Consider the following 72,089-nt stretch of genomic DNA (forward strand, 5'->3'; position numbering starts at 1 on the left):
TGGCTCTTTATTGTATTTATGTGCATCTAGGCCAGATATAATGCTTAGTGTTTGCATGTGTGCACGTTTTCAAGCAAAACCGAAGGAATCACACCATAAGGCTGTGAAGCATATTCTTCGATACTTAGCTCACACACCAACACTAGGATTATGGTACCCCAAGGGCTCAAATCTTCATCTGGTGGGGTATTCTTATTCTAACTATGCTGGTGACCGTGTGGATCGCAAGTCAACATCTGGCACATGTCATTTCCTCGGAAGATCACTAGTTTGCTGGTCCTCAAAGAAGCAGAACTGCGTTTCACTCTCCACATCCGAAGTTGAGTACATTGCTGCTGGTTCATGTTGTGCTCAATTGCTATGGATGAAGCAAACCCTCAAGGACTATGGCATCAACATGAAGAATGTGCCTCTCTACTGCGACAATGAGAGTGCAATCAAGATTGCATACAACCCAGTGCAGCACTTGAAGACCAAGCACATCCAGATTCGTCATCATTTTCTTCGGGACCATGTCCTCAAGGGCAATATCCTCATGGACCATGTGAAGACTGATGATCAACTGGCAGATATCTTCACTAAGCCCTTGGATGAGAAAAGGTTTTGCAAGTTGCGGTGTGAGCTAAATATCTTAGAATCTTCAAATGTTTTGTAAAAACATGCACACATCCTAACACTTATGCGAAATTGATGACTTAGATGTGCAACACACAATGAATCGATTTTCTTCAACCAATTAAGAATATCACTCTTAGTGTGAAGAAATCAACGAAGAAATTGATTCTCACGGCCCTACGACAATTGTACGCGGCGTGTGTAATCAACATTCTTATATGGTGGGTCACGCCACCGCCCAACGTGAAATTCCTCAAGTTGAATTTCTTCAAAGCTTCATTTCTTCAAAACTTGATTTTCTTCAAAACAGTTGTTCTTCAAAATCGTTTTCTTCAAAACTGAAATTCATCATAGTGGCGGTTGGTCACAAAATCCTCAAGTTATTCAAAATCCTCAAAAACATTTGATGATTTTCATTTACCTAGATAGACTGTGATTTCAAGTCCTCAACAGCATTCACTTATGGCTATTTCTTCAATTTGATATTTCATCTAAGTGAATGTGATCGGACCCTACTTTCCCTCTATGCTATTCTCGCCCAGTCTATTCAATTCTTCATATGCGTTCTACTAGAAACTTTGTTCGAAATCCTCACTGCGTCCTTGTCAGCTGATGATTTTGTAACAAAATCCTCAAATCTTCAAAAATGTTTTTTAATACACAGTAACTGAACCCCACTTTCCTCGTTCGGATAACCACGATCTCCACGATCTCCACCGCTTCTCTCGTGAGCTACACGTGTTCTGCGGAGACGTAGAGACAGGGGCTATTTGGTCCGATATTTTCACGCCAACAGTTACCGCCTGGCTATAAATATGTCCCCATCTCCCTCGGTAAAATCTTCTTCGTTCCATCGCCCTCCTGCTACAGCAAAGCCCCAAGACCTAGCGCCACCGCTAGAAGTCTTGACGCCGGCGAAGAAGAGCTTGACTGCCTCGACCTCTCCGTCGTCGAAACCACGCCGGAGCCGGACCATCTTCGTCCGCCGCCGCCGTAGCCGTCCTCTGCTGTCGAGTTAGGGCGCATTGGACACGCACCGAAAGAGCATCTACTGCTACTACTTCTCTGTTCTTCGTGCGCGCCATCTAGGGTAAATAAAAACCCTATTTTTACAGCCAGTTTGATCTACTATTTTACCTTTGAGATGTGAAATATGTTTTTCCTCAAGAATCCATGAGTTTCTTTTCCTCAAACACTGCCTATCACCAAACTATTGATGAACTTCACTAAGCATCTAAGATTTTCACGAGATTCCTCAGTTGTGCGAATTTTCGGATCTGTACAACTCTGGAACCCAAGAACAGTATGCTTAGACGAATTCCTCAACCACTGGTCAAATTCCTCAACTGTCAAAAAAATTCATTTCTTCAAATCTGAGAACGCATATGACCTCTCCAAATTCCTCGCAACTATACTCCGTTCACAGGTACACACATGTCAGGTGATGAATCTCTCGGTTCTCATCAAATTAACTCATTTGCAGCGCTTCTTGAAGAAAATTTGCAAGTCTCATCAGAATCCTCAAGAGTTCAATCTCATCAGCAAAAGCCTCAGCTGAAGAAAATGGAGGATGAAAGGAAGCAAAAGGGAGGCAAGAAACTTGAGCAGAACACTGCCGCAGATATCCCTGAGGATATATACCTGGATTACTGCACTCCTGATGAAAATGAAACTATGCCCAAGAGAAAAATCAGGCTTCAAAAGATAGAACGCCGATCGGCTAAGGAGTGGAAGGAGTACAGATTCGTCACTCCCAAATATGCGAAGAAATTCGCTCTGAAGCCTCCTGGCAAACGGGCTCCACTTGAGGATTACCATGAAGCTCATCCCTCAAGCCTTAAGACAATTGATGACTAGCCTGATGAAAAGTCTAAACACTTGTCAAAGCTCAAGAAGCAGGGAGAGGATGTTGTGAGGAAGTTCAATGAAGAATTTCCTGCTGCCGCAACCGCCGCTACTTCCTCTGCATCTGAGACTTATGGTATGGCAATTCCTCAACTGAAGTCTGTGCCACCAAAACCAAAGGCTTCAAAGCCTCAAGAGAAAACAACTCCAGCATCAGCACCACCACAGGCTTCAAAGCCTGAGCAGAAGCCAATAGTGAAGCAATTGCCTACTCCAGCTCCTCAGTCCCATCTGCAACAAGCTCGAATACAAAGTCTTCACCAACTCCTCTGAAGACTAAAGTGACTACTGGGAGAGGAACAAGAGCAAGCCCAAGCAAAATCATCAAGGTCCCTTCTGCATCAGAAGGTAGTGATGAATTTGATGATGACACTCTGCAGGCCATCATCAGAAACAAGCAAGAGAGGGTAGCTCAAGCTTCTGGCGGCTCCATTCCTCTGGCCATGGACCCAAAAGTCCTCCTCGACTACATCAACATCTGGTATGAGGACCCCAACACTCCACTTGATGATTTGAAACTTCCCCCAGGCATCAGCCACATGGTGGCCACATTCATCAACGAGGCCAAGTGGAAGGAGCAGCAAGCCAAACAGGCCAAGGTTGCTAAGCTCAAAAAGGAGAAATTCCTCAGGCAGAATCTCCTCAACCTAATGCCTCATGCACTTGTGTCAACACAGGCTGAATTGAAGACTTTGACAGATAAGTACTCCAAGCTTTCTGACCATCAAAGTCTCAAAAGCAGTTTCATCAAACTTGCCACTGAAGCTATTGACAACTACAACAAGAAGGCTGCCCCTCCAGTACCAACTCCTCAGCCTCTGATTGAAGAACCAGCTGATGAAACTGCTCATGCTGAGGAAATCCCTCAAGGAAGCCGTGTGGATGAACCGGAAATTGAGGAAATCACCAAGGAAAATCCAGCTGATGACTTTGCTACAGCTGGTGAGACTGACCCTGCTCCAGCTGATGCTTCAAAGCCAGCTGATGACTCTGCTACAGCTGCTGGTTCAAAGCCAGCTGATGACTCTGCTCCAGCTGGTGCCTCAAAGCCAGTTGATGAAAATGTCTCTCCTGAGAAAACACCTTCACCAAAAGCTTCAAAGGTGAAGAAAATGACTCCGTCTGCATCAGACGTGAAAAAGACAAGGGCTGCTGAAAAGGAAGCCAAGAAGAGAAAAGCTTCATCAGCAGAAGAACACACTGAGGCCAAGCGCCTCAAAGCACTTGAAGAAAATGATCCTCTGGATCTTGTGCCTCTTAACAGCGCTCCATCTTATGAGATGATTCCCTTCGCAAGCGAAGACCATGATCAAGGGGCAGATGAGGAAATGAAGAATGTCGAAATGAGGAACACACTGATGAGGAAATTCGCATTGATGATAGTCCTCGGCCCTCCATTCCTCATGAAGAAACTGCACAAGGATCAGCTGCACCAGCTGATGAATCTGGCTCCGTCACCAAGCAAGTTGAGAAAGAGGGAAAATCCTCAGCCTGATGAAAGTCACATTCCTGAGCAAAATCCTCAACCTGAGGATCAGGCTGACCCAACTCCTCCTCCTCCTGAGCAAAACCCTCAAGCTGAGGCTCAGGATGAACATATTCCTCCTCCAGAGCAAAACCCCCAACAGGATGCTCCGGTTGACGACATTCCTCAGCCTGAAGCTCAACCAGAACACATTCCTCAGCCTGCAGCGCAACCAGAGCATGTTCCTCAGCCTGAAGCTCAAGCTGATGAAATTCCTCACCCTGAGGACCATGCTGAGGAAAATGCACCAGAACCAGACAATGCCTTCATCGTCCTCAACCCAGAGTCTGCAATGGTTGTCTCCCCTCAAGTCCAACAGAAAAACCTTCAGCCAATGCAGCGTCAGCCGTTCTCCAAGCGGCCAAAGTTTCAAAAGGAGTCTTTCTTTGAAGAACGCATGTTCTTCATCAAAGAACATCCCTATGACAAGCCTCGCGTCAGGCATCTGAAGTTTTGGACAAGGACACAGCTCAACTACTATGCCTCTGTGTTGTGTGGAAGAAACAAGATTTTCCAGCACAGGCATATTCCTCACGTTGAGCTTGAAGAAATACCATGCCTTGCTCCAGTCCTCAACGTCCTTTTTGAAGCTAGACTCCTCCCAGTGTGCTCGGATATCTGTGATTGGAACAGTGAGCTTATTCTTCAATTCTATGCAACTCTTCACATATCAGGAGATCCAACAGACATCAACACATGGGTGCTAGACTGGATGACGCAAACCATACACTTCAAGGCTCCTGCCATTGAGCTACTGCGTGAACTACCAGTATCAATTCCCTCAGAGCAGGTCGTGAAGCTTTATGATGAATGTGAGCTGCCTGACAAGATGATGGATGTCCTCATGAAGCCTTTGGCTAAGGGGCAACCACCAAGAACAACCTTCCTGATCCATGAGCTCAAATATGAACCCAGGACGGTTTACATAATCCTCTACAGCGTTCTTGCGCCAATCAAGGGCCATGATGATGAAGAAGATGTCGTAGGCATCATGGAGAATATCCTATTCAACATCATACATGGTATTCCCATCAACATTCATGATTTCTTCTTGAGGACTTTGGCCGACAATGCAATGTGTCCTTTTGACCACAAGATATATGCTCCATGGATCATGAGATTCATCAGAACAAGGTCAGACATCAATTATCACGCTGATTTCAACAACCATGTTGGTTATATGCCTCCTATAAGGGTCAACAAGAAGACTTTCGAGCCTGTTGAAGGAAAAGGCAAGTCCGTCATTGATGAAGGCAGTCGGCCCCTTGATGGCCAGTTTAGAGAGCCAGAAGCTTATTCTTCATGGGATGACACTGAGACTCATCCTCCAAGTCATGTTGCTCCTCGGGTGATGAATACCAGAGAGCTTCTTCTGAGTCTTCACCAGAAGGTGGATCGGAATCACAAGTGGGTCAAATGCCAGTTCGGCGCCATTGTGAAAACCCTCAATGAAACACATAATGCTCTGAAGCTTAACCATTATTATCTTCATGAGGTTTTTTATCGCACCTGGGCTACTCTGGCTCATCTGAAGACTCCAGAAGAACTTGAAGAATTGGAGTTTGCACGGGACTTCGACTGGTCGTGGCCACCAAAGAAGAAATTCAGGCCAATTCCAGTTCCAGACCTTGAGGACAGTTCTTTTTCTTCATTCCGCACAGCTGAATCTGATGAAGAACAACAAGACACTGCCACCGGTCCAAGGAGGAAGACTGCTCCCAAGAATCCTCACGCGTCTTCATCAACTGCCAAGGAGTGAAAGACTTCACGGGCGTTAGTCCTCAGTTTGTCCCTTTTTGTCACTTGATGACAAAGGGGGAGAAACTTGAGAGTTACTATTCACGCGGGATATTCTGGGGGCTTATGAACTATATTTAAGTTACAAACTCTTGGCTCTTCTGAAGTGTTTATGTAATGAGTTGTAACTTAAGCCCGATGGTACTCTGACACTTTTGAACGTTTTTCTTCGCATGCTTATTCCTCAAAAAATTAATGCACGCATGCTGGAATTCGTCAGATACCATTTGTCATCATGCATCCTCAATTTCTTCATACTATATGTCATATGTATGCATGATTTACAAGACTTAGGGGGAGATCCCCATGATATAAATCATCAATGTGCATTTGCTGTGAAAAACAAAATCCTCAAGATATGCACATCTTCAGGGGGAGTCTCTCTGAATCTTGATTTCAAATTCCTCAAATGAGTATTTACACTTCATATTTTTATCCGTGTTGAAGACTTAACCTAATTGTCATCAACCACCAAAAAGGGGGAGATTGTAAGTGCATCTAGTGCCCCTTAGTGATTTTGGTGGTTTGAAGACTTATAGGTTAAGTATCTAATGTGTTCTTGAGTGTACACAGGATCTATAAGTCGCTGAGGAGTTTGAAATAATCGATGAAAATCGACCCCTAAAAATATATATCTTCGGTTGTTGGGGATATTACCTATTGATAACCCGCCCTAGTTGGGCCAGGTCACCAAATCAGGCGGTTGATTTAAGCGTGGTTCAGGGCTTGGCCTGGCAAGTTCGAAGGTTGTATGGCGGTTTACAACTTCCGGAAGGACTCCAAGCTTTGGAAGATGGCGACTTAGAGATCGTAAAAGTCACGGTTTGTAGAAAGGAAAGTAACCTTGTAAACCCTAGGGACTCGACCTGTATATAAAGGCGAGTCCCAGGGAAGGAGAGGGCAGGTTAGAAATCATCGATTGCTAGGTATGGTGAGTTACGCCCTCCTTGTAATCGAAACTCCATCAATACAACTCAAAGCAGGACGTAGGCCTTTACCTCCTCACGAGGGGCCGAACCCGGGTAAATCGCCGTCTCTGTCCCGTTCAACCCCTTTGAGTCGCCACCAAAGTGCGATGGCTCCAGTACTAAGTCCTTTCACGAGGACATCTGTCGTGACAAAACCATGACAGTTGGCGCCCACCGTGGGGCCTGTGCACGGTGGAGTTGAGTTCTCAATGGGAGCCCTACCAGGGCTTGGGAGCTACATGACGAGGCTCATGACCCGGAGCCGCCGTGGGAAGTACTACATCGACAACCTCCAATGGGGACCCGAGGCGGATTCGATCGAATCTGGTTACAGGGTCCCCTTCGGCAAGATCAACGTCTTCATCGGCATGATCGGATCATCCATGCCTGAGCCGGACATCTCCACCGACATCGTCGAGCCGGCCAGGTACGTCCGCCCAGTAGTGACGCCAAATCTAACTCGCCCGGTCTTTGTTGGGTTCACGCAGGGATCAGAGGAACCAGAACACTCAGCGTCCCAGGAAACTACACCGGTCAACACTGATGACGAATCATCCATGGGTGATTCAGATTCAATCCGGTCTCTACATGGAGATTGTCTTGGGGGCTTGTCACTGGCCATGGACCCCGAAGTTCTTGACTGAACCCGCCGCCAGATCGCCATTTATATGGCTGGGACGACTCAACCCATGCAAAACCCGACTGGAGGCGACGGAACTGGCAGACATCTAGAAGCTCGGTTGCCGTCTTGGTAGATTTAGCAGCAGAAATTACAAGGCTTATGGCGACTCCCTCACACCGGAAAACCAGGAGGCAGTAAACGCGGAATTGGCGAAACTCAGAGAAGCGGTGGAAAAGGCTCATCGGGATGCCGAGGTGGAGTCCGCCAGGATTGAGACCCGGCAAGCTCAAATTACCGCCGAAAGAACTCGCTTAAATACTGACAACTGGCGGCTCGAAAGACACCAGCGCGCATCCTACACCGTCCATCAGCGGAGGCACCAGGGTCGCCTGCCCCCTGATCTCAACCCGACCCGCCTGTTCGATACTCCGCGAACTCCTGGGGCCGGAGCCGCCCCAGGCGGAGGACCGGGCCAGCCACCTAACCCGCCGGCTCAGCCAATTGAGGATCACATTCCCCGATTCCGAAAACCTCAAGGTCACTTTTCCAACCCAGTGGATAATGTCCTTGCTGCAACTCGCCATTTGGAATCTCTTCCGATTCACGACAATACTCCTGCCGAGATACAAGCAAGGAACGCCATTGAGATGTTGAAGACGGCGGTGGTTCAAAATGCCCAGTTCTCACATAGCCTAGATAGGCTGCATTCCACTCCCCAGGCGAGTCACACCAGGAGTCGGCCAGAGGACCAGCCCGCTGTAAACAGCGGACCGCGACTCATCCCCCAGGACAACCCGCCTGATCATCAAAACCCGTCGGGCCGGGATCTCCCGAACGTCCAAGTCGCCCCAGCCCCTCTCGCCGGGAGCGGTGGACGAGTGGGGGTGCCATGCTTGGCCCCCGCCCTTCGCGATGAACGAATGCCCAAGGACTTTAAGGGACCAAGAAAGGTGCCTAACTACACCCCGGACCTTGAGCCGGCATCATGGGTCGAGAGTTATGAAATCGCCATGGACATGCTCGATGTAAACGAAGCAGTTTGCGCCAGATACTTCACAATGATGCTCGAGGGGTCAGCACGTACTTGGTTAAAAAACTTACCCCCCAACTCCATCCAGACCTGGGCTGAACTGAAGGAGCACTTCATCAAAAACTTCCGGGGAACCTGCAAACGTCCAATGACGATTGTCGATCTGCAGCACTGCGTTCAGCGTCCTGATGAGTCGGCCCACCATTGGTCACGGCGGGTCACGGAAATTATCCATTCATCAGATGGCATTACGGCGGCTCAGGCTGTGTTGATCCTCGAGCAGAATTGCCATTACGAACCCCTGGTGCAGAAGCTGGGGCGACTCAAGCGAAAGGTCCAAGACATGGGGGAGCTAATGGATACCCTCACTAGATATGCAAAAGCGGACGACACCAAAGATCCCGGTGAGGACGGTAAAGCTAATTCGCCAAAGAAGGGCGAGTCATCCAAAAATCATACCGGGTTCCAGGGACGTAACCGCCGCGACCAGGGAGCCAATGGCAAGAGAAGGCAGCAAGAACAATCTTCGGATTTAGTCGCCAATAGCAACACCAACAATGGCAACCAACGCCAGAAGAAAAACAGGGGATACAGCGGTAAGAAGCCACGCAACTATGAAGAGTTACTCAAGGGCCCTTGCCGGCACCATGCCATGGCAGACGGCCCGGCGACTCACTCCTGGGAGAACTGTTTCGTGATGCGGGAGTTTCGGGTGGAGGCGATCAAGAAAAGCCAAAATGATGACCCGAACCAACGGAAGGAGCAGTTTGCTGCACCCAACCAACGTCAGAACCCCTTTAGCAGTTTTCCAGAACTGGGGGCTCAGGGAGGCCCGCAGCCGAGCAGCGGCCAGTATCCGGTGCATCACCAGCGGTGATATAACCCGTCCGGAGCTTTTCAGCAGCCGCCCCCACACGGGGCTTCGCAGGGTCAGGATGACAATGGGGGCTTTCGCAACAACCCCAAACAGTTAAGCAATGGGCAGTACCACGTTTTCACCACCAATGCTTGCAGACGTGATAAGAAGGTGAGTCACCGGGCGTACAGTGTGTCTGAGCCGGCACTTCCTAGGTACCTCCACTGGTCTGAGCAGACCATATCATGGAGTAGGGAGGATCACCCGCCACGAGTTGACAATCCTGGCGACTTAGCGTTGGTCGTAGCTCCCCAAGTTGGGGGGTACACCCTGTCAAAAGTGCTAATGGATGGCGGCAGCAGCATTAACATCTTGTACTTCGACACTTTCCAAAGGATGAACCTATTGGAAAAGGATTTGATGCCTTCAACCATGGTTTTCCACGGAATCGTCCCGGGTAAGTCGGCATACCCCATAGGCTGAGTCATACTCACAGTTGCATTTGGAACGGCACATAACTACAGGAGTGAGTCGCTGATGTTTGAGGTGGTCAAATTGAAAAGCCCCTACCATGCGCTATTTGGGTGGTCGGCTTATGCCCGGTTCATGGCTCGCCCATGCTATGTTTACCTTAAGCTCAAGATGCCTGGCCCTAAGGGACCCATTACGGTTGATGGTGATAGAAGGATTGCAAAGGAATGTGAAGGAGGGGACGCGGCTTATGCGGAAGTTGCCTGCGCTGCAGAGGAGATCAAACATCATCGGGCCAATGTTGACCCGACTGACATGTCACCCTTAAAGAAGCCAACGACAGATGCTGAGTCGCCCCTCAAGTTCAAACCAACGGATGACACCAAGACGGTTGATTTCGTTCCTGGCGATTCATCCAACCAGTTCACCATTGGGACGGGTCTGGATCCCAAATAGGAAAGCGCGCTCATCGAATTCATCCGTGAGAATCGGGACATCTTCACATGGAAACCTTCTGACATGCCTGGTGTGCCGAGAGAATTCGCTGAGCACCATCTTAATGTTGACCCAAAGGCAAAACCTATCCAGCAGTATCTTCGCAGGTTTAACGAGGAGCGGCGCAAGGCAATCTGGGAAGAGGTTGCCCGTCTCTTAGCCGCCGGATTCATCGTGGAAGTTTTCCACCCCAAATGGTTGGCTAACCCGGTCCTGGTACTCAAAAAGAATGGTACCTTTCGTATGTGCATTGATTACATGGACCTCAACAGAGCTTGTCCGAAAGACCCTTTCGCTCTTCCCCGCATCGACCAGATTATTGACTCGGTGGCGGGATGCGAACGTTTGTGCTTTTTGGACGCCTACTCTGGATATCACCAGATCAAAATGGTTGTGGAGGATCAAGAGAAAACAACTTTTATAACCCCCTTTGGGGCTTTTTGCTATGTGTCCATGCCGTTTGGGCTCAAGAGTGCAGGGGCGACTTATCAGCGTTGCATCCAGAATTGCCTCCGCAGCCAAATTGGGCGCAACGTCCACGCCTACGTTGACGACATTGTGATCAAAACCCGCCAGGGGGAGACGCTACTGGAGGATCTCAAGGAAACTTTCGATAATCTGCGTGTATATCAGATGAAGCTGAATCCCACCAAGTGTGTTTTTGGTGTTCCTGCAGGGAAATTGTTGGGCTTCCTGGTGTCTGAGCGTGGCATTGAAGCTAACCCGGACAAGATCGAAGCAGTTACGTCCCTTGGAAAACCAGCAAATGTTAACCAAGTTCAACGAATGGCGGGTCGCATTGCGGCTTTAAGTTGTTTCGTAAGCCGCCTGGGAGAAAAGGCGATTCCTCTTTATCAACTACTAAAGAAATATGACCGTTTTGTTTGGACAGATGAAGCAGATGAAGCTTTCGAAGCATTGAAACGGCAACTAGTCAACCCGCCGGTCTTGGCCGCCCCGACTGAGAAAGAACCCATGCTTCTGTATATTGCGGCAAACTCCAAAGCGGTGAGTGTAGCGGTGGTCATTGAAAGAAAGGAGGCAGGGAAGGAGTACCCAGTGCAGCGCCCGGTGTATTTTATCAGCGAAGTACTAACCCTTTCTAAGCAACGGTACCCACATTAGCAGAAGTTAGTGTATGGGGTGTTTATGGCGAGTCGCAAACTTAAGCATTATTTCCAAGAGCATCCCATCACGGTGGTTAGTTCCGCCCCCCTCGGGGACATCATCCAGAATCGGGAGGCAACAGGGCGGATTGCCAAGTGGGCGATTGAACTTGGGCCGCATCACGTACGATACACCCCTCGCACAGCCATTAAGTCTCAAGCCTTAGTTGATTTCGTCAATGACTGGACGGAGTTGCAGGCCCCGGAGGACAGGCCTGATCTTACATACTGGACCATTTACTTTGATGGATCCAGACAGTTGGAAGGCTCGGGGGCTGGTGTGGTACTGGTATCCCCTCAAGGAGATAAATTCTGTTATGTCCTCCGACTCATGTTCCCGTGCACTAATAATGCCGCGGAATATGAAGCCTTGCTTCACGGCTTGCGACTCGCCAAGGAGATGAACCTTACGCGAGTCAGATGTTTTGGCGACTCTGATCTGGTGGCGCAGCAAGTTTCGGGCACTTGGGATTCTCGAGACCGTGTGATGGCGGCTTACAGAAGAGCTGTATCTGATGTGGCGGGTCATTTCCATGGCTATTGGGTTGATCACATTGACCGGCGCCTCAACGAGGCAGCTAACGCCCTTTCACGTCTTGGTTCTCAGCGAAAGCCGGTTCCCCCCAATGTTTTTCTGAATATTTTGCATAATCCCTCCGTGTGTTTGTCGTCGGAGGAGTAGTAGGCAATACCAGATCCTGAGTCTCAACTCATGGCGGCTCTCCACGTCACACCGGATTGGGTTCTTCCCTATCTGGCCTATCTCGCCCGGGGCGAGTTACCAACAGACGAAGTTTTAGCCCGCCAAATTGTTCGACAGAGCAAATCCATGGTGATCATTAATGGCGAATTATATAAGCGGAGTGCCTCTGGAGTTTTTCAACGATGCGTTTCCTCCAAAGAAGGGTGCATAATCCTAAATGACATTCATTCCGGAGATTGTGGGCATCACGTCGGGTCACGCTCTTTGGTTTCAAAGGCATTCCGTCATGGTTTCTTTTGGTTGACGGCTCATGCAGATGCAGAAGAGATAGTTCGCCGATGCGAGGGATGCCAGCGTTATGGACGACAGGCTCATGTGTCGGCTCAAGAACTAAGAATGATTCCCATCACTTGGCCTTTCGCGGTCTGGGGGTTAGACATGGTTGGCCCCTTTAAAATGTCATCCAACAAGAAAACTCATTTGCTGGTGGCGGTTGATAAGTTCACCAAGTGGGTTGAGGCAGAACCTATTGGAACTTGCGATGCGGAGACAGCGGTCAAGTTCTTGAAGAAGCTGATTTTCCGGTTTGGATATCCACACAGTATCATTACTGATAATGGCACTAACCTGTCCCAAGGGGCGATGCAGGAGTTTTGCCGTCGAGAGCATATCCGGCTTGATGTTTCTGTGGTCGCTCACCCGCAATCTAATGGGCAGGCGGAACGGGCGAATCACGAGGTTTTACGGGGAATCAAGCCCCGACTCATGGTCCCCTTGGAAAAAACCCCGGGATGTTGGGTCGAAGAGTTGCCTTCAGTGCTATGGAGCATCCGGACCACCCCGAACTCGTCCACGGGTTTTACCCCTTTCTTTCTGGTCTATGGAGCAGAAGTAGTTCTTCCCACTGACATAAGGCATGACTCGCCTAGAGTCGCCGCTTATGTAGAGCAGGACAACGAACTGGCGCGTCAAGACTCCTTGGACGCCTTAGAGGAGGCACGTGACTTGGATGCGGCTCGTTCGGCCATCTATCAGCAAGATCTACGGCGTTATCACAACCGCCGAGTTAAGAGCCAAACCTTTCAGGAAGGCGACTTAGTGCTTCGGTTGATACATGATCGTGCTGGCATGCATAAGTTGTCACCGCCATGGGAAGGACCATTCGTCGTCAGCAAAAATCTTCGCAATAGCTCTTACTATCTGGTGGATCTCCGGTCTAACCGGCCAACCTCGGAGGCTGAGTCAACTCGCACCTGGAATATTGCCCACTTGCGGCCTTATTACACTTGAGCTTTTAAGCTCTGCATTTTGTAAGTCTTTCGGTTCTTATTATAAAGCAATAAAATTAAAATGCCTCCCGACTTGGGGGCTTCCTCTCATTGAGATCAATTTTGTTATCCTGTCGCGACCTTATGAGCCAACGAAATCAATATCTTGGGTGGCGCTTGAGCTTTCTGACTCGCCCCATCCTGTCGCGACCTTATGAGCCGACAAAATCAATATCTTGGGTGGCGCTTGAGCTTTCTGACTCGCCCCATCCTGTCGCGACCTTATGAGCCGATAAAATCAATATCTTGGGTGGCGCTTGAGCTTTCTGACTCGCCCCATCCTGTCGTGACCTTATGAGCCGACAAAATCAATATCTTGGGTGGCGCTTGAGCTTTCTGACTCGTCCCATCCTGTCGCGACCTTATGAGCCAACGAAATCATTATCTTGGGTGGCGCTTGAGCTTTCTGACTCGCCCCATCCTGTCGGGACCTTATGAGCCGACAAAATCAATATCTTGGGTGGCGCTTGAGCTTTCTGACTCGCCCCATCCTGTCGCGACCTTATGAGCCGACGAAATCATTATCTTGGGTGGCACTTGAGCTTTTTGACTTGCCCTATCCTGTTGCGACCTTATGAGCCGACAAAATCAATATCTTGGGTGGCGCTTGAGCTTTCTGACTCGCCCCATCTTATCGCGACCTTATGAGCCAACGAAATCATTATCTTGGGTGGCGCTTGAGCTTTCTGACTCGCCCCATCCTGTCGCGACCTTATGAGCCGACAAAATCAATATCTTGGGTGGCGCTTGAGCTTTCTGACTCGCCCCATCCTGTCGCGACCTTATGAGCCGACGAAATCATTATCTTGGGTGGCACTTGAGCTTTTTGACTCGCCCCATCCTGTCGCGACCTTATGAGCCGACGAAATCATTATCTTGGGTGGCGCTTGAGCTTTTTGACTCGCCCCATCCTGTCGCGACCTTATGAGCCGACGAAATTGCTATTTGTTACCTTCCTGGCATTGCCACAAGGTTTTTCAGACTTTTTTCTGATTCATCTCGAAATATTTTGGGACGGTTGCAATTTGTTACCACTTATTATTCATTAAGATGATTTCACATATGTTTTTCAAGCTTAGAACAGGTTGATGATCAAAATCACTTTATCCATGGCGGATTAAGCATCATAAAGAAGCTTCAAACGGCGGATCAAGTATTTCAAATCGCCTTAAGGGCGACATAAGGATTGTTTTTGAAGGTATCACAAAAGCAGTATCGATTCCTAAAGGAGACCTATTACATGGCTCTTATGGCCAATTCAATGAAGTTTATTCTGCTGACGCCCTTGGCTCAGCTTGCTGCGAGCTTTGGCCAACCTCAATCTGCAAGTCGCCCAGTACCCAGTTACACTTGGCCAGAGCGGCAAAGTCATCTTCATCGGTCAGGATTGATGAAAGATCTGCGTCCAAGTCAAAAGGATTCTTGGGTCGCCGTGGAGTTAAGCTGGTCGTCACAAAGGTTGGCGGGTTGACCTTCTTGTTCTTACTATCATAAGCAGCCTGGTACTTTGATAAGTCCAGACTTGCAGGAAACTGAGTCGCCGCCAGACGGGAGTCCTTGACGACACGCTGGTAGTTCTCTTCGGCGAATTCTGACCCGTCATCCTTGAGTTGAGGAAAGCCCGCCGCTACTTCTTCTGGGTTGATCTCTGGAGCATATGCTAAGCAGCGACTCAATGTAGTGAGCACTCCCTTCCGGGCGGCTGACCGAGTCAACTCGCCAATCTGAGGAGGAAGCGTGGATAGGCAGCCAAGCATCTTCTTTATGGAGGTTATAGGCTCCTTGGCGCCCATCACTGCTTTCACAGTCAGTACACTGCCAGTATATAGCTGCTCTGTCAGCGTGTAAATCGCCTTCAGCGTCAGCACGCAATCATCTTGAAGGTTGGTGGCTCTCGGACCTGTACAAGGGGTAATGATAATCAGCGACTCAAGATAAGAGTTATTTGTTTAAAAAGGTCAAGAGTTAGTATTTTACCAAAGACGGCTTGCGCCCTGTTTGAGATATGACGTTTCAAACTGGACAGCTCTTGTTGCACAGTAGCCGGCTTGGCTTCAGCTTTCTCTGCTTGCTTGGTTGAAGCATCTTGGTCAGCTTGAGCCCTTTTTAAATCGGCTTTTAGTTTTTCCATCTCAGCTAAGACCAGCTGATACTTCTCCTCCAATTTGGCTCGGGCATCCTGCTGATCAGATAAGCTTTTCTTCAAGTCGCCAAGTGCTGATTCAGTCTGGATAAGAGATTCCTGTTGAAGCATATGATAAAGGGCAAGTCTCAGAACTATTGCAAGCAATATCCCTGACACTTGGGGGCTAATGTATAATTTTTCAGACAAAATTATACAACATCAAGACCTGGCTCATCTTTTTACTGATGACCCGGCCCTTGGGGGTTACTGGTCGAAAGTTTTTTAAAGTCATCAAGACCCGGCTCATCTTTTTACTGATGACCCGACCCTTGGGGGTTACTGGTCGAAAGTTTTTTAAAAGTCATCAAGACCCGGCTCATCTTTTTACTGACGACCCGGCCCTTGGGGGTTACTGGTCGAAAGTTTTTTAAAGTCATCAAGACTCGGCTCATCTTTTTACTGATGACCCGGCCCTTGGGGGTTACTGGTCGAAAGTTTTTTAAAAGTCATCAAGACCCGACTCATCTTTTTACTGATGACCCGACCCTTGGGGGTTAATGGGGATAATATAGTATACAACAAAACTTACCTCATGTTTATTTTTCAGCATCCGAAGCAGGCTTTTCTCCATCTCATAACTTGCCTCCAGGAGACTTGCAAAACCAGAGCAAAGTTCTTTGAATTCCAAATGTTCATATTCAGAGATCTTATCCTTGGAGAGTCCAGACTCAGGAACAGTTTGAGATGACGATGGCACATGCTTTGATAAAACCGTTGTGGCCGGTTTAGAGAAGTTGGTACCAGTGATAATTACAGCGTCCGGGGCTTCTGCTGTTATCAATGGACTTGGCGGCTTGGGGGCATCCATTGTTTCCTTGGGCGAGCTAATGAGATCCACTTGATCCTCAGGTTTGTCTTGGTCCGGGTTATCTTGGATCGGCGCCGACTCTTTTATAGGCTCCGAGATTATGATAGGAGTTGACCCGCTGGTTTTCCTCTTCTTCTCCTGTGCCCTGAAAGAGGAAAGAGGCGCGTTTAAGGACTGAAAATTTATCACCATCAGATTCAAAGTAAAATTATCAAAGGACTTACCCAGGGACACAGATCATTGGCAGAAGTGTTGACATTACTGAGTCGCCAGATGTAGGAGGAGAATTCTGCAAGAGTTGTACGTCAAAGATATAAGCGGGTTACAAAGGCGATCCAAAGAAACATGAAGAAGTGTTGTTCAAGGATACCTTATTTGGCCTTTTCTTGTTCTTTGTTGGTAAGCCGGACACCAGATCACCGGAATGACTTCGGGTCTTCCGATTTGAAGTGTATTGTGCTTTCTTCAGAAGAAAATTTGGTTCCAAACAAGCACTTGGATGTGATAGGGGAACTTTCCTGCAAATTCGCCTGGCCGGCTTAGGTGGAGAAGGAGATGAATCAGAAGAAACAGAAATTACCTCTACAGAATCCTCCTCGCTTTCATTGTCTTCATTCTATTCAAGAGATGCAGAGATATAAATACAAAGTTAACAGTAATGGATGGCGAGTTAAGAGAAGATAGGTCTTTACCTCCGAAGGTGCGTCGCCGACTTGAGATTCATCGGCCTCGGATGGTTCGGTCACATCAGCTTTGCCCTTGCCCTTGGTTTTCTTCTTTGGAGGCGGCCTAGCTTGCTTCATGGCTGGCTTTTTGGGCTTCCTGGACCAAAATTTATCACCTTTCTGAAATGGCATATGTTATAAAAGGCCATAATTTGAATGAAACATAAGGAGTAAAGACAAAAGGCGGGTTAAAGTTGCTTACCTTGGGTGTCGGATTAATCTTGCAGAAGGGTTTAAGGCCTATTTGGCCGCATTTTCCCGCAGGCTCGCCGGTCAGCTCCTTGATGATGGTGGCAATATCATTTTCCGTTAAAGCCGTGTGGAAGTAACATTGAGGATGATCTAGGGTGCCGTCAAATTCGCACATTAACCCGTCCTGGCGACTTAAAGGGAGGATGCGCCATTCGACCCAGCAGTGGATCAAGTCAACCCCAGTAAGGCTGTTGTTTGTCAAAGATCTTAACTCGGACAATACTGGGATAAAATCGGATTCCTCCTCTTCAGTGAGCTTGTCCGGGAGCTTGAAATTCGTTGGAAGGCGATCTTCCCTATAACCCAGAAGCTTGTTTTCACCTACAGGTGAGGTCTCTTGACAATAGAACCCAGACTCGCCCCAGCCTTTGGGGTGGCTTGGCATGGCGAGTGACGGAAATGGGCTGTCCCTGCCGCGCTGAACATTTACACCGCCGAGCTCCAAGCTGGGGCCATTATGAAATTCCGTTTGGCGATTTAAGTGGAAGAAATACCAGAATAAGGGAACTGAGGGTGCCATCCGCAGGTAAGCCTCACAAAACACCTGGAACTGGCATAGGTTGCTTATTGAATTGGGCCCTAGATCCTGGAGGCGGACATTCATGAAAGCCATGGCGTCTCTAAGGAACTTCGATCCAGGCGGTTTAAACCCCCGCTCAGGGTGTTCAACGAAAACAACTATCTCCCCTTCTTTGGGATTGGGGATTTCCTGTCCGAACCCGGTGCGCCAACCGATAACATCCTGAGGGTCCAAATTTCCCGTTTTCACATAATCCTCTAGTATGGCATCATTGACCTTGGTAGGGAGCCAGTCACTTTTGAATACGGTGCCCATGCTACAAAGGAATAAAGTACGGGTGAATTGACACGCCAGAACATCTACTGTACGAGGCGAAACAATTTCATTTGACTCGCCAAGTAATTTGTTCGCGAGCTGAGAAAAGATCTTGACCCACCAAATGAAGGCCCGGGTCAGGTTGCTATGGCGACTTACTAAGTTTGGCTACTTAAAAAGAGTTGTGTCTCAAGGCGCCAAAGGCATTTATCCCAAAATGGTGAAGTATGAAGACTACAAACAGTTTTCACATAACGAGCGGTAGATTATGGATCTACTGAACAGCTGAAAATAAATGCGGAAAATGACCGGATACGGCAACCTACGACCAAGATGGGATAATACTGTTGGTTTGGTGAAATACTATTCTAAGTGTGCAAATCGAGGGCGGACAAATAAAGGTATTGGAGACATTGGTTTTTTCGTCGTCATCAATATCAAATAATCAAGGACAAGTAACAACTATTCGAGAAAGCATCAAGAACATGGCAGTGATGAACTTCGAAAAAGAATGGGGATCTGCTCTTGATTAAACGGAGACCTAATCTGCTAGGTTCGGCCGGAGATGGTCGACGGCGACGAAGGCTTCTGGAGGGGCGCGAAAACCTCGGACGAGCGTGGAAATCTTCGGCGGCGATGAAGTGCTTGGCAGCAACGAGGTGGTCGACGACGATGAGATGGTCGATGACGGCGAGCAGCTCGGCCACGGCGAAGTGCTTGATGGCGATAAGATCCTTGGGCGGCGCCAAAGCTTTCGGGAGACGGCAAGAACTGCGGTCGGTGGCGGAGCTCTCGGAAGGCAATAAAGGTTTTCGCTCTGATAATGGGGAGAAGGGTGACAAGACTGGTGGGTGGAATAAGCCAGACCTATCCCCCCACCTATTTAACAGGGCAGGCGCTGGAATCGAGGCGCCAGGAGCGGGAACCGCCAAAGGTTAAAAGATTCGCCATGATGGCACTCCGAAAATTTTGGGATAGCGATGCCAAAGGATCCATTGGGATTACATCATTATCTTTTTTGGAATTCAAGGGATAAGAAGATACCAACGAGAAATGGTTTGGCAATTTAAGTTTTTCCGCAACAGATGGCGGGTTAAGTTCATGGCGTATGGAGGAGGATGAAAAATGGATCGCCCTTAACTGAGCAGGAATATTGGCGTGAAGAGAATTCAAGTCAATCCGGGGCCTAATGTTGGGGATATTACCTATTCATAACCCGCCCTAGTTGGGTCGGGTCACCAAATCAGGCGATTCATTTAAGCGTGGTTCGGGGCTTGGCCTGGCAAGTTCGAAGGTTGTATGGCTGTTTACAACTTCCGGAAGGACTCCAAGCTTTGGAAGATGGCGATTTAGAGATCGTAAAAGTCACGGTTTGTAGAAAGGAAAGTAACCTTGTAAACCCTAGGGACTCGACCTGTATATAAAGGCGAGTCCCAGGGAAGGAGAGGGCAGGTTAGAAATCATCGATTGCTAGGTCTGGCGAGTTACGCCCTCCTTGTAATCGAAACTCCATCAATACAACTCAAAGCAGGACGTAGGCCTTTACCTCCTCACGAGGGGCCGAACCTGGGTAAATCGCCGTCTCTCTCACGTTCAACCCCTTTGAGTCGCCACCAAAATGCGATGGCTCCAGTACTAAGTCCTTTCACGAGGACATCTGCCGTGACAAAACCACGACATCGGTTGAAGAAATTGGTCTGAAGCTGAAGAATTGAATCGCGAAGAATTTGCGATGAAATTGATATTCCTCATGAAGATATTGAAATTGAGGAATTCGGTGTGTCCTGAAGAAAATCCATCTGAAGACTTTGAAGCATGAAGATTTATCCTTTCTGTTTTATTTTCTTCACACTTGAGTAATAGGAACACCGTACTGTTAAAGGGGGTTGAGGTAACACATTGGAATGAATTTCCTCATGATGCTCAACCCAAGCCTAATCCTACCAAAAGCCTCAAGTGAGGAATATGAGTAACATGAGGACTCACACAGTTGAGGGACCCGACCGTTGTCGATAGCCACGCCACATCATTGGTCTTATCCACACCAACGGTCACATTATTTAAGGGCATTAATGCCAAATCATGTCGGGATGCTCCCAGGTTATAAATAGCCGCCCCCCACAACCATTAGCTGGTTGGCTGCTCCGTTAGAAACTGACACTTGTCATAAGAGCAACCCAAATTCCTCAGAGTCTTCGAGAGTAATTCATCAGTGAGGAAATACCCCAAACACCAAACCACAAACCAAGAACCAAGTGATTGAGCATCACTGAAGAAGTTGTTCCTGTGTGGGACTGAAGCCTTTTACCTTTGAGGACCGTGCATCCTCCAGACGGTTAGGCGTCATGGTCTAGAGCAATCCAGCAGTCAATTGTGGATCGTCGGGTGACCAAGTTTGTGAGGGTTTGGAAGTCTGCCCTGAAGACTTACCACGAGTGTTGGGCGAGGATTGTGTGTTCTTAGCCCAAGGAGAATACGGTAGGGATTGTGTGTCCCGGGACAGTGTGTCCTTTGGTTTTAATACCAAGCCGCTCCAAACCAGATGTATAACTGTCACAACAGTTGGAACTGGGTCATCAACCACTGTCTTCACTGTGAAACGGGTTCAATTTCCCCAACTCCTTATATTCCTCAGATTGTGTGTTGATGATTTTCACTGTCACTGTTTCAAGAATTTGCTGAAGACTTTCTCTGAAATTCCTCAACCCCAAATTCTTCACGCAAGTTAATCCTCATCTGTTTTTCTGCTTGCCTGCATATTGTGCAAACTGTTTTCATATTCTTCATCCTGAAAAACTGCTGTAGTGAAACTTTGCACTCCTGATCCTTTACTGTTTCCGCTGTAAGTTAGTCATCAGTGAGGAATTTCCTCAAAAGGAATTTCCTCAGTGATGAAATTCTAAAAATCTCCTATTCACCCCCCTCTAGTCGATATAACGCACTTTCAAAGCTCAATACTCTACTATGTGTAGTCATTCTAAGTATCCTCTGACCCTCACATGATGCACTGACAATTTGTCTTTGTGTATAGTTATAAAAGAGTGGAATAGATGACATCACAAAACATAGACATTTTTGCAAAAAACTTGAACTTAAAATCTCAGTATTAGAATTCTATTATATGGGTATCGGTTCCACCGGGTTTTAGTTTTTGGAGGCCCCGAGACCGACATTCTCTTTAACACAGACTTGGTCATCGTTTTCGGTTTCATAAAAATGGTGACTCGGTCTCACCGAGAATGTTCTCAGAACCCTAAAACCCGAGTCGGTGACCCCGATTCGTTTCCACTCGGTGACTCCGAGACACATAAAGTGGAAACCTAAAGCTAAAAAAATTCATTCACATATTCTAACGGAATTTTCTCGTGGATAGATGCACTACAATTAGTGGCAAGAGGTGGAACTTATCCTAATGCGCAAGAATTGGAGTTGGGATCACAAAAGGGGACGAAATCTTACCCTAACTCGGTGAAGATTTTGCTACGACGACAACGGTTGGGAAGATTCCCGTTGTCAGCGGCGGACTCCGACGGCGAGGGCGCACTAGATACAAGTGACATGTTCGTGGACACAAGCGGTGACAACATAAGGGAGCAGAGACGCCATTTGAAAAATTAATTTCAAATTTTGGGTCCGCGGGATATATATACCCTCCTGTTGTCGGTGTCACTGATAAGAAAATTTTGGTTCCACCAAGATGCGTAACTGCCTGAGGATAGAGCAACTCGGTGACACTAAGATTTTAGAATTGGTGGTACCGAGATTGAAAATCAGATCAACCCTGATGCTTATGTGTGACCGAGATTTTAGAGTTGGTTACATCGAGTGGCACAAGGGAGGTTTTGGAAGTCATCCCTTGTTGAAATGGAACTCCGAGTGCTCCTCACACAAAGGGTCCGAAAAGTGCTTGCTCAAATTTTGTGACGAAGAATGAATAGAATTTGAGACGAGAAAGGATAGATAGCTAGAGAGGGGTACTTAGGCATTCTTTGATATCCAATTGGCCAAAGAATATGAAAGCCAAATAACAAAAATTGTATATCCTCGCATGAGTAAAAATATACATATCAACATGCTCACACAATAAGTTGTCAAATGAAACATGGCAAACATGCATAACCACTCGAGCATCTACCAAGCACTTTGGAGATGACGTTGTCATGTATATATGAGTATATTGACTTAGGAGCCAAGTAAGAATACTTGATCATATGCCATACTCATCGTTTAAGCACAAGTGGGGTTGCCACTTTTAAATAAATCTTTTAATGTGTTCACACCTTGTGAGATGCTTTGACTCAAGTCTTAGAGTAAAGTTTCCCCTTTATGTGACATCCCCCCCTAAGAGGGATAAACTATCCTTGGGTTTGTCGTTGAAGACTTCATGCAGGTGTTGTAGTAGTGGATGCTCATAGTTGATGAATATCATCTTGAGTCGGGAGCTATTCTTGTTGTTTTGTACTCTTCTCACCTACATGGGTTAGTCCCGCAAAGGAAAAAATATAAGGATATCTATGGACATGGAATGAAACACATGCATGCTGATGTCCATTGATACATTAATTACCTTATCCCTTTATTACCTATGAGGGAATATGTGACTCCTTGAATTATTGCGTAAGGTTGGAGTCGATTGCAAATAGTTCTTGACAATGATGAATGTGAGTGAATTTTGTTGGTGGAGTCACCCTCGAGAACTTCTCTAGTTCTCATTCTTCGAGACCCACATCAACTTGATGGGGATCCTTGGAGTTGAGCTAGCACTTGATGAAGTAGAGCTAGTGGTGGCCTTGGGATCCCACTTGACCATGGCTTGGAATCCTTCTTCAAATGAGTCAATATCTTCTTGAAGCTTGCCCTTGCCCTTTAGCTTTTGGTCTTGTTGTGGAAGATCATCTTGAGCATTTGTTCATTTGGGGAGAGTAGGATCATACTTCTCCTTTTGGGGAACAAACTTTGTCTTGGGGTATTGACCCTCTTCCCATTCAACCCCATTGTCATTGAAGTAGACAATGCCTTGGTTCTTATGGTCCCATCCATGCTTGCATACAATCTCCTCGAATTTCTTACTTCCGGCAAGACTCCTATAGAGACCTTTTTCTATAATTCCTTTCAATAAATCATTTTCTTGCTCGAATGTAACTTGGATAAGAGAATCATTAGTGGAATCATTAGCGACTCATCTCTTGAGCTTCTTCTTATAGGTGACTCTTCTCTTCTTCTTTTTTGGGGGGGGGGGGTCATTCATTGGAGTATTGTCCGGGCCTTCCAAAATTGTAACAATTTCGGTCATGCCTAGATGAACGCTTCTCTTCATATCTTGAGGTTGAAGTTTTTCTCTTTACCTCTACTCTTGTAGAACTTGTTGAATTTCTTGACCATGAGGCTTATCTCTTCATTGGTAACAAGGTTGTCATTTGAGGTAGCTGGAGTGTCACTTGAAGCTTTGCATGCACCACTTGACTTGATATGAAGCTCTTCTTTGTCTTTGAGTGACATTTCATGAGCAACAATCCTTCCAATGACTTCCGTAGGATTGAGATCTTTGTAGTTCGATGTCATTTGGATCAATGTGCACACAGTGTCGTACTTTCCATCCAAGGCTCTAAGAATATTCTTGATGATGAATTTGTTGGTCATCTCTTTGCTTCCTAAGCCGACAATCTCATTTGTGATGAGAGCAAGCCTAGAGTACATTTTAGCGACTCCTTCACCATCCTTCATCTTGAACTTGTCAACTTGACTTGCACCTCCAACTTAGATTCCCTCATGAATTCAGTACCTTCGTGCAGATGAACCAAAGTATACTAAATTTCCTTTGCATTCTCAAGATGGCTAATCTTGTTGAACTCTTTGGGGCATAGGCAGTTGAACAGAATGTCACATGCTTCAGCATTGTATTGCAACATCTTCAATTCTTTCTTAGTCGCTTCACGATCCGGTTTCCTTCCATCACCAAAGAATTCACCTTGCAATCCAACACGAACAACAGCCCAAACAGCGGGGTTATGACCAAGAATGTGCATTTTCATCTTATGCTTCCAACCAACAAAAATTGTACCATCAAAATATGGACCTCTACGGTGATAGTTTCCCTCACTAGATGCCATACTCTCCTAGGCTATGAAACCAATGCAGTGGATACCAATGCTCTGATACCACTTGTAGGATCTGCAGTATGTCTAGAGGGGGTGATTAGACTACTTGACCAAAAAAAAATAGCCTTTTTCCAATTTTAATAGTTGGCAGGTTTTAGCAATTATACCAAGTCAAGCACACCCTACACATGCAAGTCTAAGAGTATAGCAACGGAAAGTAGAGACACGCACATGTAAGTAGAGGGTAGGGATAGGAAGATCAAACACAAAGTTGACACGGATATTTTTGGCATGGTTCCAATAGGTGGTGCTATCGTACATCCACGTTGATGGAGACTTCAACCTATGGAGGGTAACGGTTGTGCGAGTCCATGGAGGGCTCCACCCACAAAGGTTACACGAAGAAGCAACCTTGTCCATTCCACCGCGGCTTACTTCCATGAAGGACTAGCCTCACTCGGGGTAGATCTTCATGAAGTAGGCGATCTCCTTGCCCTTACAAACTTCTTGGTTCAACTCCATACGGAGTCGGAGGCTCCCAAACTACACCTAAGCAATGTAGAGACACCACTCTCCACAAGGTAATAGATGTGGTAAATATGACGAACTCCTTGCTCTTGTGCTTCAAAAGATACTCTTCTCAACATTCAATCACTCCCTCAAAGATTTGGCTTTGGTGAAATAGATTGATTGGGTGGAAAGCAACTTGGGAGGCTACAAATAAAGATCCATTTGGAAGGAGTGGAATATCTTGATCTCAACATATGAGTAGGTGGTTCTCTCTCAGAAAATGGATGGGGCAAGTGTTGGACTATTCCGAGTGCTTCCTCTGCAATGAGGGGTAGGTGGAGGGGTATATATAGGCATCTCCAAAAATCCAACCATTACAACATTATTGACCAACTCGATGAAACAGAAGCAAAAGCTCGGTTGCACCGACTAGTGCAAAATGTGGCAACTTTTGGCGTTTCGGTGAGACTGATATATAAATCTCGGTGAGTCTGATTTGGCTGACCTAGGTAGATATCCAAACTTGGTGGCACCGATTTGCAAAAATCAAAAATTCCATTTTTCAACAAATGGTAACCAGGGAGTTGGTCACTGGTTTTCGTTGCACCGAAATCAAAACTTGGTTGTACCGAGATGGTTGGGTTGGCTCTGGATTTTGTCTAGGGTAAAACTCGGTAAGGCCAATTTGGAAATATTGGTGGCACCGAGTTTGAGTGCTAGGCTTTGGACAAAAATTTTGTGGGAGAATTTCATGAGGGTTTTTGCTGGCTAACTCTAAGCACTCGAGCAACCTGATCATCATAGACACATCATCCCCTTTTAACAGTATTTGCTTTCCTATGGACTCAAATATGATTTCCCGCATAAAAGCAAAAGGTAGGTCTTGAACATCATAGATGCTTCAAACTTGAGCTAGACTCATGCGGATGCATGCAAGGGCATGAGTGCACTTGACTATTCCATGATGCTATTGATATGCCACTATCTTATATGTTGGAAATATATGCTCCCTTGTATTGCATATAACCTTTTGTAGGTACTTGGATGGACCTTACTCCACATGATTGCCATCAACTCACACCACAAGCAATCTTGTCATGGCAAAGTATCAACAACCCTTATTTGATGATGGAGGAAGAATACACCACAAATCATATCCTTTAAAACTATGTGTTGAAAAATTTCACTCTTGTCGTTTGGATATGTCATGTTCTTCCTTGCGTGACTAAACCATGTAGGTGAGTTGTGTACCCAAAACAACCGAGGATTGTTCTAAACTCAAGATGATTCATCGACATTGATCATCCACAACAAGTACACCTACATGCTATGTCATCTACATCTTTCAAAGATATGTACTCATGTCCCTGAAAAGCTTTACTCCAAGTCATGAGATAAAGCAACTCAAGTGGTATGAAGACATTAAAATGCTTAAGGTAAAAATGGTAACCCCATTTTGAGCTTAACGATGAGTATGACCCATGATCAAGCATTATTGCTTGGCTCGTTAAGTCAATATACTCTAATATAGCTGACCTAGTCGCCGACCATCATCTAGATTAAGTTACTTGTTTGGTTCATCTTTTAGTTGCATGCTTTCTTGGAACCATTCAATCTCCATCTAGTTGAGAAAAATCCTTGCAAATCTTTTGAAAAATCCTTTAAAATATTTTGAAAATTCCTTGAAAATCTTTTGAAGAGTTTTAGGGAAAATGTGTCAAGTCTTTCTGAAAATTGTATTCACCAAAATGGCCAAGAATGTTTTTGCCAATTTTTTGTTTACTATTTGGACCCTCCGAATCAAGGAAATCGGCTTCACCGAAATAGAAAATATATTGCCAAGGACCTATTTGGTACAACCGACAAGGAACTCTTCGGTGATACAGATTTCACCCTGAGCCCTAAAATCATTACCGGTTCTGTCGATCTAAATTGCCCCAGAGACTCCAATTTAAGATACTTGTATTCTTTTCCATTCTCTAAACTTTTTTAGAAAAAGTTATCAATGACCCTCACTCTCAAGTAACCCTTACCCTTTGACTCTTTTTGGGAATTAATGCCAAAGGGGGAGAAATATCAAAGCTTATGCTTACCTAATGGGGGAGAAATACCCAAAGAGGGATAAATATTAAGCTCACCCAAAGGGAGAGACAATACATAAAGTGAGAGAGAAAGTGTTTTATTTGCCTTCTTGTATTAGACTTGTCTCACCCTACCTACTCCCAATATCTATTTGCTAAGATCCATGGGGAGAGGAGAAACTAAAGTTCACATCGAGGGAGAAAGTTCTAAATGTTCTTGGAGACATGTCTATCTTGACAAATAGGGGTATAAATATGAATCATCAAATGCTATTTTCATTACGTCTTCCATGTCTTGGTACTATTGAAGCTTTTTGCATCTTAACAATGGAATACTCTTGTGTTATCTGACAATTGTTTTCTCAAGTGTGTTCCTCCTGTTAAAATGCTCAAGAACTTCAAGGTAAGTATATGCATGATATCCTTGTTCAAGATGATCCCTTGTTTCTTGCACATATTGTTTGCAAGAGTGAGTCTTGAACATGGAGACTCCTTATTCACATATATTTGATGCATATATCCAAGGTACATATGACTTATGTCTTATCTACTATCTGTGCATTGATGCATTCCAAAACAACTATTCCTTAAGGTGGATTGCACACATTTAGGGGGATCTTGTCTTAGTCGTATGTCTCTTAAAGCTATCACATATTTCTGCATATCTTAAATTGAAGCTTTGCTTGTATGTTGTCATCAATTACCAAAAGGGGGGAGATTTAAAGCACATATGCTCCAATGGTAGTTTTGATAATTCATGACAACATATATTGTCTCTTGGACTAATAGTTTTATCTAATTTACTTCACATGAAGTCCATAGAGAGAAATGGCTGGATTGTGAGGAGAAGCCCCAAGTAAGGACAAGAATAGGATTGGCCAAGCTTCAAGCTTCAAGACTCTATATTTTCATTTTATGTGAGAAATCACATTTGAGTCCATAGGAAAGCCAATACTATTAAAAGGGGATGAGGTATCTATGATGATCTGGTTGATCAAGTGCTTATAGTTAGCCACCAAATACCCTCATGAAATTCTCTCACAAATATTATGTCCAAAGCTTAAACGCTTAAATTTGGTGCCACCAACATTTCCAAAATCGGCTCTACTCAGTTTTACCCTGGACATAATCTAGAGCCAACCCAACAATCTCGGTACCACCAAGTTTGATTTCAGTGCAACCGAAAGACAGTGACCAACTCCCTGGTATCCATTTGCTAAAAAATAGAAATTCCATTTTTTGCAAATCGGTGCCACCGAGTTTGGATAACTACATAGGTCAGCCAATTCGGACTCACCGAGATTTATATATCGGTCTCATCGAAACGCCAAAAGTTGCCACATTTTGCACTAGTCGGTGCAACTGAGTTTTCACTTCGGTATTATCGAGTTGGGCAATAATGTTGTAATGATTGGATTTTCGGAGATGCCTATATATAGCCCTCCACCTATCTCTCATTCGCACAGGAAGCACTCAGAACAGACCAACACTTGCCCCATTCATTTTCTGAAAGAGAACCACCTACTCATGTGTTGAGATCAAGATATTCCACTCCAACCATATGGATCTTGATTTATAGCCTCCCCAAGTTGCTTTCCAACCAATCAACCTCTTCTACCCAAGCCAAATCGCTGAGAGAGTGATTTAGTGTTGAGGAGACTATCTTTTAAAGAACAAGAGCAAGGAGTTCATCATACTTACGACATCTACTGCCTTTTGGAGAGTGGTGTCTCCTAGATTTGTTAGGTGCCGCTTGGGAGCCTCCGACATCATGTGGGGTTGAACCAAGAAGTTTGTAAGGGAAAGGAGATCGCCTACTTCATGAAGATCTACCGCGAGTGAGGCTAGTCTTTTGTGGACGTAAGCCATGGTGGAATAGAGAAGGTTGCTTCTCCGTGGACCCTTCATGGGTGGAGCCCTCCGTGGACCAGCGCAACCGTTATCCTCTGTGGGTTGAAGTCTCCAACAACGTGGACGTACGATGGCACCACCTATCGGAACCACACCAAAAATCACTGTGTCATCTTTACGTTTGATCTTCCTACCTCTACTCCCTACTTTCATGTGCATGCCCTTACTTTCCGCTGCTATATTTTTTGACTTGCACGTGTAAGGTGTGCTAGATTTGTTAGAATTGCTAAAATCTGCCAACCATTAAAATTGGAAAAAAGGTTAGGTTTTTATTTTTTCAAGTAGTCTATTCACCCCTCTCTAGACGTCCCTTCTAGTGACCCTACACTTTACTATTCCTACAGTCATGTGATTGCTGCTCTTTATTTAATTCTATTTTATTTACTTCAAGGTTTATTCCACTATTCAATTACAATTTTTATCGTGTCCTCACTTTGTTTAAATCTACAATTATGTGCCGGCATAAAAATACATAATTCACTACAAGAGGCAAAAGTCGGATTCTTGTGCTCCGTGTGGGATCGATATTCTTACTTTAAAAAGGCTACAACTAAACCTTATGCATTTGCATGCCATAAACTATTGTTGCACTATGTGTGGTCTGGATGAATATTTTTTAGTGTTTTTTTCTTGCTTTCTACTTTTGAAATGAATATGATTTGAAACCCATTCATTCCAATTTGGAAAATTCTATTAAAATTGGAATAAAATCAATACAATATTGAGAGCTTCCTAATATTATTTCCACCCCAATTATTAAGTAAAATCAACATAATGTTTTTAAAAATTATATTTTGGACTTTATAAACATTTCCTAGAAATTAATTTAGGGTTCTAAATAATTCCTAATATGTTTAGCTCCAAATAAATTTAAATAGAAAAACCAACTATTTTATAGTGAAGGACTCATATTAACTTCCCCCTTTGATAGTTTTGCTTTCTAAATGAATGAATATTTCAAAACAAAAGTCCAAAGCAACCAAAATCCAAATGGAGCATTTTGAGGAAGTCATTCTTTCCCTCGATTTAAAAACTTAAAAAAACTCTTAAAATCTTTAGATTCTACTCAAACCGAAAAAGGACCAAAGTAAAACAATCATATTACTTAAAATTCCAAATTTTGGATTATTTTTGGGATGTTACAAAAACATACCGACATTCAAAATTCGCACTGAAATCAGACGTTTTAGGGTGTTATTCAAATCGTCCATCCATGAATGGCCTTACCCTAGTCATGATGTTTGTTGTCTCCATGAGTGAGTAGACCCCAAGTATTGAGGATATGGATGAACCTTGGTATGTGTAGGATTTGAAACATTATTTTAGACATGTGATTCCCTGTTGAATGCTTAGTTTAATAACTTTGTGAATGTTGTGAAGGGGCCCCACTCATCATTTGTGCCTTATGGTCACGAAGCATATCATTGTCGTTGTAAAGGGCTAAGATGTGAGGGTAATTCGAGGTGATAGTAAAAGCCTTTTCCTCCTAACCTTTGCAATTGATAGGGGAATTATGAAAAACCTTAAAGAGGCCACGTCCACTTGGGGTAAACCCTTAACTATCATTACTTGTAACCCTATGGGGGAGACTATGATGGTGGTATGCATGACACGAACTCTACCTCACGTAGAACATGTTTTGTACCCAGCTCCATCCAGCATAATCATCACTAGCGCTCAGGTATGCGTATCGTACTATGCCCAAGCATAGGTGTGCTAGAAAAATACTAATGGGGATTCGAGACTCCCTAAGAACGCCTTACTCCTTTACTGTTACATCAGTCATTTGGGCGCTGCTCTTTATTTACTTTTGTGTTATTTACTTCAAGGTTTGTTCCACTACTCAATTATATTTTTTCCCGTCCTCACTTTGTTTAAGTCTACAATTATCCACATGCATAAAAATACAGGATTCACTACAAGAGGAAAAAGTTTGATTCTTGTGCCCACTATAGAATTGATATTCTTACTTCGAAAAGTCTACAACTAAACCCCGTGCACTTGCACGTATCAACCGCTGCTACACTATATGCGGTCTGAATGAATATTTTCAATGTTTTTTTCTTATTATCTACTTTTGAAATGAATATGATTTGAAACCCACTCATTCCAATTTGGGAAATTCCATGAAAGTTGGAATAAAATCAATACAATATTTAGAGCTTCCTAATACTGTTTCCACCCAAATATTAAGTAAAATCAACATAATATTTTTATAAACTATATTTTGAACTTTATAAACTACTATACTTTTGAACTCCAAATAAATTCAAATAGAAAATCCAACTATTTTATAGTGAAGGACTCGTATTACCTGCTCTCATTTAATAATTTTGCTTTAAAAATGAATGAACATTTCAAAATAAAAATTCAAAGCAACGAAAATCCAAATGGAGCATTTTGAAAAAGTCATTCATTCCCTCCATTTAAGCATTTACAAAAACTCTCAAAATCTTTAGATTTTGCTCAAATTGAAAAAAGACCAAAGGAACACAGTCATTATTAATTTAAATCCATTTTTTGTATTGTTTTTGGGATGTTAGAAAAACATACTGACATTCAAAATCCGCACCAAAACCAGACATTGTGTTAAGCTTACTAGACCACAAACCATGTCGTTGGAGATACGAGGAGTGTGCGCTATTGACGGTTGTGAAAAATGAGGCAAATAAATTGTGTGATGAGTCAGAGATAGTCGGTTATGAGTTGGAAGCACTCTCCCAATGTTGTCGATCATGGACCTTAGGGTTCTGCCCAGTTGCTCATAACTTCGATGATTTTCATGTCAAGACGTGTTCACGTTTGCAAGTTGAAGTCGTTGTGTCCACTTGATGACTTTCTCACCATGCATACATTTCCATCGTCGAGACCAACGACGGAGCTACATGTATTCCTAGGGGGTTGTGCCCCCGGCTTTGAAGCAACTTGTGAAGATATTTTTGGAAGGGCTTAAATGAGGACTTTTTTAGCCCCCCCCCCCAAACACTCATATACCCCTTTTCGTCCCAGCACATTTCGTCTAGCTCTGCCACTGGTCGAGACCATCTCACACACCCCTGAATGCTTTGTGAAGAAGAATCTTACTCGTCTTTAACCAATTGGTATGGTTGGACTTGGAATATCTAGTTGACTTGGGAGAAGAAGCTTCTCAAGCAATGGACTTCAAAAAGTAATCATCACTTGATAGCAAATACAAAAAAGTAATCTTCACTTTTCCATTGGTAGGAGCAACTCTATTAGAGTTGTCATATTTATGTCCCATATGGATATGGAGATTATGGAGGGAAAATGCAATTATAGATTTGTCAAAAGGCAACCTACACATTTTTCTTACATGTGTATGCCACTCTTGTCGTATCCTACAACACTTCTTCCGCAATTCAAAATTTCACAACATATTTGATTCACTTTGATTTCATCCCTAATAATTTGGCCAAAACTTTAGTCGCATTGACACTTAGATTGATAGAGCATCTAATACATATGTGTACTATAAACCAATTAGCTAATAGTTGCAACGAAGATTGGATTCGCCAATGGGGCCTAGTTGCAACCACGGTCATGACCATCACGGTCACCACCTTCATAGTTGCGGGTGGTGTGGGCGGGGTCAACTGGGGATGCGACAATGCGGGTCTCGATGCCCTGAAGATGGCCTCGACCCACTCGTCCCAGACCGTCCATGCTTTCGTGGCGGTGACATCGTGAGTCTCGATCCTTCAGAAGATGGCCTCGACGCGGTCATCCCATGTCGACCATACTTCCGCATCGGTGCGGGCGAGCTTATACTGCTAAGTCTCCACCGCTCAGTTTCCATCTCACCCCTCGCGACCTTGATAGGGTCCACTTTTCAGGTGCTTCGAGAAGGGGTCCAAGGCATCCACATGAAAATTTCTAGAATAGGTTTTGAAGGGGAAGAGGTGGAATGGAGGCAATCTCAAGGGATTTGGGAGGCGGGCAATAGGAGAGAGGGGCGCTAGCGGCGTCCTTCTATAGGTCGCCAACTTGCTATTAAGAGCAATCTGGGAGTCCGCCGACGGCGGACGACCATCAACGACACACTTTTCGCCAAACTAGTTCTCGCTCACAAGCCTCCCGACTGCTCATCGACACCTCCCCGCCTGTTTAGATGCAAGCAAGAAGATGATGCCGCATGATAACCATCTGTTGGACCAGTCATGGGATCCGATAAAGCATGCATGACAATAATGATTAGGTGCCTATCGTCGGTGGTGTGTGGGAGGCTGGGTTGTTTCAAATCCCTATCGCGTCACGTAAAAGGGAAGAATCTGAAACTCCCCTCCCACGTTGTGATCGGGTATGTAGCGCTCCATGGTGGACCTCCCGACCTCAAAATATGAACACTATGAGGTTGTTTATTAAGCGAGCTTCATAAATTATGACGATCAACAACCATATAGCGACTTCATTAAAATGTCATGTTAGCTCAAAAACAGCCTATTAACGGCTATTACGGCGATCGGAGTCATACACCGAACCTGCTAGAATTGCTCTAAGCAAGGTTTTCCTGACCCACAGGTCTGTGATAACCATGAGCGAGGTCGGCGAGGAGTGGCATGTCACAAAATCGCATGGTTGTCCGCACGCATCGCAGAGTCGATCGAGCGTACGGCAACTCTCCGTGGACACGTGCCGGACCGCTCCTCCCCGATATCCACCTTCGGTTTTCTGCCACCGTGCGTCCGTTCCCCACCCCAGCTCGCCCTCCCCTCCGCCGTCTCTTCCTCCTCCTCTCCTCTCCTCTCCTCTCCCCCCCTCTCTACTTTCTGGAGCCTAGACCCTTCGCACGGCACACGCATACGCACCTCACACCAAAACCACCGCTAATTCTCACCCTCCCCATCTCCTCGATTCGATCCGCCCCCCAAAAATCCCGAATTCAGCCGCACAGTACAGCCACGGATCCCCCATCGGCCCCGTTCCGCGAGCAAACCCTCAAAATTTTGCTGCCTCCGATCGATCCCGTGGTTGGGTAGGGTTGCGTTGTGGCGGCGGGCTGGGCTGGTGCCGCGCGTGCTCGTGAGGATTGGTCCGGGTGTTTGTGAGTTTGGGAGGCTCCTCCGCATGCGGCGGATTGGAGGCCGGACGACCGGTTAGGGTTAGACCTATGGGGAGCACCGGCGAGCCCGATCGGAAGCGGCGGCTCTCTGGCTCTTTCGCGCAGGGTGTTGACGCGGCACCTCCCGCCAAGCGCCCAGCGCTTCCGCCTTCCTCCGACGACAAGAAGGTATACGACTCATTCCAAGCCTCTTTAAGTAGTTCCCTGTTGTTAAGGTAGGCTACTGTGTGTAGACTTGTTATTACTTGAATTGTATTTCGATCGTGTATCAGGTATCCCAGGTCCACGAGCTTGCTAGGGTAGTTCATGAATCGGTAGGAGATTCTGAAATCTCATTAGCAGTCATTTTACCTCGCAAAAATAGTCATTTTACGTAGGGCTACATGTCCGTTGAAGTCGGCTTTGGCAACCCAGTTGCGTGTTGCATGCACGTCCTACTATAACGGTTGGCATGCCCTTACTTGTTCAGCCGCAATTTTACCTCACCGCAAGGTTTGGTGCACAACATCTTTTCTTACCTTAGCCAGACCTAAAAGGTCTTGCTGAAATTGTTCACAACACTAGTCGAATGCCCGTGCGTTGCCATGGTACAACAAACTTAGACAGAGAAATATTTACTAAAATATCATGGAATATAAGTGTGTTGCGACCCATATCATTCCGTTCTTGCAAAAAATCGAGTTGACTCATACTCAACTTCCATGTGAACATATATATCATCATGATTTATCAAAAAGGGTACCCCGGTGTTTTTGACCAAATCTCGCATGACTTGAGGGACATTGACTTCACATTCGTTTTTTCTCTTCATCAACGTACCAACATCCTCTTCCCTTGGTCATAGCCCTCGTGTGCGTGCATTGTACACTATTATCATGAAGAGCTCACACTTATGTTAAGCGTGCATGCCCATCACAATGAACTCTTGCCCGAAAAGGCAAAATCAGTCACTTTGCTCAATGTTGACCTTTGGTGACGCACTTTCCGCAAAGGTCTTTGTAGTATGAGAAACTTGCCTGAAAATAAAATATGACAAAATAGGGCTTCTATGATGAAAACGAATCGCCAGTATTAGAGTTCATTTCTTGTAATAAATAGGGTTGCATATGTGGAGGGTTCATTGCGTGGGTGTTGTGCCCAGTCTTGCCATAGAGATGATACTGGATTCTATTTGTAGATAGAAATTATTTGTCTTACTCTACTGTTAGTAAATCCTCTACACATCGTACATATATGTTTTGAGTACACAACTGTAGCCTTTAGGTACAAAACATGTAATTCTTGCATATAATTAAAAATAAGTCAAAATATATTTCCCTTCCATGTAGTTCTTCAGGAAGTCAATTCGTTGGATGCTAGAGTTACACATCAAGTAGATAGCTGGATAAGGAGCAAAGCATAGAACTGGCAAACTTCAGCAGTGACCTCTGAAACATCATGTTATAAATTTCAGTTACCCTGATCTAAAAGCCGATTCTAAACTGAAACAATAAAAAGGGGATGCCAGTAGATCATAATGAATGTGCTGAGAGGCACCGAGGCGTATACGAACGAGACCAGCAAATAATATGCACCTTCTGCTGGTGGCCTCTTGGAGTTAAGCAAAGATGGTTTCCAGAACAAAATCTGAGCTATTGTATCTGGGCATTACCCAAACAAACTTATGTTTTGTCTCTTGCAAAAAACGGAATATACATTCAATAATCTGCAATAGAAAATGGTGTCAGTAAAGAGTCAACTTAATCATATGGGCTGCTGCATATAATCAACAACTTAACTAACATCTCATTTCAAGCTGTTGTTCATGGCAATTAGGTACACACCTCATTTCAAGCTGTTAAGTAATTCACGCCTGCTGGCTGGTTTGTAAAGGCTTGCTACTTTAATCTTATTCGGATCCTGTATTAGGTAGCTGGGTTCAACAACATTACTAGGTTACTTCATGAATCGCAGGAGCTTCTCACATTGACATCGCAACATAAGTTATTTTACCTTGGGCATATCTGGTTTTACCGACTGGCCAGCCTGCTTGCATTCAGGGTTTACCTTGGAACACTGCATGGGAAACCTACTGACATATGCATGAACGGTTGGCAAATCTGCATTTGTCCAATCATAACTTTGCCTCACTAAATGTACTGTACAACTTACTTGTTGACTCCTTCAGTTAGGCCTAAAAAGTCTTGCCGAAATTGTTCAGGACATGGTTGGTTTTATATAGGAAAAGCTGTCTCACTATGAAAGCAAGTATAGTATTCATTTAGAGAGACGCTTAAGGATACAACAATCGGTGTTCTGTAAAACAATTGGGTATAAATCGCTCCTCGCATTTTTAATATAGCTCCATTTGGTATATGTTGTGAAATGATGTTTAGGCCATTGTGCATATAGATGTACAAACAGATATACAATCATTGATGCACTTCTATTATTTGCCATACTGTTCTCTTCTGCAGATTTTGTTCTTGTACTGTTCATTACAGCATGTATTGTCAAGCCATGATCATAAATTGTATTTTGTTCCTTGTATTTAAGCAAAGAAATCCATGCTGCTTTGTGGCTCCCATCTCAAATTTTCCTTACTTTGGCTTTTCTACACTGTAATTTCCATTAATTCTTTTCTATATATAGTGTTAACCTATAACTTCATTCTTTGTTGGCAGCTTGATTTTGCTGTAATTAAATACAGAAACCAAAAGCTTTCAGAACAGCTAGAAGTCCATAAGTCTGAGTACCATGCCCTTGAGGGTAAATTTGATGATCTCAAACAGAAACAGAAGTCTCACCATGAGACCCAAGATCTAGTTAACAAGTCATGGCAGCATGTAAGCTAAAACCTAACCTTGTTGTAACTGCAAAAACCGCAAGTCTTCCTTTTGTTTACCATAAATGTTATACTTGAACAGCTTGTGAGAGATTTGAAGGATATGTCTGTTTGCAAAAGTGGGTCCCAAAATTCTTCCTGCAGTGCAGTTCCTAGCAACGTGTCTACGGGTATGTCTTTTTTCTTGCCTGAATTGATTAATTGTCAGCTAATATTTTTTTCCTCATGTATACACATTTGTAATGGAAGCACTGCATGCGTCTAACTCTTTTTTAGGATTTGCAATTTTATTTGGGGGTGGGGGTGGGGGGATTTTGAAGCTTGCAGTTCATTGTATTTGATTTATGTTGATGGTCGTGAAATATTCTAAACTTGGATGTCCCAAAAATTACAAGATTTAGTTTCTAACTTCCTATTCAGATGGTGCATGCATCCGGAAAGATGAGGACTTCCTTAGCAGGCTCGGTGAGACAGGTGCCACAGAAAGCTCTGGTTGCCATTTGGAAAAGCACGCATGCTCGTCAACTACTGATGTGCTGCAGAATATCTTGTTCTCCTCAAATGATTCACGGCAGAAGTTACCATTAGACCACTTTGCTGCATTACCTGAAGATGGTTTGTTCTTCACATTTCCTTGGTAATAATTATTATTAATTACAGCTATAGGACTGCCAAATTTCTTACCCATTGGTAACATTTTCTTGTTTTTCTTCACTGCAGAGCGCATCAGGGAACTGCAAAGTACTGCTAGTGAGATATCGCTGGAGCTTAATGATGCCATACAAGCACTTGGTGATCTCCACTTGAAGCACAGACAGCTGACAGAGAAGCACCATGAAGAGAGATATTTAAACGCTCGAAGAAAAGCTGAACAGAAACGCCTTAAAGGTATCTTGCTTAAACACGAGATGATTTACACACGTGGATATGACCCTGGTACATATGACAGTTTGTTAGTTCCTTATTATATATATTGATGCCTGCTAATACCCTTTTGATATGCATGACACACGCGCCTTGAAATTGAGGTTATCTTGCTTAAAAATGAGATGCTTCACATACTCCCTCCGTCCCAAAATAACTGTCTCAAGCTTAGTACAACTTTGTACTAAAGCTAGTACAAAGTTGAGACACTTATTTTAGGACGGAGGGAGTACATGGATACACATGACACTTAGATTACATTGGATATGTAACCACATCATCCTTTATCCCAATCTACCAGTGCCTAGCCGTCTGCTCTCCCAAAATCTGTTCCCACTGCCTACCCTCTGTGTGTTGCAACCACCATAACCTTCTTCGTTCATCTGCTACTCTTGCCTCGCATAGTTGCTACTGCTTCCTACCTCTGGTCAGACACTGACAATAGCGAGGTTGATAGAGGATGTTGAATAGAGATGAGAGGGAAGAGAGGGGTCGAATGGGAATATATAATAGACAGAAGAGAGTTGGAGAGAGATCAGGAGGAATGGAGAGAGGCCAGTGCTGGAAGCAACTGAAAAACAGATCTGGATATGTGTGAGAGGCAGAGCCGGGGGTTCCCTCATAACGCTGCATGTTGTACTCGGCCAGGATGAGATATGCTGGCTAGGTAGGAATGTTTCTTCTCCTCCACTACCCTGTCTGTACTTACGCACAATAATATATTGCTGATCCATGTTTTTGTGGATTATTTGATCACTTCAACCGTATTGCTTACTGGGCTAACCTAGCCACACAATGGCCCTTCCCACTGATTAGACTAGATTAACTATTTAGGCAATGTTTGCACAGTATATATGTGCCTATGATGCTGTGTGCAACCAATGTTAAGGATCATCATATTAACTTTGCTGAGATGTTTGTTAACTTCTCAAGAGGAGTTGACAAGTGCTGTTGCTGAGTTGGAAGAAAGCAACCACAAATTGGCAGTCCTCAAAGCACAGGGAGACACGACGCATGGAACTCCAATCTTATTTCCAACTTTAGGAAATAAAAGCTTGCATCAGGATAATGTCAGAGACAAACAAAAGGAATTGCAGGATCTAGGGGCTTCTCACAAGGAGTTTACGGTAAAATTTTAAATGCTTGTTTTTTCAGAACTTCCAGTGTTGCCTATGTTTGCTCTTACCCTAACGTTGTTGGTTGCTCTATTGTTTGGATCAGGGTCTGATTTCACAACGCTTGGTTGAAATAAGGAGACTTCATGAAGAGAGAATTGCAATTTTGAACAAGTTGGCTACTTTTCAGGTTTGCATGCTGCTTGTTTAGATGCCATACCTAGTGAAGTAACACTGTTCTACATTTTTTGAGTGTCGTTCCAGGGTTGATTCATAATAGTATTTTGCACCCGTGCTTTGCTGCAGCTTTTTTGGATGATGTTTGCTTTTGTACCAAGTACCAACATTAGCAAAAGTAATCCTAGATTATTTATAGTCTCCAGAGGGTGACATACAGATTTGTCATTAAAAAATAGATGTTTTTAATAATATATATGGTTTTGAAATTCTATTAATGTCTAATCAAATCACCTTCTAATTGTTTTGGAATCTGAGGTTAACATTTTGGCAACAATTTCAATGATGACATGGCTTATTTGAGACTCCACCTTGGGGTCAATGTTGAGAGTTAAGGAAGGTGTATTTAATAAAATATTCTGGCATGCCTTACATTTGCAACTTATGGACAGAACACTTTGACGGATTTGAAGAGCATTTCTTCTTCAAAAGCTTTCCAAGTTCTGAAGGATCAACTCCAAAAGTCACAAGCAGAGTTGGACCACTGCCGGGCACTATTAGAGAAATTACAGGTGGTTACTGCTCAGTATAATTTACTTGTCATGTATCAAAGAGCCCCAGCTATTTATTTTATATTTGACTCGCTTATGCTTGCATTTTCAGGTTAATAAGGATAAATTGATATGGCAAGAAAGGGAAATTAATGTAAAAGTTGACCTGTCTGGAATTCTTTATAGGGTATCTCTCAATTGTGAGTCAAACCTTGAAGTTTTGGATCAGAATTTGGGGAAAGTAGTTGACGAAAAGAATATGCTTGCAATGAAACTCGAAGAATCTTCGAGAGAACCTGGTATGATGATTCTTGTTTGACTTTGCTAATAGTGTTGAGTTATTCTCTTCTGGTCATATCAGAATCTAAATAAGTAGAAACTTCCAATTTTCAGATCGGAATCAAATCATATCAGAATTCAAAGCGCTGGTGTCATCACTGCCAGGAGAAATGGGCGCTATGCAAACTGAACTATCCAAGTACAAGGATGATGCCTCAGAATTACATTCTTTACGAGCCGAAGTTCGCTCCATTTCTGATATTCTGGCTAGAAATGTAAATTTCTTGATATGATCTTGTTGAAGAAGTTAATGAGTGTTTTGTGACTATTTCGATTAAGTTTAAACTATTTGTTTTGTGCCTTACAGGAGCATGCCATCAACAAGTCATTATGTAAATCCTCTCGTGCTGGATCTGAAGTAAGGGATCTACGATCCAGGGTACTCTATTAATTTTTTTCTGATTTAACTAGCTGCATTGTTTTATCAGGCATCAGGAAATGGCTTGTTTTAGCTAGTTTCTTTGATTTCCATTCATATTGTTTTTATGAATTCTTAAGCTACTGGATTCACATGATGTGTAGGTTTGCGAGCTAAGGCAAACAAATTGCGAGTTAAAGCTCTTTGTGGAAATGTATAAGCGCGAATCTACTGATTCAAGGTGATATTATTACAGCAGAAACCTTTCATGAAACTACCTCTACAATTTTTCATGTTCCACTCTGCTTGTTCTCCTATTTAGCCCATTGATCAGATCATCTGAAATAATCTGATGAGCTTTTAAACATTGTCTACTATCAAATTCATTAGTCCTAGTAAAACAAACTTCTACTGTTCTGATGTCCATACCTTATTGTTTTGTGACAGAGATGTGCTGGAGTCGAAATATGGAGAATATTGTGAATGGGCTCATGTCCATAGCCTCAAATTTTCTCTTGATGATAATAGACTAGAACAGCGTGTTAAGGCAGCCATCGAAGCTGAAGCAACGTCTCAGCAGAAACTAGCAAGTGGTGAAGCTGAGATTGCTGAATTAAGGGGGAAGATGGAGAGTGCCAGAAGGTAGGCCATCACATGTGTTGAACTAGGCAGAAGCTGGATACACTATCTATTTTTACTGCTGAAAGAGGTGCTAACTCGTGAAGTTTTCTGTGCATTACAGAGATATTGGTAATTTATCTGAATTATTGAAATCAAAGCATGAAGAAGGTGAAGCGTACCTGTCAGAGATTGAGGTCTGTTTCATCTCTACATCTCTATAAAATACAGAAAATCAGTATTTTACAAATACTTATTTTTGACATTTCAGAGTATTGGGCAAGCATATGAAGATATACAAACACAAAATCAACAATTGCTACAGCAAATTATTGAGAGAGATGACCACAATACAAAGGTAATTCTATGGATTCATTTTCTATTCTTTGTTCGTGCTGATACATCCTTGTCTTTAACATTAGTGTAACCTTTAAATCGCCCATTTCTGTTCACAGTAACTCTGGTTTCACTTAAAGCTTGTCTGATTTCAGTTCCCATAAACTGCGTACATGCCAATAATTATTTAAATGCGCAACTAGAAGGTAGTTACCACGATGATTTTATCCAGGTTTTCATGTTAGTAATAGTAGTTCCGCCGCTAGACCGTCCAGAGCATTATAATCTCCTGGCAGCAGATTAACAACAAGGTAGAGCTTGAGCATCATATTTTTGTTTTGAGCATGGAGGACTGTTTATTTGTTTAAAGTTGAAATCAAAGACGTTGAGTGCGAGACATCATCAGATTTCTGTTTTCAGCATGGAGAATTAATCCTCCACTTCATTTGTTGAAACCAAAGACATTAGACATGTACAAGAGTTCAACATAGAAACACCAACACAGACAACTTCTGCTCTACGTGCTAGGTGATTTATACAACATAAATTAGCAGACTGCTAACCCATGTGTATACTATCGCATAGTTCATTCCATTCAAGTTCCCTTGTGCCGCTATCAACTTAGGCTTGATTCGGGAGCACATGCTACCCTTTACAAGCTGAATTTTCATTTTTGCACATGGAGTCATTGTCGTTGGGCTTCACCTGCTCCATGTCCTTTGCGCTGACCAGCATCATGTTGTGTTCGGTACGCAGCGGCAGTGCCCTTTGCTCTGCCATCATTCTCGATTGAGCTTTTTTATGGCCACATTGTGCTCCACTACTGTGCGATAAAAAGGATTTTTTGCAAGTTAATTTGGTTGCTGTCCCTACACCCACTGCTTTCCTCTCACAAACACCAGGCTGCTGAGCCAGGCACGGTTCACTGTTAATCATGGTTTCATCTTCATTCCAGCTTAGGGTGTGCATCCTGTAAATCTTCCTTTTTTTTGGTAAAAATATTTTGGTATTTTGGTAAATCCGCCATTGTACTGAGCCGAGTACCACCTGTAAATCCAACGAGATGCCCAGAGTGTCAAAGAGATGGTGCATTGGTGCTTCTTGTTTGCTGGTGGCGAATAAGATGATTTTGTCACTTGCTGCTACAAGGGAGGCATGGATGAGGCATCCAAGACGGCACTACCGTGCATGGAGGAAACTGACTGGGAGTGCTTTGCTTCTGTTCCTAAGATGAGGCAAGCACTTGTGTTGCGCAATTGCAGCAGTTTGCGGATTCCATGCACTCCCAAGGTGACCAGATTGGTATCCTCAAAGCCTGTTCTCGTGCATTTGGATGTCATCCTCACTAATGCCTTGGCCCTCTAGTGAGTCTTCGCCCCAGAACTGGTGCCACATGCATGGCGAGTGCCATGCACATGAAGTGGAAGCCACAGAATGGATTAACACCCCAAAGTCACATCTTAAGGCAAAAAAGTGAGAGCTTTGATCTCATATCGAGGAGGGGAGGTCATGAGACAAATGTTAGGAAGACAACAAACCGTTGGCCTCGTTTCAATCTGCAGCAGCTGTGAGGGAAGAACTCTAGGACGGCATCCAAAGCATTTCCATACTTCTTGGCTCTGTTTTTTCCAGATCTGGACGTCTGTGTGTTGGGGGGAAGGCAGACAAGAAAGAGAAGGGGATAGAGGAGGGAGGAAGATGAGAGGAAAGAGGAGATGCAAAAAACATACTAGTATATACTTTAAGCCAATGACTAGTGGCACCTAGATGATTCTAGGCCTCTTCAGTGCCTCAGTGTCACCTCACAAAAAAATGGAACCAAACTGTGCAAGTGGGTTTTGGCTAGACAGAGATAAATCTAGGTGTCTGGAGAAGTAAAAAGGCAAGTTGAGGAGGTTGAGTGAGACAAAAGCCGCAACTACAATGTTTTTTGCTATTTCCTAATCTACTTCTAACTGATTCTCTATGTTCCAATTGTCCTTTATATGGAGGTAACATGCCAATGCTACCACTGTGGGATTAGTGCTGATCTCTTGATGCGACAAGCTGGTATGCTAGTAGATGAATAACACAGGCGAAGGTCAAGGGTAAGTCTTGATTTGGTCGTGCAGTGAGCAGAAACTGGTATACTTTGTGCAAAAGCACAAGAACCCGTCCCTTGTTCTTTGGCAGTGTCACCTTTCACCCGTCATAGTCAGTTGGACTAGCCCGCAACATATTTTTTTCTCATTATTTTTTCTACTAACCGGTCCAAACATCGCTTTTAACAACAACGGGCATGATCGTTTGTCTTTGTCTAAACAGTAAACTCGTTTTCAAGTTGGATGGAGCAATATCTTGAAAATGCGTAATGTTTTTGTTGTGGTTGAGTTTGCCTATACACCCAACTTTTGTTCAACAATAAGTCACATGTACAGTTACAGCAGAGAGATGTGACGCTACATACTGAAGTTGTGTTGAAAACCTCAAATTAGTAATTTGTTTGCATATTTGGTTGATTAATCAGATTATCATAACTGCACAAGAAAAATCAACCACGGTCATTCTAGAGTCATGTTTATCTTTATTCGTTGGGGATGGAAGTATAAGAATCTTTTTGAAAGGCGACCTATATCGAACCCTCTACATGTTACTGCAGATCTTTATGGAAGGCGTTAAGGTGAAACAGGCACAGGATACTTTGCATTTAGAGGTATGCAACCTGAACAGGAATTTACGGCAGGCAAAGAATTTGATGGATCTGTACAAAGATAAGATCGCCCAGTTAGACGACAAGGTAAATTTGAATGCATAAATGTAGGGAGAATATTCTGTTTTAGGTAGTGCTGAACACATGTTTTACCTTGCCCATCTGCAGTTAAAAGTTTGGTCAGAGCAGACAGCGAGACTTTCAGAGGATGAACGGCGACATTCTGTTTCTTCAGGCAATGCTCAAAGAAAGCTGGCGGATGTACAGGGAGAGGTTCAACAGTTGAGAGAGTCAATGGACCAAGTACAATCCAAGGTTGGGAGGAGTCGACTAGAAGTTGCTGGGCTGCTTGTAGAACTAGAGAAGGATAGGTAATTGTCTGCAGAGATTTATTTTTCCACTCCATCATGTGATTTTCATATTTCTTCACGTCACAAGTTTAATGATGTTTTTCCAGGTTTAGTAAGAGGAGAATCGAGGATGATTTGGAATCATTGTCAAGGAAAGCTAGTTCTCTTAGAGCAAAGACACAAGCATCGTCGGTGTTGGAAAAGATTCATCAGGAGGTCAGTGAGTACAGGGGAATATTGAAATGTGGTGTTTGCCGTGACCGACAGAAAGAGGTGAATAGTGTTGCCTTCATTTCCTATAAGCTTGGCCACCGTATCAAATCTGACAACTTGTTCTCCCGTGTCTGTTTAGGTCGTGATTACCAAGTGCTACCATCTTTTCTGCAACGACTGTATACAGAAGTTGCTCAGAAACCGCCAACGAAGGTGCCCTTCCTGTGCATTAAGCTTTGGGGCTAATGATGTGAAGCCGATTTATATATGATGCTGCGGTGGCAACCCTTGTGGGTCATCTAGGACAAGTGACTAAATGCTGCTTGTTTGGCGTTCATGATCCTTCCTTCAGCTGGAAATGTAGCTTATAACTCACCAAATTTCTGCAAAAGAGGTCCCATAGCATATCTTAGGTTGCCGGCACAATGCCCGTGGCTTATGCTATGCAAGTGTGGCTCCCCGCTCCGTTGTAAAGTGTGGAATTTTCTTGTTGCTATAGCTGTTAGTCTTAGCTTGCATATACACTGTATTTATTTTGATCGGATGTATCCGAGGAAGAGGAGTTGGCGACTCCAGAAGCATACAATAGATTGTATTGATATATATGGATTGGTTGTAGGAATTTCGTTGGTTGTAGTTCTTTTTGTTGTAGGTGGTATCGAGTATGTAGGTTTTGGCTGTTCGTTTCAGCTTGTACTTTGTACATTTGCCATAGTCGGCTCTTTGCTTATAGTGTTAGATATCCGGTGAAATGCTGTTTGTTACTACAAGAAGTCCCAACCATGTAGGGTTTGTTGTCCCAGGTTTACACCGATACATTAAGTAGAATCACTGTATATGAGTGTGGTTAGTGGTGGAAGTGGTACTGGTATTCTGGCCATATACCCTCTGTTTTAGTTTCATAACATGCATGGTCTGTTTTCTGCGAGAAAACACGCTCTGATTCTCTGCAAGAGGGCATCGATGTTGGTGCCAGTGTGGAGACAGGTTGGTAAAGATGGTAGGAGCATCAAACTTTCCCCCTGTCCCTTTTTTTGGTCATACGGGTACACTGGTAAGTTATGTCGCATTGATTGCAAGGATTGAAGGGTTGATATGCTCCTCATCATCTCCTCACAGGATACCACTACACTGTATTCGATCTCTCATGTGGGTGTAGTAGCTGGTTTCGACGGTGTCTATGACTATGCACTTTGAACGAATAACACCGACTCACTTGTGCTTTGACCCGGAAGCAAAACGTCGCAGTAGACGTGTCGCTGCAGATCACCAACAACGCTCCTCGAGGCTACCGCGTACTGACCAATGGGCCAATGTGCACCGTACTTCCCCTGCGTCTCTCCATTGTCCACTGCTTTCACTTAGCTTCAGAGAAAACAGCACGCCCACCGGCTCGCCTGCGGTTGCACCAGCCGATCGCAGCTGTGCGTGCACGCATGGAGCAGCGATCCGTCGGACGCGTCACGGTTGGTGAACCATGCGAGTCGTACGTGACAGGCTCGCTCTTTTTTTTTTTGGCGAATGGTGACAGGCTCGTTTCACTTAACAGTGACGCGGATAGCGCATTGCCGTCCTTGCGGAGAATAATCAACGTGTGGGCACGCACGCACGCGCGGCGCTGCGCTGAAGGGTGCACACGAAACTTTGGCCCCTGGAGGCGAGCGACAGGGCCAGCACTATACGTCGGCACTCGATCGGGCCGCACTGTCGCTTTCTATAATAAATACAGATCGCTACCGCCACGATTATTTGCCGGGCGGGCCATAGAGCGGCGCTGCTGGAGCCATTCCTGCCTGCGTGTATCCCGATCGATCTCACCTACGTGTAAGTACCCCCGTACCGCTTTTATTTAATTGGCAGGCAGGCCGGCCGGCGCGTGACAGGAGTCGGGTGACGTCGACAATTAATTAGTCGCTGCAAATGAACAACAGTGACCACTTGACGCAGGAACGCATCACTGTTCGTCTTCTTCGCCTGAACCGTACGTGGACCTTGGGATCTGCAAGGAGTGGTATGTGCATGTATGACGGCCAAGCCCGGCAGCCACACATACACGATGGAGCTACCGCGGCGGCAGAACCACCATTGCTTTTAGTGCAGTATAATTGACTGACGTAGACACATCAGTTTCGTCTATTTCCAATCCTTTACGAAGGACTACATGGCGGCATGCATGCATGCATGCAGCTAGCGGTGGGGTGATGGCGAGCCAGGTGTGCCCCCCTAGGACCCATAGGTACGTACACGCACGCAGCTGTAAAAAGGAGGAGCTTTGGCACGTACCACATCAATGAATGCGCTCCTTGCGTGGTCCCGGGACCATAGTTATTTTTATGCATGCAAATGCAACGCGCACCGGGCCACCGGGGATAGTCGTGGCCCTTGAGATGCCGCACAGAGCAACCCATTTATGCACTGCGCGCGGTGCGTGGACTCCCTCCGTGCATGGCAATTGGCAACAGGTCCGTCTCTCCTCCTCCTACTACTACTGTACCAGTGTGTTCGCACACCATGCATGCATGAATGTTGATTGACGCCAGCACAAGCCGCCACTGTGCGCCCTCCCATCAGGAAAATGAGGAAGCCGCACTGTGCAAACTTGTGGCCGCATGCGTGCGTGCATGCATGCATGCCCGGGGCCGGGTGGTGGGGGAGAAGGAAGAACAGCAGCGCCAGCCGAATCGGGTCGATCGCTCCTCCAATGCGTGGGACGCACGGCGGATTCCCTCGGTCTTGGCTGGGATCATGTTCATGTAGCCCCCGCCGGCCCGTTGGCGCGCTCGTGGCCACGAGATGGCGCGGCGTGCACAGGATTTCCATGGGCCAGGCCCAGGGCCAGGGCCAGGGCCACCGTCCGTCAGGTCAGGTGACGACGCCGACGCGCGCGTACAGGGGCACGGGGGTTTTGGCGTCTCGCGTGACAGTGCACAAGCCCCAGCGCGGAAAACGCTAGCGAGAACGACGGCGAGCCGTACGTACGTGCATGCCCACATATATAGCTACCGCAATCGTGACACTTTGTTTCGCGCTTCTTTGGGACACTCGTTGGATCCCTATCGACCCCTAGACGAAAATAACCTGCTTCCATGGGGATGCAATTGCGAGCATCTCCGTTTTTCTTCTTGCCCGTCGTTATCTCGGGACCATTTCGTTGTACTGTACGCATACGCCATACGCCGCGGCCTCTACGTACATACATTCGAGCGTATACGCCCTTTTCTTCTTTTGGCGATGATTAGGATCGATGATATCTACACGCAAACGGAATTTCTTGCCAATCCCGGGAGGGCTGCTTGCGTAGGCGTGCACCTTAATACTAGCATTTATAGCTTGGTCTCAAAAATGAAAAAAAAAGCCTGATAGGATAGGAGCATCTTCCTTTCTACCTATCGGCTGCCTAGCTTCATGATGAGATAGAGGAGAGAAGAGGCAAGAGACGACAGACGTGTACCCAAGTATATATCCAATCCACTGAAGATGGACCAAAGACGTCCCTAGACTCTTTTTCCTTGCCCGACGGAAGTTTCAGCCCACTGTTTCTCTGTTGCCTCTTCACCCACACACACACAAGGCAAACATAAGGAATCCATCTAGTCTCTCTCTCGGTGCCTTTGATCCACGTCATTATGCGTGAGCCCTTTATTCACCTTGTCTCTATGCATATATAGGTGCTCCCATCAGCACTGGACTTTAGCGGGTGTGGTGGGTAGTGCAATCTTTTCTTATATACAGTGTACACTAGTACGCACGCACGCCTGCTCTATTCCGCTACACCATAGTAAGTAGAGTAGTACTCTATATAGTAGCGCAAACGTGCACAAGCTAGGTCTCATCCTCCCTCAGAGCGTACCATACCATGTCGACTAGATTCGGAACCGATGGTGGACAAGGAAAGAAAAAAGGACCAAATTTACCGTACCTTTAGGTTTGTCTTTCTCTATGTCACTCCTATTTTCTCGAGAAGTGTTGGTCTTCTGTTTTACGAAGCTGAAAAGATAGATAGATACTGCACTAGTATTATGCATGTACTTCTCACCTGTGCTATGAGACCGGCCGGTTGTTTTACCCATAGCACGGCCACGGCACGACCGTACTTGTGGCCTACCAGCTACCAAGATACTGACCAAGGAATGAGTGCATGTAGAGTAAATTGCATGATGGTGAGCTGGGCGGGCACATATGGTATGGATGTGTGGACAGCTCGATCGATCGCTAACTATTTGTCCTGGACGTATGCTTGCATCGGATACCCAACCCAACGGTACGTATACGAATTTGGCGTATTGCGTACCGCCCAGCCAGCTAGCGTCCACATGTCCTGCTCCTGCGTGCGTGCTAGTCATGTCATCCCATGATCACCTACTGATCTGCCTGTTTCTGCTAGTATAGGTACTCGATTGCCATCAGCGCTGCACTGAATTTGAGGCACGACACGAATATTCACTCGAGTCACGGTACAGTGCTCGCGTCAGTGTCCCGAAAGCATGCACGCACGCACGCTGGCGACCGGCGGTGTTGATTATTTGTTGAAGAGGAGGAGGAGGAGCGTGAGCCTAGCGTTTTTGCAGGGTGGTTCGCGGATGGCTGTCCGTGTCCGGTGGCGACCGCCTCTAAATGCATGCACCACCTACGTGGGAGACAAAAGATGCTAATTCAGGTGGCAGCCCGAGCATTACCTACGTGGACACGCGTACGGCGAACAAGGCAAGGCCACTCAAGCCTTTCTCCCTTTCTCCTTTCTCGTCGCAAATGAAACGTGCGCATGCAGCTCGCATAATAAAGAAGCTAGCCGCAGAAGCAGATCGCTCGTACTACGTGAGTCCATCCATGATCCATGCTCCGAGTCTTCTGAGTTGTGCTGCCACACCACGGTGCAGGATTCATAACGCAGCGCGGCGGTAAATGAAGGGACGGCGGTGCCGCGACCGTACCGGCGCACGGCCTGCTTTCCGGCCGGTGAAGGCGCACCTGGTCCGCCCGGGCTGTCCACACCGAACGAATCGATGGACTTTTCTCCCCGGGAGTCTCACCAAGTCACGGACCAGCTTGCACTGCCTGCTCTCTGCTCTGCTGTTCTGTGCTGCCTCCCTCCCCCCTCGGCAGGGACGGAAGGACCATCGATCGATCGATCGATCGATCTTCACCTCACATGATTACAAGTGGCCGTACGGCCGGGTGGGCCGGCGGTGGTGTAGGTACGCGGCGGCAGCGAACATTCAAACCCACCCGCTCCGAGCCCCCGGCCCATCATAAATGGCGTCTTACCATCAACACTTTTGGCCATTCCCCGCTGGATGCGTCCAAGCAACCCTACGCTTGCAAATTTAGATATTGTGAAACATATGGGAGTGACTAGCTTTGTAGTTATGGTAACCCCACGGCCACGGGAAACAAAACAACCACCAAACAAACGCTAGCGGCAGCGAAGCCCCAAGAGAGAGAGAGAGGGACCATGGTTCCGTGGCCCCGGCGCAAGGACCCATTTTTTTTGTGCACACTCAGACTTACATCTCTGTCGCTCATGGGCTGTACGATTGTTCCACGGGCCCATCAGGCCCACAACGTGGGTGGGACTACGTAGAGCAAGCGTCATCTTTCTTGGACACCACCTAGGAGATATATTGTTTTAAAAAGAGCGCAGGAAATCTTTGCCCTCGAAAATCTTGTTTCCAAAGGAAAGAATCATTTAGGCATGCTAGCTTTGAAGAGCATTTTTTAATACATTTTTAAAAGAACACCAGTTCCTAATAAAAATAAGAGAGTATCACTTTTTTTTGAAGCATCATACAACTTTTGCCGCGCTCATTTAATGATTCATATTGTTTTATTCCTCGTTGAGAGAGAGAGGGAGAGATAGTTCTCTCTTTATTGTATACATATCATTTCCTGGTTATATATTTTATTGTTTAACTTAAGAACATGTACAATGATTGACAATCTTGTCTTCTCTTATGTATTGCAAGTGAGTTAGAGACTCCAAAAACATGTTATACAATATATTATCTCTAGCAATTAGTGTTTGCGTGATTCTAAAACTATGGAGCACTTGAAATTAAACTTGAAAACTTGTTAATATGAGAAGATATCTCGTACACACTATAAAATATGCTCCACTCTGTGATGAAAATCCTGGTGACGAAGAACAAACCATCGCCTAGAATCGTTCTCTATGATGGTCACCTCACAAACAAATCCCCTCACCCACCGAGAAGACACACTAGGCGTTGGTGACGGTTCAATTTGTTTTTAGACGACGCTTTAGAATGTCACTAGCAGGGCCGGCTCTGTGATTTCAAAGGCCCCGGTGTGAACTCCACCAATGGGCCCAATAGAGAAAAAAATCATATTCGATACATGAACATGTACAATTGCTATAAATTCGTAAAACTAATCATTTTTTTACTAGATTCATTTTTTTAATTTTCCCTCCCTTTGTTCCAAACCAAGTATCATAGAAGTTACAACCCGCAAAAACATACAGAAATAGCATGCTAACCTCGAGTAATCATGATAAACGAGACTTCCATGCATTTTTTGACGCAAAATCATCAATAAGAGTGTCAAGATCAATACTATCCAGCATATTCTTCTCAATGCATCACATGGCCAAACCATTCAGTCTTTCTTGAGACATTGTTGACATCAAATAATTTTTCAGTAGGTTCAGTTTTGAGAAACTCCTTTCAACGGATGCAATAGTCATGGATACGATCAAAAGGATAGGATAAGAAATTGATACATTTGGATAACAATCCACATCAGTAACAAACTCGAATATCTTATCCACTGACATGAATGTGTTTGGCAATGTCATCTGCAGTACTTTTAGTTTAGAAACAAAATCATCTAGATTAACATCCGCTGACTTACCATGAGTGAATTTGTTAACAAAATTAGTGCAACATCTTCTTAGATCAATGTCATCCAAGAACTTCAATTCTCTCGCGTTGAACAAGAAGCCAAATATGCTCCCAAATGCCTTAAGTTCCTCAAATCTTGTTTCTTTTCTCACAGCCAAATAGATGTCTTCTAAGTAACATGATTACACTGCAAGTGAGAGACACGGATACCAGATGAGAGATTGAGGATTTGAGATTTCTAGATTGAGAGTTTGAGACCACCAGAAAATATTCGCCCATAAATTAGGAATAGATTGATCTGATAATTACCTTTTGTATGATGATCTTGCCGATTTGAACCCCAAACTCAGCTCCTAGTTTGGTGCCGCCGTGCGTCGCCTGTGCGTGACCCCCAAACTCATCTCCTGGTCGGTGTGGTGCGTCGGTGCCGCCGTGCGGTGCCTTTGAGTGCTGCATGTTCCGCTGTGCGTGTTCATCGCTTTCCAATTTTCGTTTTGATCGAGAAGAATGAAGAGAGGATTGAGGAAATGAAACGAGAATTGACCAGCAGTGCAGTATGTGGGCGTGGCTGACATGCCCTGGTGGGCTCGTGCGTGGCTGCTTGCTGGGCTCACGTTAGCTGGGTCGGGGCTGGACGTGAGTCATTCCTTTTTTTTACCTCTACTCTCTAATATATACATATTGCATATATATTGTGGGCCCCTCTTTAGGCTGGGCCCTGTGCTATCACACCTCTCGCATTGGGCCAAAGCCGACCCTGGTCACTAGGCATGTCCATTTTATGGGATGAGTTTTACTGTCATCGAAAATCAAGGACGGGTTAGTGAATGGAGGATAAATAAAAAAATCGAGTATGCGGGATTCGACCTCATTACCTCGCTCTTATGTACGAGTTAGACTAAGATGGCTTCAAACTGAAAAGTGGTTAAGAAGAAAGTTGTTCGTCTCGTACAAATGAACAACTTTGACTTTTGGATCATCTCAATTCCATGCCATGGGGACACCGTCCTCTTACACATATATAAATTGTAGCATGACACTTAAAAAAAATAATACAATGCCATTTCAATGGTTGTATCACAACTGCCAATTACAAGGTTCAAATTCTAGTATTATAAGGCTGAAATTAAAAGATTACAAGGTACAAACTGATATTAGAAATGATATTCAGATTTTTGCAGAACCTTTGTCATGCAGTTATAGATGTTGAGTTATAGATGTTGACATCGATCAGCTAAACATGAACATATAAAAGGTTCAAATTGGTATTACAAATAGTTTCTCCATTTCAATATTTTCGCAAAGGGTTAGCCATTGATAATTCATGTATGGGCTTGACACAATGACTTCTGATTAATGTGTCACCTCACTTCCAAAATGAAATTCAGCTTTCCATTCAGCTGTAGATGATGTTACTTGTGATATGCGTTTGGATTTCCTCGAAGAGGAAGTGTGATGCAGTATATTAGCAGATAGTATTTCCCTCATTTAATAACCAAGGTTCATCGAACAATAGGAGGCTCACGCAAGCGAACGTAAACAATACATGCACACACGCAAATAAATATGTGCATCCAACACGGCCAAGAGGATTATCAATCCCCTTCTACTCACTAATTGCAAGTATTTATAGTGAAAGTGAAGGATAGATAAATATAAAATAAAAGATAATAAATTGCAGCAAGGATGTTTTTAAGGTTTTAGTAAATATATAAAGTGAATGGACCCGGGGGCCATAGTGTTCACTAGAGATATTTCTGTCATGTGCACATTAACGGTGGATGAACAAATTACTAGCTACTGGGCAGTTGATAGAAAAGCACATAATTACAATGTTATTCATGGCATGATCAATATATATGCATTAAGTCTAAGACAAGTAGACTGACATCTATCTGCATCTACTATGATTATCCACCCATTGATCGCTATCCAACATGCATCAAAAGGTATTAAGTTCATAACAAACAGAGTAATGCTTGGAGAATGATGACATACTGTAGATAAAGTAACACCAAATAATATGTTCGAACCCCGTCATTTTACCCTCAGGAGAAACAATACAAATATGTGCCTCGCTAGTCCTCCTATCAGAGAGTGAGGACACCACAAGATTGAACCTACTATTATGTAATGCACGACTTCCTCTCAAGATTTACTCATGAATCTTGGCCAAAGAAAACTTATATTGGACACAAAAGTTTCTGTTTTGCACATAATCAAACTAAAACGTATCCACACTATCCCAAAGGCTTTATTTCACACATTATTGAAATAGAAGACACAAAACGTGATTACTTTAATCATGTGAACACACAAAAACAATAGGTAGAAGTATTGGGTTCTCTCCCAACAAGCGCTTTTCTTTAAGGTCTTTTAAGTAGGCATGATGATTTAAATGATGCTCACATAAGAATAGTAAATAAAACATTGTCGTGGTTTTATCACGGCAGATCGAGACGTGAGAGCAAGGCTACGATGGAGATACGGGATGGGATTGTGCAACGACATGCGGTGGTTTACCCAGGTTCGTGGCCCTCACATGGAGGTAACACCCCTACTCCTACATGTATGATGCATATATGAGGTGTATATGGTGGTACATGGTTGATCCTAGAGCTGTCTGGGGAGGAACAAGGAGGCTGTGAGCACTCCTCTTTCATGGAGTGTGTGTGTGTGTGGGAATGAGAGGGAGTGAAGAAGCTACCATGGGAGGGCTCCCTGGGTCACCTTATAAAGGGGTGTCCGGGTGTAGTGCCCCAAGTGTAAAGCTTTCCCTTTTTGGAACCTTCCATGTGGGACCACCTTGACATTGTCATGAGAGCTATCTATGCATGTATGAATTCATGTGTTCACCCTGTGTTTCTTCTTTTGCATGCATGCATCCATGTCATACCATTCTTACCATGCCTTGTTTTGCTTGCATCTATACCTTGCCATGTCTTAGTGTGGTGTCTTGTGATGTCATGTGATGTTGGTGCATATGTGTTGGGGTGAGTAGTAGTAGTGTTTGTAGTGATAGTTGGTTTGCAAAACCCTTTGTTTGCAAAACCCATCTCTCTCTTTATTCCCTAGTTCAAATATTTACTTGCTCCTAAGCTATTTAAAAAATGTCTTTTATTTAGGGGTTATTGTGGGTGTTTAGTTGTGCAAGTTTGGTGATTTTAAAAGTGTTTTAAACAGGTGCAATAAATACAAAACATAGTCATCTAATTCTGTTTTGTGAAATAATTACTTGCTCCTAAAAATCTTGTTTTGTTTTATTTAAATAGGTCATATTTTTCTATGACCAGGGGATATTTTTGTTTGATTTTATCCCTAGTGTTTTAGTCTGTGCTTTATTTTTCTTCTCTGTGTTTTTCTGTATTAGGAAATGAGGGAATTCCTCTTTCCTTCTATCTGGCGCTCCTAAGTGGGCTTACTCCCACTTAGCAGCCCATTTCCTTTTCCTTCGCGCAGGAGCACGCGCACGACGTCGTCTACCTCCTTTCCAGCGCGGCGCCCGTGGGCCCCACCTGTCATCCTCTCTCTCCCGTTCCCCTCTGTTCCACCGAGAGGAGCACGCACACATGGCCGACGACACGTCCCTCGCCTCCCCCTCTCGCGCTATATAGGCCTTGGCGTCCGCGCAGAAGCGTTAGGGTTCCTCCCCGCCGCCGCACCGTCCAGATCTCGACCCCCTCTCCCTCTCTCGTCGTAGCAAGGTAGGAGGAGCTCGGATCCGCCATGGCCGACGGGTGAAGATCTTCGCCGCCGTCGTTCTGCTACCCCTGCTTCCTCTTCGAAGACGCCAGCAGCTCGAGGGCATCTCCAGGAGCCCGTTCCCGCTGCTGGATCGCCTTTCCCCGCTCTGCTTCCACTACTTCCCAACGGCAACGCATCTCCGACGAGCTCCGCCGCATCGCGCTCTTCTTCCTGCTACTTCCTCTACGGCCGCTCCCTCCTCGACCCGTACGCGAGGTAGTGCACCTCCTCCTTCCTCCCTGGCTTAGATCGGGCGCCGAAGCAGTAGAGATCGTCGGCGAGTTGTCCCTGTCGCCAGAGCCGCTGGTCGCCCTGGCCACGTCGCTGTAGAGCCCCTTGGGCATAGATAATTGCGGCAATGAGTTCGTGTGTGTGTGGGCTTCCTCCCCTCCACGAGCTGGATATGGATTTGGCTCGCATCACCGGCGAGACCCCTCCCCTGTTCCGGTCAGCCGCCGGTAGCAGATAAGCAGAGAGGACCCCTTCAGTTGTTTCTTTGCGCGTTATAGTTCAGACATCGATTCATAGCCTAGTGGTGTGTGGTGTTGTTGCGTGTGGAGAGGGCGCGGGTTCGATCCCCCCTCGGTGCTATTTTAGTTTCTGTTTTTCCCCTGCACAGTAGCTACAGGGAGAGGTTAGCCTGATTGCCTCCCTGCCCTGTCGAGCAAAGCAGAGCAGCGAAGTGGTGAAGTGGTGTTGCTGTGCAATAGGGGCGCAGGGGTTCGAATCCCAGGGTGCCCCCCTTTTATTTTTCCTTCATGCTATATTTTTTTCCCTTCTTTGCTTGTTGCCATTCTTGTGCCACAATCCATAGGTGACAATGGCATTTATTTCTTTTCCCTTTGTTGCTATAAGAAGTGCCATATGATGAGTGCATGTGTGTGTGCATACACATGATGTTAGCCACATGTGTGTGTGTGTGTGTGTGGTGATGCTACCCTAGTATATGATGATATGTAGGTGGCTTATGTTCTTTGCTTGTGTAACTAGTTGGATGGCAGTAGATGATGTGCATGTGTGTGTGTGTTGCACACACATGAGGTGTTGCTAGTGTAGGTGTGCAAGTGAGTGTAGCCTTACTATCATTTTCTTGATAGCTTCCCTTATGTTGTTCTTGGAGTCTTAGATATTATGATGAGATTGTGGTGTGATGTGTAGGTGGTAAACCAGCCCCATGTGCAAGTTGTGCACCTCCTCATGTTTAATATGAGAGAGAGCATGATGTGTGTGTGGGGGTGACTTAGTGAGAAGTATTTGTGTTGTTGATGTGCATGACAAAAACATGGGGGTTCAAACCCCCATGTCACTTCTCATTGTGCACATGAGCTCCACCTTTGTAGTTGTTGTTCTAGTAGGAACTACATGAAATGATGCCCATTCCCTAGGCATGATTTGAAGTAGTTCTCTCTCCCTTAATTTGTGGTCACTTGTCCCAAGTAGGTGCCCACATTTTATATATGATCTTAGGGTAGAAACTCCCAAGGAATCCAGTGGTGAAGTTACTTTTACCATTGGGAAACTTTATGGAGTTGACATATTCAGATTTGTTGCAAGTTTGATCTTTGATTCCATGGAATAGGTGGTGCCCAAGGGCATGAGTTTTTGTGTGATAGTAGTAGGGGTTTTACTCTACACCATAGTGGTGTCATTTATCACTCGGTGCAATTTGTGTGCAAACTATGACTAGACAAAGTGGGCACGTGGCTGAAAATTCCAGTTTAGTGAAATCTGGATTTTCACTAAGTCTGGCATTCTGGAAACATTTTCTTCTCTTATAGATGAGGATGTGCTGGTCATTGTATTGAGAACTAGCCTTAGTTCAGTGCTAGGATTTTGAACCTGATATGTTTGTGAAGCTTCCTGTCAAGTTTCAAATCATTTGGAGTCCAGTAGGTTGTGTTTTAGTGATTTCAAAAAGCTTCAGAACAAAGACAGAAATTCAGGTACAGGAATTTTCACTAAGTCCCTGAGATCTCATGGTTTTGGGAAAAGTTTGTGGCCTTGTATCTTCTAGAATTTAATTCCTTTTGCTGTGATTATTGCTGTTGTTGGTAGTGTTCTTGGTGGGCTACCACATATATTATTTGTCATATTTGGAGGTCTGTAGCTATGTTGCATGTAGCTCACAAAGTGCTAAGATGCAGATTATGGCAGATTATGTAGTTTCGTCATTTTGATCAATGTGTGTGCTTAGTTGAAGTTGTGGTGTTCTTCCTTGCTCCATTCCATTCATGTTGGAATGATACATGTCTTGGTAACCTGGGAATACCAGATTTGTGCCAATTGTGGGTGTGGTGTTGATCTTTCACGTAGAACTTCATATCTTGTCTCGTTGATTCCCGTTGATCCGTAGCTCCGTTTGCAATGTTCTTTATATGGTTTTGCATCGTTTTCGTGAGCCGCATCTGTTCATGCCATCCTCATGCATTTCAAAATAGCTTAGTGTACAGTTCTGTCCAGAAACTTGCAGTAGTTTATTTTGCTTGTGCTAGTGATAGAAATAGTGGTGCATGCTCAAGTTTCATCTCATGCATCATGTGATTGTTGCATCTTGTGGTTCTGCTGTTCATTGGCTGTTATTCTTATGTTGGGTAGCACCGGGGTTGGAGAACGAATACGTGGAGTCAGGAGAGTACGTGCAGGACGATCCAGAACCATTCCAAGCTGAGGATATCACAGGCAAGATGATATGACCTTGATTCCATCTCTAGACTTGTTATGCTAGTTTCGTTTCCATGTCATATTGCTCGCTGCCTACCACTGAAATTAAATTGCCTCTTCATATGCCATGAGCCCAAAACACCGTTCTCCTTCCTAGCAAAACTTGTATGGCTAAGTAGGCTTGCTCAGCTACTAATGTTAGCGTTGCTAGATGCATGTGCTTTGACTCATGCGATAACATGAGCTTTGATATCATTATCTTAAATTCTGTTATTTAATCAATGCACCTATATACTTGGTAAATGACGGGAGGCCTAGCCTTTTGCCGGGTGCTTTGTTCCGTTATTGCCGCCTTAGTTACCGGTTACCGGTGTTTGATTCCATAATGATCACTCCTAACATGTTCGGGGTTGTTATGGGGACCCCCTCGATAAATCGCGTAGTGCTAAGACTTGTCCGGCAGGACCCAACTTTGGTTTTAATCTGCTAATCACCTAATAACCTGCATAGGGAATAGCTACCCCGAGGAATTTAATCAACAACCCGGGCCAGTGCTCCCCATGAGTGTTGGTCCAACCACCTAGCAGTCGGCAAGACCACCCGGGGAAACTTGAGGTTTGGTCCTTGTCCACTTTGCATAGACGGCGTTGTCCTGAGACTGAGATACGCGGCTCTTATCGGGTCGTCGACACACCGGGAGGTCCTGCTAGTCTTGTCTTACCTTAGCGGTATATCTTGCGTATAGGAATCCCAGTGAAGCTTTGGTTCTCCCCAGAGTTGAGGTTTTCCTCTAAGGAATCCGACGAGATCACGAGATTCGTGATAGAGGATGCCTTTGCAACCTGTGTTCGTTTGTGATGGACTAGTTGGAGCACCCTGCAGGGTTTAATCTTTCGGAAAGCCGTGCCCGCGGTTATGTGGCAACTTGGAATATTTTGTTAACATCCGGTATTAGAGAACTTAAACATAAGCTAATAAAATTGCCAACTGTGTGCGTAGCCATGACTGTCCCCTCGAAGATCTCTCTTCGATCGGGAACACGGTGGGGTTATGAATGCCGTAGGTAGGTGTTCAGGATCACTTAGTGATCAAGTAAACCCAACCGCTAGTGTAGACCACCTTCACTTTTACTTTGCGTAAGTTAGCCACTTAATCAAGCTTAGGATGCTGCAGCCTTATACACTTCACCCTTACCCTACCTAATAACATGACTAGTTCTGGCACCAAGGTCTTAGATTGCTGAGTCCCCGTGGCTCACGGATTCCTCCGAAACTCCCAGCAGGTACAGGTACCCCAGAGACAGATGATCCCGACGATAACTAGTTGGCGTGGCAGTACGACGAAGAGACGGACCGCCTCTACGTGAACTATCCAAAGGACTGAGGCGTGGTCGTGATCGTGGGCCTGCACGCAGGGTAGCATAGCATTTCCATGTTTTGTAGTCCGTAGCGGAACTACCTTGATTGTATCTGTGATGTACTCTGAGTTATTAATAAGAAGACAGTTGAATCCCGAATTGTCTACTTTTATTATTATTTGTGCTATGTTACTTGCTTGCGAAACGCTTAGATGCACTTCTTTCCTATTCGGGGGCCTCGACCCCCAGATCGGAAAGGACCGCATCTTGGTCGTTACACCGGGGGACAAGGGATGTACCGCAAGGCCTACCCGTGTTACTTTCCAGTTCAAGTGAAGGTTCAATAACCCTATGAAGTTCTACCTTTCTCCCACTCAATTCTTTCGAGAGAAACTCCTTCTCTAGAAAGGATCCATTCTTGGCAACAAAGACCTTGCCTTTGAATCTGAGATAGAAGGCGTATCCAATTGTTTTCTTAGAGTATCCTATGAAGACACATTTCTCTGCTTTGGATTCGAGCTTATCAGATTGTAGCCCTTTGACATAAGTGTCGCAACCCCAAACTTTAAGAAATGAAAGCTTAGGTTTCTTGCCAAACCATAATTCATAAGGTGCCATCTCAACGGATTTAGATGGTGCCCTATTTAAAGTGAATACAATTGTCTCTAATGCATAACCCCAAAATGATAGTGGCAAGTCAGTAAGAGACATCATAGAACGTACCATATCCAACATAGTACGACTACGACGTTTGGACACACCATTATCCTGAGGTGTTCCACGTGGCATGAGTTGTGAAACAATTTCCACATTATCTTGCATAGCAATCTCGTAACTCAGATATTTATCTCCACCATCATATCATAGACATTTTATCTTCTTGTCACGACGATCTTCAACTTCACTCTCAAATTGCTTGAACTTTTCAAAATTTGAGACTTGTGTTTCATCATGTAAAAATATACCCGTATCGACTCAAATCATCTGTGAATGTAAGGTAATAACGATATCCACCATGTGCTTCAACACTCATTGGACTACACACATCAATATGTATTATTTCGAATAAGTCACTTGCCTACTCCATCAGACCAAAAAATAGGGTCTTAGTCATCTTGCCGATTAGGCATGGTTCGCATGTCTCAAGCAATCCAAAATCGAGTGAGTCCATCCATCAACATGGCGTTTCTTCATGCGCTTTACACCAATATAGCCTAAGCAGCAGTGCCACAAGCATGTGGTACGATCATCGTTACCTTTGCATATTTTGGCACCAATATTTTGAACATGTGTGTCACTACAAATGAGATGGAATAAACCATTCATATTGGATGCATGATCGTAAAATATATTATTCATGTCGATGGCAATCACATCAACCTTGGAGACACTTCCAACGCGCATCGTCACCTCATCCTTAGCCAGTCTCGTTTATTCCGTAGCTCTGTTTCAAGTTACTAATATTAGCAAATCAGCCGACATCAAATAACCAGGGGCTATTACGAGCACTAGTAAGGTGCACATCAACAACATGTATATAAAATATACTCTTGTTGACGTTGCCAACCTTCTTATCTGCCAAGTATTTGGGGGCAGTTCTGCTTCGAGTGACCGTTCCCCTCATAATAGAAGCACTCAGTCTCAGGTATGGTTTCAACCTTGGATTTCTTCACTAGAGTGATAAATGGCTTGCCATTCTTGAAGTTTCCCTTCCACCCTTACCCTTCTTGAAACTAGTGGTCTTATTAACCATCAACACTTGATGCTCCTTGAAAGTGCGTTATATCGACTAGAGGGGGGATGAATAGGAGATTTTTAGAATTTCATCACTGAGGAAATTCCTTTCGAGGAAATTCCTCGCTGATGACTAACTTACAGCAGAAACAGTAAAGGATCAGAAGTGCAAAGTTTCACAACAACAGTTTTTCAGAGTGAGGAATGTGAAAACAGATTGCACAGTGAGCAGGCACGCAGAATACAGTTGAGGATTAACTAGCGTGAAGAATTTGGGGTTGGGGAATTTCAGACAAAGTCTTCAGCAAATTCTTCAAACAGTAGCAATGAAAGTCATCAACACATAATCTGAGGAAAGTAAGGAGTTGAGGAATTAGAACCCGTTTCACAGCGAAGACAGTAGTTGATGACCTAGTTCCAACTGCTGTGACAGTCGTACATCTGGTTTGGAGCGGCTTGGTATTGAAACCAAAGGACACACAGTCCCGGGACACACAGTCCCTACCGTGTTCTCCTTGGGCTAAGAACACACAGTCCTCGCCCAACACTTATGGTAAGTCTTCAGGGCAGACTTCCAAACCCTCACAAACTTGGTCACCCGGCGATCCACAATTGACTGCTTGAAAGCTCTAGACCATGACGCCTAACCATCTCGAGGATGCATAGTCCTCAAAGGTAAAAGGCTTCAGCCCCACACAGGAACAACTTCTTCAGTGATGCTCAATCACTAGGTTTGGTTTGTGGTTTCAGTGTATGGGGTATTTCCTCACTGATGAATTACTCTAGAAGACTCTGAGGAATTTGGGTTGCTCTTATGACAAGTGTCAGTTCCTAACGGAGCAGCCAACCAGCTAATGGTTGTGGGGGGCGGCTATTTATAGCCTGGGAGCATCCCGACATGATTTGACACTAATGCCCTTAAATAATATGACCGTTGGTGTGGATAAGATCAAGATGTGGCGTGGCTATCGAAACGGTCGGAACCCTCAACTGTGAGAGTCCTCATGTCACTCGTATTCCTCACTTGAGGCTTTTGGTAGGATTAGGCTTGGGTTGAGCATCATGAGGAAATTCATTCCAAAGTGTAACTTCGACCCCCTTTAACAGTACGGTGTTCCTATTACTCAAGTGTGAAGCAAATAAAACAGAAAGAGTAAATCTTCATGCTTCAAAGTCTTCGGAATGATTTTCTTTAGGACACACCGAATTCCTCAGTTCCAATATCTTCATGAGGAATATCAATTTCATAGCAGATTCTTCATGATTCAGTTCTTCAGCTTCAGACCAATTTCTTCAACCGAAGATATACATTTTGAGGGGTCGATATTCATCAAATATATCAAACTCCTCAGTGACTTATAGATCCTGTGTACACTCATAAACACATTAGATACTTAACCTATAAGTCTTCAAACCACCAAAATCACTAGGGGGCACTAGATGCACTTACAATCTCCCCCTTTTTGGTGGTTGATGACAATTAGGTTAAGTCTTCAACAGGGATCAAAAAATATGAAGTGTAAATACTCATTTGAGGAATTTGAAATCAAGATTCAGAGAGACTCCCCCTGAAGATGTGCATATCTTGAGGATTTTGCTTTTTCACAGCAAATGCACATTGATGATATATATCATGGAGTTCTCCCCCTGAGTCTTGTAAATCATGCATACATGTAACACATCGTATGAAGAAAATGAAGATGCATGATGACAAATGGTATCTGACGAATTCTAGCATGCGTGCATTAAACTTGAGGAATAAGCATGCGAAGAAAAACGTTCAAAAGCGTCAGAGTACCATCGGGCTTAAGTTACAACTCATTACATAAAAACTTCAGAAGAGCCAAGAGTTTGTAACTTAAATATAGTTTATAAGCCCCAAAATATCCCGCTTGAAGACTAACTCTCAAGTTTCTCCCCCTTTGTCATCAAGTGACAAAAAGGGACAAACTGAGGACTAACGCCCGTGAAGACTTCACTTCTTGGTGGTTGATGAATAGGCGTGATGCTTCTTGGGAGTAGTCTTCTTCCTTGGACCGGTAGCAGTGTCGAGCTGTTCTTCATCAGTTTCAGCAGTGCGGAATGAAGAAAAGGAACTGTCTTCAAGGTCTGGAACTGGAATGGGCCTGAACTTCTTCTTGGGAGGCCACGACCAGTCAAAGTCTCGCTCAAAGTCCATTTCTTCAAGCTCTGTCAGAGTCTTCATATGTGCAAGTGTAGCCTAGGTGTGATCAAAAACCTCATGCACATAGTGATGGTTAAGCTTCACAGAGTTCTGTGTTTCAGTGAGGGTTCTCACAATGGCGCCAAACTGGCGTTTGACCCACTTGTGATTGCGATCCACCTTCTGGTGAAGACTGAGGAGGAGCTCTCTTGTATTCATCACACGAGGAGGAACGGGGCCTGTCGGGCGAGTCTCAGTATCATCCCATGAAGAATAAGCTTCTGGCTCTCTGAACTGGCCATCAAGGGGCCTACTGCCTTCATCAATCACTGACTTGCCTTTTCCTTCAATGGGCTCGAAAGTCTTCTTGTTGACCCGGATAGGAGGCATATAACCAACATGGTTTTGGAAATCAGCGTGGAAGTTGATGCCTGTCCATGTCCTGATGAATCTCATGATCCATGGGGCATATATCTTGTGATCAAATGGACACATAGCATTGTCGGCCAAAGTCCTCAAGAAGAAATCATGGATGTTGATAGGAATACCATGGATGATGTTGAAGAGGATATTCTTCATGATGCCTACATCATCTTCTTCATCATCATGGCCTTTGATCGGCGCGAGCACACTGCAGAGGATTCTGTAGACAGACCTTGGTGTATATTTGAGCTCGTGGACGAGGAAGTTTTTTCTCGGTGATTGTCCTTCAGCCAAAGGCTTCATGAGGACTTCCATCATCCCATTGGGCAGCTCACGCTCACCGTAAAGCTTCACAGCCTCCTCTGTGGGAATTGGTACAGGCAGTTCACGGAGGAGCTCAGTAGCAGGAGCCTTGTAGTGAGTGTTTTGTGTCATCCAGTCAAACACCCAGGTGTTAATGTCTTCAGGGTTGCTAGATATGTGAAGAGTGGCATAAAACTGAAGAATGAGCTCACTGTTCCAATCAGAGATGTCGGAGCACATTGGCAGCAGACCAGCATCATGGAGTACATTGAGGACTGGAGCTAGGCACGGTATTGCTTCAAGTTCAACGTGAGGAATATGCCTGTGCTGGAATATCTTGTTTCTTCCACACAGCACAGAAGCATAGTAATTCAGCTGTGTCCTCGTCCAAAACTTCAGATGCCTCATTTGAGGCTTGTCATAGGGATTCTCTCCAATGAAATACATGCGCTCTTCAAAGAAATTCTCTTTTTGAAACTGTGGTCGCTTGGAGAATGGCTGACGCTGAACTGGCTGGAGATTTTGCTGAGGAACAGGAGGGGAGACAACAATTGCAGTCTCGGGGTTGAGCACGACGAAGGCATTGTCTTGATCAGGTGCATTTTCCTCAGCATTGTCCTCAGGGTGAGGAATTTCATTAGGTGGGGCTTCAGGCTGAGGAGCTTGCTCTGGCTGGGCATCAGGCTGAGGAACTTGCTCAGGCTGAGGAATAGGTTCATCTTGCTCAGGTGGAGGAGTTGGGTCAGCCTGTTCCTCATCTTGAGGATTTGCTCAGGACTTTGAATTTTATCAGCTTGAGGAATTTCACTTTGCTCTTCCTCAGCTGGCTTGGTGACAGAGGCAGTTTCATCAGCTGGTGCAACTGATCCTTGTGCGGTGTCTTTCTAAGGAATGGAGGGCTGAGGACTGTCGTCAATACAAATTTCTTCATCAGTGTGTTCCTCAGATGCGGTATCCTTCATTTCCTCATCTGTCCCTTTCGCTTGGTCATCAAGGATGACCATTTCATAAGACGGAGCGACATTGAGGGGCACATGGTCCAGTGGAGCATTATCTTCAAGCGCTTTGAGGCGCTTGGTCTCTGTTTCTTCTTCTGCTGAGGAGGCCTTTCTCTTTTTGGCTTCCTTCTCAGCAGCCCTGGTTTTCTTCATGTATGATGCAGACGGAGTCATCTTCTTCACCTTTGAAGCTTTTGGTGAAGGGGTTCTCTCGATAGATTCTTCAGTTGGCTTTGAGGAACCAGCTGGAGCAGAGTCATCAGCTTGCTTTGGTGAAGCAGCTGGGTCAGGGGCAGTTTCACCAGCTGCAGCAGGTTCAACAGCTGGAGCTTCCATGGTGATTTCTTCAATAGCCGGTACATGCACACGACTTTCTTGGGGTATTTCCTCAGCTTGAGGAGTTTCCTCAGCTTGAGGAGATCCATCAGCTCGCTCTTCAATCAAGGGCTGGGGAGTTGGTGCTGGAGGTGCAACCTTCTTGTTGTAGTCATCAACACCTTTAGTGGCGAGCTTGATGAAATTGCTCTTGAGACTCTGATGATCGGACAGCTTGGAGTACTTATCAGCCAAATTCTTCAACTCAGCCTGTTGACACCAGTGCATCAGGCGTCAAGCTGAGGAGATTCTGCTTGAGGAATTTCTCCTTTTTAAGCTTCACAACCTTGGCCTGCTTGGCTTGCTGTTCTTTCCACTTGGCTTCATTGATGAAAGTGGCCACCATGTGGCTGATGCCAGGGGGAAGTTTCAAATCATCAAGCGGAGTGTTTGGGTCCTCATACCAAATGTTTATGTAGTCTAGGAGGACCTTGGGGTCCATGGCCAGAGGAATGGCACTTCCTGATGCTTGAGCTACCCTTTCCTGCTTGTTTCTGATTATCGCTTGTAGGGTTTGATCATCATATTCATCACTGCCCTCTGATGCAGACGGGACTGTGATGATTTTGCTGGGGCTTGGCAGAGTTGCTCTTTCAGCAGACATCTGAGTCTTCACCGGAGGTGGTGAAGACTTTGTCTTCGAGATGGTTGCAGCCGGGAGTGAGGAGCTGGAGGTGGCGGTCAGTGGCTTCATGGCCGGCTTCTGTACTTGTATCTCTTGAGGATTTGGTGGTGGTGCTGAGGATTTTGGAGCTGAGGGTTTTGGCGCTGAGGGTTTTGTAACTGATGCCCGAGCAGACTTCTCTTGAGGCTTTGGAGCCCTTGGTTTTGACGGCACACACTGTGGTTGAGGAATTGCTGAACCAGAGGTCTCAGCGGCAAAGGAAGTAGCTGCAGTTGAGGCAGCAGCTAAGAATTCATTGAATTTCCTCACTGCAGAATCTGCCTGTTTCTTGAGCTTAGCCAAATGCTTGGCCTTCTCATCCGGATAATCATCAATGGTCTTGAGGCTTGAGGGATGTGCTACTTGATGAGACTCAAGTGGGGCCCGTTTTCCAGGAGGCTCCAGGGCGAATTTCTTCGCATACTTGGCAGTTACAAACCTGTATTCCTTCCATTCCTTAGCCCATCGGTGTTCTATCTTCTGCAGCCGAATCTTTCTCTTGGCCATTGTTTCATTTTCATCAGGTGTGGAATAGTCCAAGTAAATATCCTCAGGGATATCCAAAGATGTGTTCTGGTCAAGTTTCTTTCCTCCCTTCTGCTTTCTGTCATCCTCCATTTTCTTTAGCTGAGGATTTTGCTGATGAGATTGAACTCTTGAGGATTCTGATGAGACTTGAAGATTTTCTTCAAGAAACGCTGCAAATGAGTTAATGTGATGAGAACCGAGAGATTCATCAGCTGACATGTGTGTACCTGTGAACAGAGTATAGTTGCGAGGACTTGGAGAGGTCATATGCGTTCTCAGATTTGAAGAAAGTGAAAAAGTTTGACAGTTGAGGAATTTAACCAGTGGTTGAGGAATTTGCCTAAGCATACTGTTCTTGGGTTCCAGAGTTGTACAGATCCGAAAATTCGCACAATTGAGGAATCTCGTGAAAATCTTAGATGCTTAGTGAAGTTCATCAATGGTGTGGTGATAGGCAGTGTTTGAGGAATCAAGTGCATATCGATTCTTGAGGAAAAACAGATTTCACATAGGAGATGTAAAATAGTAGATCTAATCTTGCTGTAAAAATGGGATTTTTATTTACCCTTGAAGGCGCGCACGAAGAACACATAAAAGTTGTGTAGAGAAGCTCTTCGGTCGCGTGTCCAATGCGCCCTAACCCGGCGGCAGAGGACGTCTACGGCGGCGGCGGACGAAGATGGTCCGACTCCGGCGTGATTCCGGCGACGGAGAAGTCGAGGCAGTGAAGCTCTTCTTCACCGGCGACGAGACTTCCAACGGTGGCGCTAGGGTTCGGTGCGTTTTGTTGTAGCAGGAGAGCGATGGGGCGAAGAAGTGTTTGCCGAGGGGGATAAGGACATATTTATAGCCAGACAGTTACTGTTGGCGCGAAGAATTCGAACCAAACAGCCCCTGCCTCTACGTCTCCGCAAGACACGTGTAGTTCCCGAGCAAGGCGGTGGAGATAGTGGAGATCGTGGTTATCTGAATGTGGGAAGTGGGGTTCAGTTACTGTGCATTAAAGAAACAATTTTGAAGATTTGAGGATTTTTTGTTACAAAATCATCAACTGACAAGGACGCAGTGAGGATTTTGAACAAAGTTTCAAGTAGAACGCATATGAAGAATCGAATAGACTGGATGGGAATAGCATAGAGGGAAAGTAGGGTCCGATCACATTCACTTAGAAGAAATATCAACTTGAAGAAATAGCTATAAGTGAATGCTGTTGAGGACTTGAAATCACAGTCTATCTAGTCAAACGAAAGTCATCAAGTGTTTTTGAAGATTTGAGTAACTTGAGGATTTTGTGATAAATCGTCATAATGAAGAACAACTGTTTTGAAGAAAAACACATTTAAAGGAAATGGAACATTTGAAGAAAATCAACTTGAGGAATTTCACGTTGGGCTGTGGCGTGACCCACCATATAAGAATGTTGATTACAGACGCCGCGTACAATTGTCGTAGGGCCCTGAGAATCAATTTCTTCGTTGATTTCTTCACATTCAGAGTGATATTCTTCATCAGTTGAAGAAAATCGATTCATCATGTGTAGCACATCTAAGTCATCAATTTTGCATAAGTGTTAGGATGTGTGCATGTTTTTACAAAACATTTGAAGATTCTAAGATATTTAGCTCACACCGCAACTTGCAAAACCTTTTCTCATCCAAGGGCTTAGTGAAGATATCTGCCAGTTGGTCACCAGTCTTCACATGGTCGATGAGGATATTGCCCTTGAGGACATGGTCCCGAACAAAATGATGACGAATCTGGATGTGCTTGGTCTTCGAGTGCTATACTGGGTTTTATGCAATCTTGATTGCACTCTCATTGTCGCAGTAGAGAGGCACATTCTTCATGTTGATGCCGTAGTCCTTGAGGGTTTGCTTCATCCATAGTAATTGAGCACAACATGAACCAGCAGCAATGTACTCAGCTTCGACAGTGGAGAGTGATACGCAGTTCTGCTTCTTTGAGGACCAGCAAACTAGTGATCTTCCGAGGAAATGGCATGTGCCAGAAGTTGACTTGCGATCCACACGGTCACCAGCATAGTCAGAATCAGAATACCCTACCAGATGAAGATTTGAGCCCTTGGGATACCATAATCCTAGTGTTGGTGTGTGAGCTAAGTATCGAAGAATATGCTTCACAGCCTTATGGTGTGATTCCTTTGGTTTTGCTTGAAAACGTGCACACATGCAAACACTAAGCCTTATATCTGGCCTAGATGCACACTGATACAATAAAGAGCCAATCATAGAGCGATATACCCGCTGATCGAAATCTTTACCATTTTCATCACTGCGGAGGTGGCCGTTGGTAGGCATTGGAGTCTTGGCACCTTTGCATTCATGCATGTCGAATTTCCTCAGAACATCCTTGAGGTATTTCTCCTGTGATATGAAGATTCCATTGCGTTGTTGACGAATTTGAAGACCTAAGAAGAATTTCAGCTCCCCCATCATAGACATCTGATATTCTTCACTCATCATGTAAGCAAATTCATCACTGTATCGTTTGTCAGTACAGCCAAATATGATATCATCGACATATATTCGACACACAAATAGCTCATTATCATAGGACTTAGTGAAAAGAGTTGGATCAAGTGAACCAGGTTTGAAGCCTTTCTTCATGAGGAATTCCTTCAGTGTATCATACCATGCCCGAGGGGCTTGCTTGAGACCATAGAGAGCCTTTTTGAGTCTGAAGACTTTGTCTGGATTCTTTGGATCCTCAAAACCTGGGGGCTGAGCAACATATACTTCTTCCTCAAGCTTACCATTGAGGAATGCACTTTTCACATCCATTTGATATAAGATGATGTTATGATGATTAGCATAAGCAAGTAGTATTCGGATAGCTTCAAGTCTAGCAACATGTGCAAAAGTTTCATCGAAATCTATTCCTTCAACCTGGGTGTAGCCTTGGGCTACAAGTCGTGCCTTGTTCCTCACCACTTGACCGTCCTCATCTTGCTTGTTTCGGAAAATCCACTTGGTGCCGATGATGTTGTGCTTGCGACGATCTGGTCGTTTGACGAGCTCCCATACGTCATTCAGCTTGAATTGAAGAAGTTCGTCTTGCATAGCTTGGATCCACTCCGGTTCCAGAAAAGTCTCAGCAACTTTTGAGGGTTCTGTGATGGATACAAAGGAAAAATGCCCACAAAAGTTAACTATGTGTGAAGCTTTTGAGCGAGTGAGAGGACCTGGCGCGTTGATGTCGTTGAGGATTTTGTCAAGTTCTACTTCATTTGCAATCCTCGGATGAGCTGGTTGAGGATTTCGTCTGGCTGAGGAAGTGGTTCTGGTGCAATTTCCTCAGGAGCATCTTCTTGATTTTCTTCAGTGATGGGGATCGTTTCTTCACCAATTTCCTCAGTGGGGACAATGTCTTCAGTAGGTTTGAGCTTTATTGCTTCCTCAGGAGACAGCTTATCTGGATCAGAAGGCAATTGCTCTCTTTGCGAGCCATTAGTTTCATCGAACCGCACATCTATAGTCTCAACAACTTTGTTGTGATAGTTGTTGAAGACTCTGTAGGTGTGCGAGTCCTTTCCATAACCGAGCATAAAACCTTCATGTGCCTTAGGTGCAAATTTTGAGCTATGGTGAGGATCTCTAATCCAACATTTTGCACCGAAGACTTTGAAATAACTTACATTGGGTTTCTTATCAGTGAGGAGTTCATATGAGGTTTTCTTGAGGAATTTGTGAAGATATACCCTGTTGATGATATGACATGCTGTGTTGATTGCTTCAGGACAAAAGCGACGAGGAGTCTGATATTCTTCAGGCATAGTTCTTGCCATCTCAACCAGAGTCCCGTTCTTCCTTTCGACGACACCATTCTGCTGAGGAGTATAAGGAGCAGATAATTCGTGAGTAATACCAAGTTCATCAAGATAATCATCAAGACTAGTGTTTTTGAACTCTGTTCCATTATCACTCCTGATATGTTTGATCTTGATGCCAAAGTTCGTCGAGGCCCTTGAAGAAAATCGTTTGAAGATTTCCTGCACTTCAGTTTTATACACTATGATATGCACCCATGTATATCTGGAATAATCATCAACTATGACGAAGCCATATAAAGATGCTGCATTGGTTAGTGTGGCATAGTGAGTAGGTCCAAATAGATCCATATGAAGCAATTCGAATGGACGTGTAGTGGTCATGATAGTCGTCGAGGGATGCTTGGATCTGGTCATTTTCTCAGATTCACATGCACCGGAGAGATGATCTTTGAGGAATTTGACTGATTCGATGCCGATGACATGCTTCTTCTTTGCAAGCGTGTGCAAATTCCTCATGCCTGCATGACCTAGTCTTCGGTGCCACAACCATCCTTCTGAGGTTTTTGCTAGTAAGCAAGTGGCTGGTTGAGGACCTGTAGAGAAATCAACAATGTACAAATCCCCTCTTCTTACACATTCGAAGACTTTGGATCTGTCAGATTCCATGATGACTACACATCTATATCTACCAAAGATAACAATCATATCGAGATCACAAAGCATCGATACCGACATGAGGTTAAAACCAAGGGATTCAACAAGCATCACTTTGTCCATATGACTATCCTTGGAAATAGCCACTTTGCCAAGTCCCAATACCTTGCTTTTACCTTTGTCAGCATATGTGATTTGCTTCAGAGGTGATGGAGTTAGTGGCATATTCATCAGCAAGCTTTTATCACCAGTCATGTGATCTGTGCAACCACTATCAAGAACCCACTCAGTGTTCTTGGGTTTGTTATCCTGCAGATGAATTAGTATAGCTTACCATCTCATATGCTTCAGATTTGAAGAATATGATATCAATTTCATCAGATAAGAATTTCATCACAACAGAATTATAAGGACGTGTGAAATATTTCTATTTCATCAACATTAGCTTGCGTCCTATCAAGCATTTCCTCAGGTCTCCAGCAAATTCTTCAGATGATGATTTTCATCTTGAGACCTGACCTGCAGAAGTGATTAGTTCAATTTCTTCACCACCCACATCTGAAGGGGTGGCAAAGCATTCATCATCCTGTGAGCACCATATGAGAAATGTGGCATTGAAGCTAATGCACTTCTCTTAACAGTAGGGGGGTTAAAGTACTCATATGAATATGCAGAGAACTGGTTTGAGGATTTATGAACATAATGATTTGAAGAGTAACACTCATATTCATATTCCTTGTAGTTTGCGTGAATGTTAGACGCATTAGCACGGGTACGAGCATAATTTTGACCAGTTGAGGATTTTGATCCTCTTGAAGACTTTGGTCCTCCTGAGGAATTTGATCTGGGGTTCAGATTCTTCATCGGTGGTGTCATGAGGACATTTACCTGAAGATTTTGAAGACAACTTTTGGGAACCCAGATTCTCCTCAAGGGAGGGCCATTCCTGCAGTTAGTTCCAACATATCGAGCAAATACTTCACCAGATTGATTTTTGAACAGTTTGTAGTTGGAGTCAAATGACTCATCTGGGGAATAGGATAATTCGCATGAAAAGCCAGTTAGATTAGATGGATCAAAAGGAGGCCCAGTAGCAGCAACTCATGAGGTTTTGGAATACTGCTCAAGTTTCCAATAAGATCCATCATCATTTAATTTCCTCTCAAAGGCAATTCCTTCTTTCCTCGGGTTCCTGTTCAGGATCTGCTTTTTGAGCACATCACAAAGGATTTGATGTCCTTTGAGGCTTTTGTATATGCCCGTCACATACAATTCCTTCAACCCTGCATTTTCATCAGTAACATTTGTGTTTTCCTCAAGTGAGGAAATAGACACTACAGGTGCAGTTGAAGAATTTGCAGCAATAGAAGCATT

At 44.6% G+C, this 72,089-nt stretch overlaps 1 protein-coding gene across 3 annotated transcripts; it reads left to right on the plus strand.

Moving 5' to 3' along the window:
* The first annotated feature begins 33,587 nt into the window (after positions 1 to 33,587).
* On the plus strand, positions 33,588 to 45,212 carry LOC123404399 (E3 ubiquitin-protein ligase BRE1-like 1). Of its 3 annotated transcripts, none has more exons than XM_045098319.1 (19): positions 33,588 to 34,134; positions 36,630 to 36,791; positions 36,873 to 36,960; positions 37,211 to 37,405; positions 37,511 to 37,678; positions 38,648 to 38,841; positions 38,936 to 39,019; positions 39,459 to 39,578; positions 39,670 to 39,856; positions 39,951 to 40,111; positions 40,204 to 40,275; positions 40,419 to 40,495; positions 40,702 to 40,896; positions 40,997 to 41,069; positions 41,144 to 41,230; positions 43,847 to 43,984; positions 44,066 to 44,268; positions 44,355 to 44,520; positions 44,600 to 45,212. In XM_045098319.1, the coding sequence occupies exons 1-19, from the start codon at positions 34,015 to 34,017 to the stop codon at positions 44,729 to 44,731; spliced, it is 2,622 nt and encodes an 873-aa protein (XP_044954254.1). In that variant the 5' UTR covers positions 33,588 to 34,014; the 3' UTR covers positions 44,732 to 45,212. The 3 variants fall into 3 exon arrangements, with proteins under 3 accessions (XP_044954254.1, XP_044954255.1, XP_044954256.1); XM_045098320.1 differs by having other exon boundaries at positions 40,204 to 40,254; XM_045098321.1 differs by lacking the exons at positions 33,588 to 34,134; positions 36,630 to 36,791; positions 36,873 to 36,960 and having other exon boundaries at positions 37,315 to 37,427.
* Positions 45,213 to 72,089: the final 26,877 nt, after the last annotated feature.

The sequence above is a fragment of the Hordeum vulgare genome, chromosome 6H (genome assembly GCF_904849725.1).
Source record: "Hordeum vulgare subsp. vulgare chromosome 6H, MorexV3_pseudomolecules_assembly, whole genome shotgun sequence".
Taxonomy (NCBI): domain Eukaryota; kingdom Viridiplantae; phylum Streptophyta; class Magnoliopsida; order Poales; family Poaceae; genus Hordeum; species Hordeum vulgare.

Bases quoted from the DNA above. Each gene is read 5' to 3' on its own strand.
- LOC123404399 (XM_045098319.1), top strand. From the start codon at position 34,015: ATGGGGAGCACCGGCGAGCCCGATCGGAAGCGGCGGCTCTCTGGCTCT. The intron at 39,579-39,669 runs GTGGTTACTGCT...TTGCATTTTCAG, and splicing joins CACTATTAGAGAAATTACAG to GTTAATAAGGATAAATTGAT. The intron at 41,070-41,143 runs GTCTGTTTCATC...TTGACATTTCAG, and splicing joins CGTACCTGTCAGAGATTGAG to AGTATTGGGCAAGCATATGA.